We start from the raw sequence: 60,948 nt of genomic DNA on the forward strand, positions 1-60,948 counted from the left end.
AGGCATCGCGAGACAGGCGAGCGCTCTCACACTGCGCTCTTAATCTGGTTGCACAAAAGTTTCAGTTACAAGTGAAACCTATTTAAAGGCTCCACTTGTAACTGGAACTTATGTGGAACCAGATTAAGGGTGTATGTCGGCATTCAGCGATGCGGAAGTTTTCCTCTGCTTGCAACGAATTAGTACCGTACACTCGTGTTTACACTAACATGGACAGTTGAGGTGAAAAAAAAAAAAATGCCAGAAGATTATGCTACTCGGTAATACGAAACTATAGCCCAGCTCTCCAGGTATATCGGTCTCGCCCTATGCTAGGGTAAATTATTTGAGAAAGACATTTATATATATGCACTTAAACCCCAGGATTTAAACGCTATCGTTCAGCAGACTGACCAAACTTCGATGTTCCGACCGACCATGGATGGTTGCGAGAGGCCAAGTAGAATCTTTCGCTCCAGGTTGGCCACTGGCAAAAAAGGAGTCAGCTTCTCAACCAAGCGGTATAACTAGTAAATCAATGCAATCAACAGATGCAAACAATCCCTTATATTTAATTCATATTTAAACCACTTACACAGTGAGCCAGGCGGGTAACTAATCAGCAATACGGTCGGTAAGTTGATAGCTTAAAACTCTCAGTAGTTCCTGACCAGATAAACATCAGTGACCTAAATCATAAACATCAGTGACCTAAATCTAGATGCGTCAAAGCCTCTGGCGCTTGAGCAGAGACGATAAGAGCATCAAGGCAGACAACTGAGGAAGTTGGTGTATATTCATCTCAAATATAATAAAAGCGCTACGCACAAGAAACACGGAGGAGGACACAGCGCTGTGTCCCCCTCCGTGTCTCTTGGGTGTAGCGCTTTTATTACTTTTTTGAAATGGCGATAAGAGAAGAGCGAGAGATCGCCGTAGCATCTCTGACGGTCGCCCTCGGACCAGGCGTTGGATAACCCCGCATTGCACGTTTCTGCTCGCAGGAGTTCTTCCAGGGCGTGCTGTGCAGCGACAAAGTAGTGACGGCCAAGATCATCTCGTATCTGTCGGGCTTCGGCTGCCTCCTCGCGGCGCTGCCTCCTATAATCGTCGGGAGCGCCGCCAAGTGGACCAGTGCGTTCCCCCCTCGCGTAGTGCAACTCATTTCACCTTTCATTCGGACTCCTTGTGCGCGGTGAAACAATGGTTTCAGGCGGGCTGAACAAAAAAGTGCTTCCCCTGCCACGTTGGCTGGGTGCGTGAACGGAACACGCACATATTCGCCTCATGCGCAGAACCTGGCCCTCAAGAAAACGTTTCGCTGCCTAGCCTCCGAACTCCTCGTTACAGATACGAGTCTAGTGTGAGGAAACGAACGGTTGTAAATCGGGTAGCAATAGCTCAGTCAGGTCGATCGTATAGTTGAAAGGTATTTGAATACTTCCTGATTGGCATAAGGTACACACACTGATATGTACTGCTGAAGTAAAACTTGTTGCTGGTATAGTTAGTGCACATTGTATGAAACCAAGTTAGCGCCGAACAGGACGTGCACTAGAGAGGCAGAGAGGATGACGCTGCCACTCCTGTACTCACCCTGTTTTGTGCTAAATTGTTCTCATACAATATGTACTCTTAAAATAGTTGCCGTTCCGTCTTCAGTGGTGCTGAGAATGAATAAGTCATAACATGGTACTGACAAAAATTCAGAAGCTGTTTTTCATACCTGCACAAACGAGATGCGGAGTTGGCTTGCCCCAGAGTTTAGTCAACCCTGACCATCCAGGTTCGCCAGCTGGCCGCAAGATGGGGTAAGCTGCAGCTTCCTTCATCATCATCAGCCAAACGTTCCGGAAGTTTGGCGCTGCTTAAAGTTTAGGTGAACACGCCGAGAATTGACTAAACGTTCATCGCAGGCACAGGTACCGGCATGTAACTTTGAGGATACAAACAGGAGACACTGAGCAAATAATATATGTGGGCGAGTTGTTACGTGTTCATTTTGTTACCAACGAACCAAGGTGGGATAAAAGAAATGATATCAGCGCTTTTGTTGGAATGCCTTCGTCTTTCTTTCCGCTTTGATGCACTAAGCAGAATAGAAGACAACACACGAATAAAGGCGCCATTGCTATCTCACGGATTGCGCGTCTGAAAATGCCCCCCCCCTCCCCCCCTCTCTTTCCTCTTTTCGATGGAGGCGAAAAGCAAAGCGCCCGTGTGCTGTACGTTAAAAAACCCCATGTGGTCAAAATTTCCGGAGTCCTCCACTACGCCGTCTCTCATAGCCTGAGTTGATTTGGGACGTTAAACCCCACAAACCAAACCAAACCAAACCAAACCACCCTCTTTCACTTCTGCTTCCGCCTCTTCCCTTATGGCACGGTTCAGGCGTCCGTCAAGAAGTGTGACAGATATTGTGCCTTTTCTTTCCTATAAGCGAATTTACATTTTTACATCTTTACTGTGTGGCACGATAGTGCGGTGCAATTTAATGATGACAAAATGTCCAATAAACGTGCAGAGCGCTCTGCTCTGAAAGGACATCGCTCTGGATGAGCCAGTCTTCTGCGACAGTCTTCGTCACACTGTCATTGTGCTATTATATCAATCCGCCCATCTCTAGAATTACGCACCAGCTGCTGTAAATGTTTCCCTGCGAAATGCAAGTGCCGTTTTCTGAGCCGGTCTTTCTAAAAAATGCATACTTTTTCATTTTTCTGCCAACCAGACTTCACGGCCATTTCGGCGGACCAGCCAGCCCAGATGGCGGGTGTGGAGGCCTTTTACCGCCTACTGCCGTATGCCATGGAGCGTCTTACGCCGGCTATATTCGGCCCCGTCATAATGGCAGCTTTAGTGTCGTCTGCCCTGTCCTCCCTGGCTTCAGGCTGCTTGGCCATGGGCTCCGTGGCTACGCACGTCTACCACGCCTTGCTCAGGCCGGCTGTACGTAAACAGTATAGTGATCCGCGTAGTGTTCTCCCAAGTTTATCTCTAGTTAAAAAGTATAAAAGAATAAGAAAGTGAAAAGGGAAGAATGTCCTAGAGGGGCAAGCATTGGACACGGTGGCTCTTACCAACTATTCTAAGCTCTAAAATATAAATAGCCTATAAATTAATTAGACAGCTTCTATTTTCCATCACACGAACTCGGTCCCCTCTCGTACGCAGGCCCAGGAACGGGAGATGTGCTTGGTGCTTCGGCTAAGCATTGTCGCCTCAGGTGCCCTCTCGCTGTCGGTATCGCTCAGCCTTCGCGTTACGGCAGGAGTTCTGCGGCTTTGCGCTGACTTGGCCTACGTGACGCTGTTCCCACAGCTACTCGCCGCCTTCTACCTGCCTAGCAACGCGTACGGTTGCCTGGCGGGCTTCGCGACGGCTGCCCTTCTTCGAGCGCTGTGCGGCGTGCCCGAGGTCGGTCTGGAAGCCGCCGTACAGCTGCCGCTCTTTGACAAGCTGCGCGGCGAGCAGCGATTCCCCTTCCGCACGGCCTGCATGTTAGCCAGCGTCACGGTCATCCTCATCGTGTCGGCCATGTTCAGGTAAGTGTTGCACGTGGCTATAATGACGCGCCACGCTGATAGACCAGGGTGTAGTTACACCGCTCATTATGCCATGAAGGGTCCCTCTGATTAAACAAATTGTGACGGCGTGACCCGTGGCGTCACAGATCGCTAATGCGACAACAGCAACATTAACGCAATAGACATATCTCACATCCATAGCCAGATAGTTGCTAAGCTCTCCTACTGTCGTCGGTACTTCGTATCCATACAGGAGGGCATTAGGCAAGGACACACTTACTCTCCAACGCTATTCGCTGTTAGCTTAAACGAAATATGAGCAGACTGGATATGAAATAGATATAAGGGTCAATAGAGAACACCTCAGTAACTTTGCCGGCATTTCCTTGTCAAAGCAACCCGCTGAGGTGACTCAACATCAATGAATTTTTAGTCATCACTTATTTTACAGTCTCGTATAAAACTCTTTCTTGATATGCCATGCTAATGTTATTTATGTATATACAAACATTATTAAACAGCAAAGTTGAAATCTTGGTCAGTTCGTACGTGTTCGTTCAAAAAACTGTCAAAACACGGAACACAAATAACAGATGAGGCACACAACGACTTATGTTTATATACAAACATAGTCATGTGGAGATGGTGCTCCCGGAGCTACTCGAAACAAGCGAATGCTGCTGCTGTTCTGATAACTAGAGACCCCCTGTAGGGTTAATGCGGAAAGAAGGGGACGGAAGTCGCACTGCTGGCCCCGTCTGAAGGTTGCTCGTCTGAGAATTGCTGTAAATTAAATCACCCCCCCTTCTATGATGTCGCGTCGGACTCGCGTCTCCACTTGGTCACCTCCTGGTGGCATAGTGAGTGCTGTTCCGACACGAGGCACCGCACGGGAAGCGTACTGGAGAGACCGCCATCGGCTTGGGCAGCAGCAGGTGCGTGCGTTGTTTCCTCCGGATTCCCCAGCCTTGGCCGGGGGACCGTAGATTGTGAGCGCGCGCACCGTGTATGTTTGCTCGAATCCATGGACATAATGGAGTCGGGCGTTCGCCTGTGCGGCGCAGACGTTTCTGCCTGATTTGGCACGGTTCTCCGTCACCGCCGGTGGCGACGCGCGCTGAGCCATCGACGTGCAACCTGTGTCGTCGAGATATGCTCCGCGCATCCCTCATCCTCCCTCGTGATGTGTCGCGCGCTTTAATCCTTTGGTTGGTCGTGCGGCCTGCGAGCGCCCTTAGCTCTACCGAGAGCGCGTAACTTTTGTCTTGCGCTCGCGGCCCCGCTCTCGGGTGCTGCGGCTGGGCTACAGGTTGTAACGAAGTTTGGGGGTTAGTACAGTGTTTGTAGCGCGGCTTTCTGTATAATAAACTCTTGTGCCTATAACTTCTGCACTTGCCTCCCTCGGAGTCGAAGCGCTGGAGCGCAGTGCATGCTGGCTGTGCCCTTGTTTTGCTCTGGCCTCAACCCGCGGTATGTGGGTGAAGTGTCATACACGATCTAACAGCACACCGTTAAAAAGTGACCCTAAAGGCACCACGACAACGCAGGCTACGGCAATAACGTTTTATCACTCGTTGCCTGCAATTAAAGAGAACCATATTTTCTCCGCGAACTGCATTTCTTGGCAGGGCTTAGCAATACCAACAAAATTTCTTTGAAACCCAACGCAATATCACCTCAACATGAATCAACGGAGATTCAATGATAAAGCATGGGCCAACTTTCTGAAATTGAAGACGGCCTCAGTATTCCCACAATGGCGTAACGAAATTTAAGACAAATTGCCAACGTTGACCAGTAATGGTTAAATGAATTCGGAACAATATTTTTGTAAGTGCGCTCCTTATTTCCCGCATGCGAAGCAGATGCCCAACCCACTGAGCTACAGCAGTTATTTCTGAAGACGGTAGTTCCTGGTTAGGACATAACCTGATAACGGCGTCGTTCATGAAACAGTTTTCATGGAATATTGTTGTTATGTGGAGGACTGTGTCACTCGTATTCTATTTGCTATCAGCAAACTAACTGTTAAGCCACGTCTGTTGCATACGTTTCCGGCAACTGCGTATCATATACATAGCAACCTACTGCAATGCTGCTAAACCTTTACTGTACGTCCGAGTGTCCGGACCGTTGTCAAACTCTCAAGAGACAGGCTTTAACTGTGAATAGCCGGCCATTAGGTGCTCGTGATTGTCTTTAATGTTCTTACCATTATAATAATCGTAACCACTAAAACAATGCGTAAAATAATTGCTGCTAACTGCGCGAGCGCATAACTCTCGTCTATTCTAAACACAATTGGTGCGGAATGCAGCTTGCTCATCGGCTCCGGCCTGATGCGAGACGTACTGGGCGCTAAGCAGCAGAAGTTGGCGACTGAAGCCGACGCCGCAGACAAGCCGGCGACCACGCCTTCTGGTGGTCAGAGTCGCCAGCCACCGCCATCACCGCCTGCAGCGCCGGAACCAGCACCACCTGGCCGCACAACGCCACCTGAGACGGCCAGAGCCTTCGTCACTCCCACGGACGGGTACGCACACTCTAGATGCCACTTGGCTCTCGGAATGCAGCTGAGGAATGTAGTACAGTCTCAAAATAAGGTTCATTGTTGCATAGAGCGGCAGCACTGACTCGTGTACATGTTCCCATACAGATCTGCACTGAAGTTTTCACGGGTCACAGCTTTTCTCACAACATAAAGGTTTCTTTAGCGAAGATGCTTCATCTCTTGAATAACTTAAACTATCCTGGGCACGCCGTTGACTATGCGCACTGTGCGAATTCTATATCCACTGAGGATGAGGAGGGAGAGGAGGAGGAAATGACTTAAGCTATGTCACATTACACGAGTTTTAACGCCCAAAGTAACAACTATTAGAGACGCAGTTCGTTTGCCGATATCGAATGAGGCCGAGCACTCCAGGAAGGAAACAGGGGACAAGAGAAATATGGGGAGATGATGGCGTCATTACATTGCCGCATAATATGCTGTGTATCTGCTCTGATCTCCTGAACACATGATGTACTCCGTATTTTCCCTGATCTCCTGACAGTTGGGCAAGCATACTGCAAAAAGGATGTGAGAAGATTGTGCAGCTTTCTGACATGTTCCGCTATGTCCCAGCTGTTTGTTACGTATGCTGCGATGTCTTTTCTTGACACTGGTTTGGGCCAGACTATCGATGGCTTTCTAGACGCTGATTTCGCGGGCAAGTCGATGAGCCAGTTTTTCCCTCAACCCCAGCATGAACAGGTATATTACGTATTATGATTCTAATGTTTGGATTGCAGTTAAGGTATTCTATTATGATGTAGATTGGGCTCACGCTTGTCGGTGTTGTATGCTACGAGATGCTTTACTGGAGTCACGTGGATGTTGATGTTCAAGTTTTAGTGTTTAGTGAGCAGATAGACATCTCGTATGGCATATATTATCACGTGAAATTCTAGAGTGGTTACGTTGGGAGGGTTTGAAAATGGCTATGAAGCTGTCTGCCCGTGTGCATCTATGTGTAGCGTATGCCCCATGCCGAAACGACCGTTCGGTCACGCTATGGCTGTCAATCATCCTGACAGCCACGCCGGCCATGTGGGAAACATATCTTAGTTCTCCTTATCTAGCGTCATGCCAACACGGTTGCCATGGAGACCGCCACCGCTAGTTAGTGGCAGATAGTGACTGATAATGATAGTGGTAGTTAGTGATAGTGATGGTGATAATGACCAAGATGACTGTGACTGACGTCATCACCTGGTGACGTCATGATGATGTCACATCCGGTCATGTCTAATAATCGAAACTCACGTCATAATGACGTCGCATCCGCTCATGATGCCACCAAGACCCTGCCGGGCGTCCGATCCAGGCGTCCGTGCGGCGCCTTTCGTTTGGCGCTTCTTGGAACTTCTTACCATACAGCATACGGAAGCAGACGTAGTACAGTAGGCATCAGCGGCGTCTCAAATTAGTTTACAGGAAAGAAAAGGCGCAGTATTTCCGGACACCTTGACCGAGCCGTAAGGAAAAGGAGTTAGGTGGGAGTGAAGAAAGAGAAAGAGGTGCCTATAGTGGAGGTCTTCGGACCACCGCGCAGAAGAGGCTTTCGCCTCATCACAGTTTAGTGGTCCAAAGTGTCCCATACAATTTTTTTTTTTACGTTTGGAAATATGATGTGGAGCGGTAGCTCAGGTACTTGAATAGCTGGTGTCAGCTAAAACCATGGCGCTCTTCACGCGAAGCTTGCATTAAGCTGCGCGGTAGCGCTTGCGGTCTACCGTGGTAACCTGCAGAGGCCAAGCTTCATAATTTTTAATTGGGGCTATATTTGCTTCACCCTGCATTCTTTTGTCCTCCCCATTTCTTCTTGCCTAATAACAGGCTGTTTACATACGGCTGACCTCTGCTCTCTCTTTACTTTCACCGTTACAGCGCTGGCTCCTCGTCACGACAGAAAGATGCACATAAGGCAAGCACTGCCGGTCCACCTTCGCCTGGCCGGTCGAATGGAACCGGTTCGCCGGCTTCGACGCGGATATCGCTGGAGCGAATCTCTCAGGATACCCGCAGTAATAGAAAGTCCAGGAGGAAGAAGAGGCAGAAAGTCTCATCTGCGTCGTCTGTTGAGGAAACCGGTGCAACCAGCGAACCGGCACCGACTGCGGGACTCACAGTCAGGCTTTGAGTCAGAGGGCTACGATGCATTAATGTCGCGCGTAGAAATATGGGCCTATATTATACAGATACTCTTGTAGGCATTGGCGAATAAAACAATTGTAGATTTTCAATACGCTTGCAGTCCTCCTTGCAAATAGTATGGTGGCAGCAAGTCGGCTTGGTCACCACGTCTGCTGCGCTTCGAACGCGACTCAGGAGTGAGGGGTGGACTATAGTACGCTGACCCAATTATGAACCATGCGCGAGACAAAATACGGCGCGGTTCAGGTGTCGACGCAGCTGACCTTGGCTGCGGCTCAAGGTCAAGGACGGCGTCCGCCGGGGATACGCGATGGCTCGAAACCTGGAGCAGTATTGCTTACGTAATAAAAGGAATACCTGGCTTATGCCATTCGAAGTAAGCCACGAAACTCAGGGAGAGTAAGAATAAATTTTGTCCATTTTTATTTAAACTCCTGCTACGAAGCCCTTCTCTAATATCTTCCTTCACGGCACAGGCCGACTGGACTGTATACGTATCATGGGCTGTGTGCGCGTAGCGGATATCCGCTCGCTGCTCCAGGTTTCCTCCCCATTTAGCGCAAACTAAAAAAAAAAAAAAAAAAAAAAAAAAACGTTTGGCGCCGAACATGATGCAGTGTGGGTGGATGTCGTGAATGCATGGTAGTAGCCAGCTCTAACCCGTTGCTACACTTCATATATCCCCCAAGACCACCTCAGAGAAGGTCGAAAGGGTCATAACTGCGCAGCCATCACACGCTCGGAAGCCCGATACATAACCCCGAACTTTAAACTGCGACGCAAAATTTTGCACGAAACGGAGTTATCTCTGCAATTTGCGTACTGAAATCCACTATATCACAGCAACCATCCCCGCCACATAGATCTGGTACAGGTCAACTCCGGGAATCATGGAAACCAGGCCACCAGCGCTTTATCATGAGGTTGTATCAAACGGGTACACGTGGCTTCCAATGTGGTGTTCTCACAAAAGTTCATCCACTCGTTCGGTGAGATGGCATAGACCAATAAGGGCTGGCGTCGGCTCTATTCTCAAGCCAAGGAAGCCATTGCCATATGCAGGACGGACTGGAGCGTCATGAAACTCCCGAGTTAAGTCCGCTTGTGCGGTGGCCCAAGGATTGCGTGTTCATAACTGCTCTGCAATAAACGTTTTCAGCACCATCCTTCATTGTGGGTACTACTATTGTTCAGCTATACGACTGCTACTGCACACTCCATTTTAAAAACAACCCATAGAGACCCTTTTATTTCTTACGACCGAGCTTCACAGCTGTTACGTGAAGCCCTTAGTTTTTCTTCCTATGTGACGAAGCGACGAACATTTATAAGCCAGAGGACAGCAGTGGGGCAGTGATTTGGGCTTGAACAGCCAGGCAACGTCCCTCTAGATTTCGTGGTAATTTTTAAGCTACAGCTCTCGCAAACCTTCACATCAACATAGGCAGCGCTAGAGACTGCTGAACGTATTTAATAATGCTACATAATATCTCGCAAAATTGTTATGCTTCAAATCTTTTTAGGCTATCTTGATCATGTGACTGCTCAAATGATGATGATGAACGTGTTGACAACCTTTCAGAAGCACTTCCTCCAGGGCACCTTTTTTCTGGTATATACAACCACTCACACCGTGGCAATCTTGTTCCTGATGTGGTTTATTAATCTAAACGATGCCGCCAAAGAGATAACGTGCTTTTTAGAGTATTATGGGGCGCGATATTGGCTCTATTCACGCTTCTCAGAATCAGCGGTGAGTCGATGTGAATGAACTAAGCACATCCATCATCATCATCACCATCATCAAACCTGATATCGCTCACTCCAAAATGAAGGCGCTTCGTCCCCCATTCATAGCCCATTTGTATTCTGCCGAGTAATCTGCGTTCATTTTATCACTGCAAATAACCAAACGTAATCCACCAGCTTGACTACCTGCTGCCATCTGCTATATTTACTACCACTGTGGCTCTATTCAGACACTAAAACGTATTATCAATTTCCTGTTCTGCGCACTATACAAATCCTTACCATGCACATTTTCAATTTTTGTTGAGAGACCATACAATGAATTTTGTTTCCTTACTCTATTCTGCTATCTTTTGTTTTAACAATAGCTGCAACATTTTTGTTTCTATGATTAGCTGCGTTCTCCTCAAGGTAACAATAAATATTTCCATTAACCCTCAAATTTCTCCCCCGAGAGTGATATATCGATAACATAATATTATCATATACTTTCTCTTGAGAGATACAGGAAAGCTATATTTATCGACTTCATAGTACCTCCCTAAAGCACGACACCCTATCTATGTTATAACTGTTTAATTCTAATGGTCTATTAGCCCAGGTAGAAATATTCCGACCACTTGTAATATCTCACTGCTATCATAAACCGCTGTTCTTTTCTGACAAAAAGACTATTTTTCATCACACCAATTTTTATTCCATATCTCTGCTTTATGGGTTTGGGCGCTGAGCTAAGCGAAGTAATTAAGCAAGGTAAATTAAGCAGATCGATGTCATTATCAATTTTGGGGTTATTGAGTTCTCTGTTACATTTTATCCCCAACTCTTTCAATCCATTTCTCTGAGCGCCTCCTACAAACACGCAGTGAATAGCAGCGGCGAAAATATATCCCAGCTTGCCTGAAAACTTTCCTGATTGGTATTTCTTTATTTCTGAGTGCTAGGGCCGCTGCGCAGTTCGAATAGTCACATACTAACAAATTCATGCGAATTTGCCCCGCCGGGGTGGTGCAGTGGTAAGACGCCCGACTACTGTGCTGGAGTTCCCGGGTTCGAACCCGACCGCGGCGGCTGCGTTTCGATGGAGGCGAAACGAAGAGGCGTCGTGTGCTGTGCGATGTCAGCGCACGTTAAAGATCCCCAGGTGGTCGAAATTACTCCGTAGCCCTCCACTACGGCTCCTCTTTCTCTCTTTCCACTTTCATTCCCACCTTCCTTCCTTCCCTTACGGCGCGGTTCGGGTGTCCACAGAGCAAGTGTGACAGTTACTGCGCCTTTCCCTTCCTGTGAACCAATTTAACTTAACTTAACTATCCCAACTTACTGAATGAGTTTGTGGACTTTTCATTTCCATCGGGTATCTTCAATTTTTTTTCCAATTCTCAGTGCGTATAAACGCTCACCTGGCCCGGTGATCGTCTTGTATAAGACGAACTGCTTTTCAAAAGGTAACAAGAACACCATATCACGGCGCTCTTTCGCCACGCTGCACGTCATGCTCATCATTCATCCAGCACCATTTAGTGAGTTTTATCCGACTAAGACTTCCAAAGTCAAGGACGTCAAAATCTACTCGAAAAGCAAAGCTGGCCTCCCTCTGGAAACGTGTTCTCCGAGGACGACTCTTTTCCTTATTCCACCATCCTCTGCCTCCAGCTCGCCTCACCACTTCGTTCGAGTTTCCAGAGAGAAAGCAGCGCGGTCCGATGGTCGGAGACGACCTCGTAAAAAATTCACGGCCAGAATAAGAACCCACGGTCGCTTCTAGTACCAAGACTACATCTGAGCCACTGCACCGCCAAATTGGGTGGCACCGGAGGGGCCCGCGAAGCGGCAACCACGACTTCAAGACTCCGAGGAAACCATGAGAGGAAACCGTGGAGAGGAGCGCACACACCACTAAACTATACCGCTGGCTCTAGCGGAAAGAGAGGCATGCCTCCCAGAGGCGCGAAGAAAAACGGCCCTGCTGCTGCGGTGTAGCGGCCGCCGGGCATCGGGAGCAAAGGGGGGGGGGGGGGGGGGGGGGGGGGAGCTAATCTGTGCTTCGGCATCCGTGGCGCGGTGGCCTCGATTAGCTGCGCTGCCCACTTTTGCACTGGTGCCTGAATTGAACGCGGCAGCTGCCCGCGTTGGGGGGGGGGGGGGGGGGGGGCGAATCGATACCGCAAACAAGACGCCGCCTCCACCACAAGACAACCGACCGCGAGCTGCAGGCGAAGGGAAGAAGAGTTGTAAACAAAGCGCCGCGTCTCTGCCGGGGCGGTGCGCTCGATTTAAGAAACGCGTCGTGTAATCCGCTGTGGAAAAACAAATCAGGGTTCGTCGCTCTCCATCTAGCCAACTGCTGTCTTCTTCCGCGGCCGCTCGAAGGGAAAAAGAGGAAAAGCAATAACCCATTCGGTTCTCCCTAGCGTTCCCTTTCGCGTCCCATTGTGCTCCTCCGTGTGGCGTGCGTGTTCGCGACACATTTGTCCCGGCGGGAAATTTGGGACTGAACGAAAATGAACTGAGCGCTTGCATATTGTCGTTGTCGTTTCTGTTAGTGTGTCGTATTTACATTTCGTGAAGATGGCAAAATAATAGAAAGGCGGCCGCAGATGACTTTAATTTCGTTTCTGCGAGAGGGTGCGCAAGTCTGCCGACGTATTATCCGCCCCGAATTCCGAGTCACGTGTCTCTGGCGCAGTGCTTTGGTATAGCGACGAGAAATGCACGAGACCGGGCGAATTAAAGGCCGCATGGAAGTGGACATAATCGATTGTGAAAATGTGAGGCAGGCTCGGCATTGTTTACCGCCAAGATTACTTTGTGGATTGTCAGAGTACCTTTTTCTTTCTGCCATCGTACAGTGTTTTTTTTTTATTATTTTTTTTTATTTTTACAAATAGTGCTGCTTGAGCACTGACCGCTGAACGACTGTACGTTCACAATAGACGGGATATTCGTCAGCTACTAATTATTACAAATGCTAGAAGCCATATGGAACAAAAATTAGGGGTACGCAAAGTCAAAGAAGAAACAAGAGTTTCTACAAGTAGACTTTCCTTCGTCTGGGCAGCGCGGTCATTGCTGGCAGCGCTCATTTAAGGTTTTTGCTTCCGTGAAAGAAAAGCAGGGCAGGGAAGACGACGCGAAGGAACGCTTCGGTTCCGCCTTTAAAAGTATAACGTGAGAGAGTCAATGGCTCCTGTCTGCAGCTCTCCTTGCCTATCCTCGTTTGCGTACATGTCATTTGCTATTCATTTAATTAATAATTCGAGGACACTTGGCGATTAAAGTGATGAAAGGCGAACGCCTGAGTGCTGCATTCTGCTACGCGACTGTTGCTCATATAGCGATGAATACTGATACGAGTAGAGCGAGCCACTACTCCTTCATATACTGCGAGTGTATTTATTCAGTGATTTCTGCTTGGCAGCCACAGATCGCGCTCCTTGTATTTTCGCAGTTCTACGTTTATTGTTGTGTGGTTGATTTTACCGGGTACGCGGCAATAATTAGTAATTAGTTAATTAATGACGCAATTGTTACTAATTAGCAATTATTCAGTATTCGATATTGGGTAATTAGTAAATAATTAGTAATCTGTTATTAATTATTATTATATTTAATTAACTAGTCATTCATCAGTAACTGATCATTTATTGTCATATGGCCATATAAGGCACGCATTTGAGCATACTGTGGTAGTGCTCTGTGATTGGTTGAGACCTCCATGACGTCATCCCGTCTCGACTAATCAGAGCCGCCGCAAAAGCGTGACACTTTTCCTGACGACAACGATGATGCAATAAAAAGCCTTAATAATCACTTAATCAGTTATCTTACACGTACTGATTATCATGCAGTACTAAGATGCCGCATTACGTGCAGGCTCAACTTAGATGAACATAAAGCCCCGCTTAACCGCACGAACGTGCCTGCGTGTACTTTAGGCGATGGTGGTGGTGAAAACGTTTATTTCATATTGGGAGGTTTGACGCGGAACCTTAAGGGCTTCGGCCTTATAATACTGGGTGGAGGCCCTAGTCAGGGACCAGATTGGCGGTTGCCGCCGTCCGCGCACGCCGCGTTAAGGCCCTTTGGGCCTGTAGGTCGCAGCAGCCGAACAGGGTCGCCTCCCAGTCCTCCCGGGAAGGGTTACGGATGGGGGGAAGGGATGGGTTTTGTTGGCATGCCCGTACCATGTGGTAGGTGTCAGCAGCGTGTCTGGTTTGGTTTGGATTGTGGGGTTTAACGTCCCAAAGCGACTCAGGCTATGAAAGACGCCGTAGTGGAGGGCTCCGGAAATTGCGACCACCTGGTGGGGTTGTTTAACGTGCACTGACATCGCGAAGCATACAGGGCATACAAAGCATCTGACTTAGCAGCCAATGACTGCGGGTTCAATTGTAACCTCACCCATCCATCTCAAGAGAGCTGTTAAGTTGGCTGCTCCTGCCAACTCAGCTAGGTCACGTGGTCTCTTGGTGTCACACAACCCGCCAACCAATCAGAGGCCGAGCGTGTCACATGCCAACTATACCACATGCCACAGGTATGCTGGAAACTTTTCGCTCACAGCGATTGTGCCGGACTTTCTGGAGAACAGGGCTGTTAACACTTTTTTCAGCAGCGCTTAGGCACACGAACACAGCGCCTGTGTCGTCGTGTTTTGTGTTCCCTCCGTGTGTCTAAGAGCTTTTGGGCAACATGTTGCGGCAGCAACTAGCCCGACAGCTTATCTCCTTCCGGGACTTCTAGCGCTATAGCGTGAAAACTTAGTGAGCATTTCTCGTGTATGAGGGGCTGTAGTAGGTTAAAACAGCTGTTCGCAAAAGCAACGTGCGATCTGTAAGAGTTTGTATTAGAGAAGTAACAGTAAATAAAATCCACGTTTTTAATATTTCCCTCTATAAACAAGTCAAAAGCATCAAAATATTTTCGCCATAATTTAATCTCGGAAACAGCTGCTTGATTAGGTAGGATCAGCTTCAGCAGAGGGCTATCTTCTTCTTGTAGGTGAATTCTGTGTTATCCGACCACGTTAGGATGTTAGCGCACCAAGTGAACTGTCAACCGAGCATGCTGCTTTAGGAAAACAGAAGTCCGTGGCTATATGTAACTTGTCCAAAGCGAGAGAAAACTAACGCGTAGCGTCCCAGTGTTTCTCACCCAGTGCTCTGAAATGCTCACATATTGAACAAACACATCCTTCGACCTGATCTTTTGAAACCAAACTTGTTATGTTTCTTTGTTGTTGTTGTTGTTGTTTGTTTGTTTTTTCTTTTCTTTTTTTTTTTTTTTTTTTTGCGAAGACGGTAACAAGTTCGCGTTTTAGCGCGCCTGCGCCAGGACTACGCATCCTTCTTTGCAAGCCCTGTTATCTACGTGCATGCCTATACTGTGTACTTCGCCTTTCAAGTTTTAATGTGAAAATATTTCTTACCTCACGAGTGGTGTCATCGGAGCGTGTCACCAGAACGTACCACCAGAGCAGGCCTTCATGTGATACCTTAGAAAATAAAATCTTGAAGAGAAGAAATCTTGTTAACCACTTCTCCAAGCCGGTTTCCGGCGAACGTGTCACCGATGCTCCTTGTCTAACGTAACGACGCTCGAAGGCGTTGAAGGAAACAAATAAATATGTTGAAAAAAAAATTATTAAACAAAATAAGAATTACAAACGATAAAAATTACAGAAAAATATTAAAATATGAAAATAAAAAACAACCACGCTTTCGCGTATCCCCAGTTCAGAGTCTGTGGTGCTCTCAACCACCGCGTTCTCCAACTTCTCTCTCTATACTATAAGCTGCTAGTGCGAGGGGGTTTCCACCTAGCGCGTCGTTCGCGCTCGCTCGCACGCCAGCCACCGGGCACTCGTGGAAGTTGTCGCCACGCGCTCGTACCTTCCACACCGCAGCACACTGCTGCGCATAAGAAGAGACACTTGTTGGGAGTCGCCAACAGCTGCGACGCTCCACCTCACCTCACATGTCGTTGCGGTGGAGCTAAAGTTGCGCTATCGAGGTGACAAGTTTTACAAGTATGCGGCAGGCTAGCGACAGTGCAAGCTAACCGACACACTTCTGTCGTCGACGGCGTTCGCAGCGACAGTAGCCGTAGCATATATTACAGCCTCGTCACAGCACCTAGAACTGCCATAGCACATTTCATGCTGTGCACGGAAGACACCAGGGACGAAGTTTGTTTAGAAAAAAGAAGAAAAAAAAAAACTCGTAATACTCGAAGTAAAAATACGCGGAAGGCTCGAGTCGCTCGTAAGTTATGTATTACGCAAACACGCAAGTAAGCTTCCTTCTTGTACTCACGCGCGTTGCACGTACTAGCTGGAATCAACGCGTCGCTACAACAGCGTTGCTATGCCAGAAATAACAAAAAAAATAAACGAAATAAAACTAGCTCTGAGCTTGTCTTAACTCTTCCTTTTCTCGCAAATTAACGAGAACGCAACGGAACGTTCCTAGCTAAAAACGGCGCCGGTACATACAGGTCGCAACTAGAGCGTGTATTGCTCCAAGCTTCATTTTTTTTTCTTTTTTCTACCGGTTCTCGTGTAAAGTATCTGCACGCTTCTCTTCTCGCGGTGCTTGTTTTGCGCGCTTGGTTGATCGCTCGCTGCATGCGGCATCGGGCAAAGCACACAGACGGTTCCCGCATGGCACCCACCGCACACCGCCGACTGGATCGCCCTGCACCACGGGAACTACGACGGCACAGCGAGACGAGCAAACAAACAGGGTTCTGCAGAGAGCCAGAGACCCGGTTGCTTCTGTCAACACGTGGCGGGGGCCCTGCACCGGCGCGCGTAACGGGTGACACGAGCGTGTGCACACTTACGCTTGCAAGGGGTTGCTGAACTGGCACCGCCCAATTGAATTTGCGCCCAAACCACGGCTCGGCGGCGGCGTCGAGGTGGAACGCCACGCAATCCCGGCTCTCATCGGAGAGAGACGCTCCACAGGGCGTTCAACCACGCGACCTAGCTCGTCTTCCAAGGAGAGCTGAGAAATCTTCCCATGCTCGAGTCCGACCGCGGAGGCAGCTGGTTTATCGAAGGCGAGGTGCACAAACTCTAGTTGTAAGCAGAGGTTTCGACGAGCCTTAAAGAACCATCGGTTGGTCAATAGCGCTTACACGCACGGACGGTACTCAAAGCACGACTACATAAGTGCTGACGCCGAACTTCTATAGAAATGTGCTTTAATAAGACAAGTTGTCGTGGTAGCATTGCATGATGTTGGTCAACAAGCCTTAGACGAACGATGCACAAAACTCTACGACACAGGCGCTGATGTGTCAGAGCGCCTCTGTGGTCTTGTTATGTGTACCGTCCGTGAGTCTAACTGCTGACTGACCTTATGCAATAGCAACTAGCCCGACAGCTTGGCCTATCCAAGAACCCTGGGTGTCGCCAAAATTCAAGTCCCTACATTACACGACGTAATTCTTGCTCGTTAAAATTTGTTAAACAAAGCGCAAGCCTCTACGTGGAGCACCTTCAGCTGGAGCGGGAAAAATCGATTGCCGTGGCGTGAAGCTGTAGGAATTCGTGAGTATTTACTTCAAGAAAAACCGGCTCTTATTGTGTGCCATTTGGAAATGACGCTCACTGGAATTTACAAAGCAAGGCGCCCGTGTGCTGTGCGATGTCAGTGCACGTTAAAGAACCCCAGGTGGTCGAAATTTCCGGAGTTTTCCATTACGGCGTCTCTCATAGCCTGAGTTGCTTTGGGACTTTAAACGCCACAAACCAAACCAAACCAGTACTAAAACGCTCAACCAGCACAGGCTTCATATACACGAGCCATAACGGGCTCTGCGAGCAGTACCGAACTGCGATGCCTGCACTAACCCCGTTAGTTTAAAATCGCATAGAGCAAAGAGAATACATTATAGTCATGCTTTGCTTCAGTATTTTGCTGCAGTTTCTCTGATACCGTCCCGTTACATACCCCTGTGTGCTTAAAGCACTCTATTGGTGAAATATGTACGCCTGTGCACGCTCAAGAAAAGGCAACATTGTTTCCATGCTATTTGAGGACATAGGGAACAAAGAATTGGATGGCTGACTCGGACAATACGGTGAATTATTAATCGAGCCTAAGTTTGTTCCTGCACCAAAAACACTAGTGCAACACAGCCATTATACCGCAACAAAGAACCGAATTAAATGTTTGATAGAGGAAAAGCACGAACATCATAAGCGCTTCCTTCTATACTTATGCCAATATTTTGCGTAGTAACAAGCTCCAGCCCAAATTCAGTTCTTCCCATCAAGTTCTCCATCCAGTGAAACAATTCATTAACGGAGGAAAAGTGTCAAAGAAAACTTCCGTTAAACCAAAACCTGCTGCTTAGTTATACGCAGGAAGTAACTGTCATTTGCGTGCTAATAAAGTGCTGTCTCTTGAACAGCCGCATACCTTACCTCGGCTTCCTCTGTTTTCTGCTTAATTATTTAAAGCTATGGCACTTCCGCGTCGCGCTAACAAAAGCTGTTAGTGCAGTGTTGCGTCTAGTTAGCGAAAGATAACCTGCTTAACCATGAGCTGCGAACAAAGAACGGAAGACGTCACCTTTGTAAGCCTAATCAACTGGGTATCTGTCGTCTGCACGTTTGCAAGAGAAAGAGAGAGAGAGAAAAGCTGGACCGGTGAAAATCCTGAGCACAGGTAGGCGACAGCTCGAGTCACAGCGCACAAAAAAGTATCAGGGACGTCGTTATAAGGGCCTAACATCGGTCCATTATCAATGCATAAAGAAACGTAATGAATTAGTAGTTTCACAGACAACTTTGGGATCAGTATATTGTCTCAAAAGATTTTCTTTTCAGTTTAACGATGTGCTTAATCCGCGGCACCTCGCCTGGTGATTCTCTTTCAGGATTTAAAAAAAAAGAAAAAGAAAAAAAAAAGCCTTTTGGAGACCAGAACAGCAATAGGAAAAAAAATTGTGAAAAAGAAAAGGAGAGTGAAAAGTTTAATAGGTACAAAAAAGGGATTACGGCTACTTGCATATGTATGACGCTTCATAAGCCGCACAACTCTTCAATGTGTGATGTTAATTTAGCAATCAATTTCTATTTATGCGCCCTGGCAATTTCATCTGGCTAAATTATGTGTTTTCTGCTAAAGAGCTTTATGTCTATCTAATTCCTTCTTTAGCCAAAAAAGAAAAGAAAAGGGAGATCGAAGGATACTTTTTCAGGCAAGCAAATTTCACATATAACGGCGACACAGAATAAATTTGAAACACTTTTCCTTCCACATTGGGGCTCATCGTTTTGTGGATCTACATTTATTCGGTGATAATCTGCAATGTGGGATGATTTAAAACACAGTTTCAGTATTCCTTAAAGAAAGGAAATGTGCTCGTCGCATCTAAATTGGACGTACCACCACTGCATAGAGATCGCAAGCCTCTACGGCCGCAGGGTACACGCTTGTGACCAGCTAGCTGCCGCGTTCAAGGGCCGCTGAAATGCACAGATGATGAAAGACCCTGCGTGAAGGATGGATCGGGAACACGGGACATATCGAGAGATATATCGGGAGAGGCTCCTCTAAAAAATCTAGGGCAGGGGCAAAGAGCTTATGTGCTGCGGGGAACCTTCGCTTTGAAGCGCCTGAATCTAAATGATCGGACCGGTCAGTGCAGCTAAAGTCCTGGCGTATTGCGCACTCTCCATCCCTTCAACGCGGGGAGCCTTTTCTCAGCGGTGCCCTGGGATGACGTCATTTCCGCCGGGAAGTGGCCGTTTCAGAGAGCGTTCGTTTTGTGGGTTATAATTTAGCCAAGAAACTCATTCCCCGCGAACATTTCAACCCTTTCCCATCTTCTCGGCAGTGTTTTTGCGAACGGTAAGAGAACCGCGCATGTATATGGAACAGCATGTTGTACACATGGCAATGCAGGCAAAATGATATGTCGTCCCTTAATTCACGTAAGCTTGGTTTTGAAGAATATAAAAAAGAAGATAACAAAAACTATCGAACAAAGCCAAAATAGAATTGACGGTGATAATAAAGTTTAGTAGTCAGTGTCACTGTAACGGATGAATATGCGAGAGCTGTCGCGGCCAGAGAAGAGAAAAAAATATTAAGGGTAAACTTAAGCTCGGCCTTAAGAGTAGACGCGAAGCGCCTTTAACACCGCCTTTTAATTGCGTGACATTTTTTTTAAATTTTCCTCATTTAAATCACTTCAATTTTAAATTTGGAATCACTGTAAATCAGTACATATCCAAAACGCACGTTATAATTAGCCATACGCACCACAACGCGTTCAATAGGTGCCCCTCTAACACGCTTGGTACCAACGACCCTTCCCTTTGTGGCCTATGCGTTGAGTGTACGTATGACATGCCGAAAAGCTGGATTCGAGCCCGAATGTAGGCAAGATTATTTCATAAATTTACATCCAATTTCTTAAATACCTCAATTAGGAAAATCTCCTCGCCAATTTTGGCTTCATTAGGACGCTTTTCGATGGAGGCGAAAAGCAAGGCGCCCGTGTGCTGTGTGATGTCAGTGCACGTTAAAGAACCCCAGGTGGTCGAAATTTCCGGAGTCCTCCACTACGACGTCTCTCATAGCCTGAGTTGCTTTGGGACGTAAACCCCACAAACCAAACCAATTCTTCCGAATTCGTTATATGACTTTTGAAAGTGGGGTGTTTGAAATTCCTGCGATATCACAACCCTGTCGACCAATCAGAGTTTTTCGCCATGAATGTTTGCGACGCGCTGTGCCTGCTACTTCGCTATGACGGCTTTTCGGCAGGACCAGCTGTGTATAGAAATTTTAAACATCGCGAAGGACGAGGACGAGGACGAAGACACACACACACACACACACACACACACACACACACACACACACACACACACATGCCCCAAAAGAAGACTCCGGCCCCGAGCGTGGTCAGGTTGCGTAACACGAACACGTGCGCCGCACAAAACGCGCGCACCAACACGCGAGCACACCAGACTATTCCGCCCCCTCTCCCGTCATACTCTTTTTTTTTTTTTTTCACACGACTGCACTTGGCATTCCGAAATGAAGTATCAAATCCATGGCCTGCCTGTAATGTCCCCTTCGATTACTTCTTTTACAATTTTGTCATTATCTGTTCCTTCCCTCATGCAAACTCTGGTCCCATTTGCTCAATTTCTAGACATTTCCTTATCAGAATTCTAAGTAGTTCGCATGGTTCTTGTTATATTTCGACAAGAGTCGGACATGATATTCTGAGAGCTGTCCCTTCAGTCACGATGCTTTCAATATAAAATAAATCGTGTAAAAGGTGCATTCAATTGCACCGCGCATTAAAGCGTACGTCACCACCGCCGCCATCGCATTCCGGCGCCAAAACAAGTTGCCCTCAAAACTCGCAGATGGGTTATTGATGGGCTCGTTTTTGTGTTTCCGTTACGACTGCTCAATCATGTCCGGTTCGAAATTTTAATTTCACCGAGTACGGCCGCCGAAACGTTTCCCGTTCTCGCGCGCATACAATGCGCGGTGTTTAAAAACATGCAATCAGAAAATAATAATTGCTCTCTGTGAGAAGGGAAAGGGCGAAACGGCAGCTGTCACACCTCCTCAGTCTGGACGCATGGAATGAAGTTCGCCGTTGAAATATTTGCAATTTCCGCTTCAATCTCGGCGCGCGCTCCCCTCTGGTCTTCGAAGCAGACCGCGCCGCCGAGTTTCCGATCTCTGCCTGTCTCGACCGACGAGTGCTTCGCAAGGTCGTTCGATTGCACTCAGCCTCGAGATCTCGAGCACTGGTGCGCACTCCCCGTCTTGACAGCGTCTCCACACCGCGCCTATAAAGGGTGGCCGATTTTTCACTTATTTGTCCTTGTGCTGTTTGCGGTGACTCTAACCTTGTCCCGGAACTGAACCCATCAGGCACGTCGATAAACTAACGAACACTTGAAAGAAAGCAAATTTTACATGCGGAACATTTTTATTATTTTAAAATTTGTTGTTCAGAAGACGAATTATCTACGGAGAACCGTTATAGCTTCGAGGGGTTGTTCACATGCGTGTTCTCTTGATACTCCCCTCTCCACCCTGCGTTGGCTATTGATGAATCTCCCAGCGACAAAACAGATAAGAACAAACACGAATGAACTTAATCTGGAGACGGATTTTTTTCGCTCTTTTGGCGCAGAGTGCACCAAGGATGGCTCTCATCATTTCCATGAGGGCTCTCATCTGTATAGTCATAAAACAGTCAGTATTCATAAATCCGCATTAATATCGTAAGATCTGGTGGCATAACCTGTAAGATGCCAATCACACTTGGACTACTTTAACGAGCTGATTTAAACGTTTCCGTAATGCTAAGATGTTAAGACGAAGAAAGAAAGAAAGAAAGAAAGAAAGAAAGAAAGAAAGGAAGAAAGAAAGAAAGAAAGAAAGAAAGAAAGAAAGAAAGAAAGAAAGAAAGAAAGAAAGAAAGAAAGAAAGAAAGAAAGAAAGAAAGAAAGAAAGAAAGAAAGAAAGAAAGAAAGAAAGAAAGAAAGAAAGAAAGAAAGAAAGAAAGAAAGAAAGAAAGAAAGAAAGAAAGAAAGAAAGAAAGAAAGAAAGAAAGAAAGAAAGAAAGAAAGAAAGAAAGAAAGAAAGAAAGAAAGAAAGAAAGAAAGAAAGAAAGAAAGAAAGAAAGAAAGAAAGAAAGAAAGAAAGAAAGAAAATACACAGTACCATGTGAGCGGAATCGGCGAATGGGGAAGATGCCAGAGGCTGGGGTGACAGGAAGATGTTAAGAGAAAGCGCCGAGGTGAACGTGGTGGCGGCATCTAATGTTATTTTTATAAATATACATTGGATTTACTGGATGCGGCTGGGGGGTATCGTCTGCACAGTCGTCTGCTAGTGGGTTCGCTTTCGATCTCTTACCTTGGCGTCTGAGAATGCGTTTTCGCGTAGGGCTGTCTAGGCTGTCTGGCTTGAACGACACGATAAGTGGGTAAATGTAGCGTGCGCGGCAGCATGGCCGACTGCCCAAGAAGCTTGCGCGATTCGGACAAACAGTCAGCAGGTGAAAGCCTCTGCTGCGGTTTTAAAATTATATCGGCTTCAAAATGTTTTCGACACTCTGTTACACTTTGCAAAATACACACCAACTGTTAACGAAAATCATCCCTAATGCGCGAAGCAAGAAAAGATATTTCGGAAAATTTTGTCTACTTCCTTCTCCACCAGCATCGCTCCACACAAAGTACCTAACCAGGGATGGCTCCCTCACCCACAATATAGTGGCGCGTCAAAAGCACATCTAAATAAATTATGTATCATACTTCGACGTTGTGCTCTAGGAGGCACTCACCATCTCTTCACGGAGGCCGACATCATGGGCGCTACGTCAGAAAACTGCTTTCAAATATTTTGTGTGCATGCAGAGATGAACCGCAATCGTAACTGCGACCTTCCCGCTCCCCGAATCCATCCGGTGACAGCACCGCCAGCATTTCTTACTTACGTCACAGATAAGTGCTCGCATTTGGCTGATTCTTACTTGAATACTACGCAACGCCGCTTATCTGCATTGTTGATCGCTATCTGTCTCCCCGCAATCGCGGATGGAAGCCAAGACCCGTTGACTCGGCCTTGTAATCTGCGCCTCTTAAACTACTACGCGTCAAGGGCATTTTTATTCACCTAGGAACCCTTCGCAGAAGCATCTGCAAATGAATAAGGATATAACGAACCCGAAAGGCATCAGATAGTTAGATATATGTATAATTCGATAAATATTAAAATGGTAGTAAATAAGCCTATCGTTAACCTGGGAACAAGGATGCGTTGCTCCGACAGTACTGCCACGCCCCTTGCGCGGTATGCCATTTGCGCTGGGCTTAGCTACGTCTGGGCTTAGCTACGTCTATAGCCTCCTTGGCATAGAAACCGCAGCGGACGGTTCTTTTTGAACTAACCAATGCATATCACAACATGCCTGATCCTGTTACCGTCCCACCATAAATAAACAATCGCACATTAAATTAGAAAAAAAAAAAACGTTTCCGCACCACCTTCAGCAGTGAAACGTGCGAGGAACGCCAAGCGAGGGCCGCCGCGTGGAATCAGATTTGCTTCCCCGCACACCAGCGAGGCAATCAATTACAAATTGTGGAAACCCACTTAAAACCACTATTCACGTTTACCTGGTAACATTATTTACACAGCGCTAGTGCTGTCAACAGGTGCTGCACGCCGCGCAGTGGACCAATCTCTGCGCGCGAGAAGTGATCGATAGTCCCCTTTGGTGACGCTTCACTCGCAAAGGCGCGGCACGCAGTTCTATATATCAAATGGCCCGAAAACTTACATTTAGATGTACTGTGCGGCTTTCCTATACATTTACACGGTACTTTCAAGAGTGTAAACTTTGCGATCAATATGACTGACCCACGCCAGCCGAACAACATTTTCTGACAACTGCAATATTTAATCAATAATATACCTTTGCGCATAAGAGTGTTTGTACATGTATCCAGCGCTTACGTGATACCCACAAATAAGGGTATGTAAGGTAATGAGGTGATAAAGTAATAAGGAGGTGATATTCAAAAACGGCTGGGTATCACTGTAAAGCTAGCTCTCTTGCAGCATTACTTATTATGGGGCGAAGCACTCTTTACAGGACGCACATAAGAAGAAAGATTCGAGCATCTCAGTCTTTCACTGCCTGTGATTAAACAGTGTTGCAAAAAAGCGATAATAGCTCGATGGCTAAACAAACCGTCTTGAAAAAAAAAAAAAAAAAGAACGAAAGAAAACCTCAAAACTATCAGTGAAGGTTGCGATGAAAAAGAACCGGCTACCCTTCTGCTGACAAATACGCACTGCAGATTCGGCTAGTTGGTGTTGCTTCATAATGGTGGTTTAACAGCGCAAAACGGGCACAGACCAAGAAAGAAACGAAACGAAATACACGAACCAGTGCTGGTTCGTGTGTCTCGTTTCGTTTATTTCTTGGTCTGTGTCTGTTTCCTCTGTTAAACCATTATTATGAAAAATAAGCAGACGGCCTTTCTTGACCTTTTGTAGATTTTGCAGCTAATAAGTACTAAAATAAGAATGTGTTAGTACATAGCTGGTAAGTAGAGCAGTTCCGTCTACATATCGCTTGCATCGATGTCACTAAACCTCTCATGTTGGTCAACAAGAAATGTGTCGAGTCTTGGTCTCGCTTCACCACGCGCACCATCTCCGTCAACGATGCGTGTCAGGTCATCAGGCCATGTGACGTCATACTTTGCAAAGTATGGCGACTGCTGTGGTGACATACTTCTGTAGAAGCGTTTGGTAACGAGTCTACTCCCCGCGGCTGCAGAAACTGTGAATTGTTGATCCAACCTAGCGACTTCGGGTTGCTGTTCAGTTTCGATTTTCGCGCAGTGGCCACGTGATCTTATGACGTTACTGATACACGTTTCTGTCAATGCTGCTCGGCGTTCTTGTTGTCGCTTTTTACGCGAGAGAATTATAGCTTAGTTAAAGAGCCAAATATAGGGCGTACAATGTCAGAGTGATTGCCCCGCCGTGGAGCATCACGCAAGGAGAGGAAAAGTAAGAGTTCGGGAACGGTGAAAGCCTGGCTGAACGCACACGTACGCTCAGAGAGCACAGCTCGCGCTGGTTGCTGTAGCAACGGAGGTTGCCATGGCGTGACGTGGTACGTAGCACTGCGCAGCGGCGATGGAGGTGCATTATATCAGTTGCTTGCTGGTAGTAGCCAGTTTTGTCAGGATCGAAATGTCTTTTCTGTGTTCTTGTGCGCTGAAGTTGGTTGGTTTGTGGGGTTTAACGTCTCAAAGCAACTCAGGCTATGAGAGACGCCGTTGTGGAGGACTCCGGAAATTTCGACCACCTGGGGTTCTTTAACGTGCACTAACATCGCACAGCACACGGGCGCCTTGCTTTTCGCCTCCATCGAGAAGCGGCCGCCGAGGCCGGGATTCGGTCCCGCGTCCTCGGGAACAGTAGTCGAGCGCCGTAACCACTGCGCCACCTCGGCGGGGTTTGTGTGCTGAAGTCACGAATGCCTTTGCCTCGGAATGCTGCCACGATCAGAAATCGGCGACCGACGAGTGTAATCTCACGCGCTATCACTATGTTCGGGAACGCCGTCGAACGAGAGCTTGCTACTTTCTTGCCGTGCTATGGAGTGCAAGAAGACGGCATTGTACGATGCTCAAAGATTCGACATGTCAGCGGAGTGTAATGCAAAAAAAAAAAAAAAAGAAAAGCATTGCATATAATGACTACATATCACAATGATATCCCTTAAACTCCTGGGGATAATTAAGCGATCCCCAAATTTGCTTACGACGGCTGCTTAGGTGGCCAGATGCTGTACCCTAGGGCGCATTTTCAGTCTATAGGGCTCTGCGACAGCGTTTCGACTGAGGCGAATTGCAAGGCACGGACGCACATACACTGTATGATGTCAATGCATTATAAACACCACATGGTCATATCTATTCAGAACCTCCCATTGCATCATGCTTCGTGTGACCAGAAAATTTCCTTCGCGCGTCAATCACCTGGAGATTCAAAATAATGGAATAAATCACAAGTAATCATAATTAAGATTTGATTAGTCGATGTCATAGTCTTCCACAGTCATGGTTGGTCACAGTAATATTCACATATAAATCATATATGACCGTAACTATATGACCATGATTACGATTAACTATGACGAACTGTGACTAGTCTGTCATGGTTAGTCAGTCAAAACCATGACACTGATTAGTCAGTAACGGTTACAATACCTCAAGCCACAACTCAATGTAGGTAGCAGCAGTGTATGTCCAGGTATGTCTGAACATGCCAGGCGTTGCTGTAGTAACAGCGGATGCACCACTGTATGTCCAAGAGAGAAATGCTATCGAACTGCCGCATGTAAATAGTCACTGGAAAATTTTCAGAGTACCGCAAAGGTGCCCGCGGGCGCCATTTTCCTTCCAGACCGCCGGACCCAGCCGCCGTCTGAACACGGAGTGACAGCATTCGAAGCCTTCTAACATGTTATTAAAGTAGCAAAACTGAAAGATTTTGGCATGTTTATTCAGAACAGTACCACCAGTGATTCTGTGGCCCCTAATGAAATGTTTCCAGTGACTCTACATGTAAAGAGGCGCAAGCGTCCTCTGGGATTTTTAAGGCGAAAGCCTTTCTAGGTTCACGGAACAAAATCCCGTGCTCGAGATCTGTCATATTCCACGAGATCCCACGAGATTAGTTCTTCTCTAGTGTTCGTGCCATCTGCAATGCCACAATTGAACACGCGCCAGGAAACACCACGCGACACGAGTGATGGTGTGCTGTCCTGAACCACGCTGTGAGGAAACAGAGGTGGGAGTGACCTAAGAGAGAAAGAAAAAGGAGCCATAGTGAAGGACGCTGGAACAATTTTTGACCACCTGAGGGTCTTTAACGTGCATTGACCTCGTACAGCTCACAGACGCCTTTACGTTTCACTTCCATCACGGCCGCCGCGTTGGGGTGGAGTGGCTGTTCCCGGCTGCACGGTGCTGGAACTGGTAGGTCAACGCCGCTTGCGGCAGGAGGCTAGCCTGCCACCAAATGTTTATTTGCTGTAGGCCGACATTGCACCTGCCGCCTCTTAGGTGATGGACGACAGCTGCTGCGGCGCGCGTTTCTCATCCTCTTCTTTTTCTTTCCTTCTCTAATTTCTCTCTTTTGTCCGCACGAGGCAGCGGAGGTGGCTCAGCTACAGAGCCAGTAGCAGGCCCGTGCATTTTCTTTTCCTTCTTCATACAGTCACAACAATGGCCGCCGCGTTTCAATGGAGGCAAAGCGCAAAGGCGTCCCTGTGTGCTTTGAGATGCAAGTGCACGTTAAAGACCCCCAGGTGGTCAAAACTATTCCAAAGCCCTGACTATGGCACCTCTTCCTTGCTGCTATTTTAATTAAGATACACTGTACAAGAACCTTTACTAGCCTGGAAGGAACTAATCACTGATATTTCGTCACGTGCCGGGGAATACGCGTGTATGCCAGAGCTGGTGTGCGCATGCATGTGATGCACCTTTGTGGGTGCTGGCACTCACACAGCTGCACATGAAGGTGAAATTCAGTGAGAGTGACCCCTGGTTGGAGATGACACTCGGCGTGCGAGTGCGTCCGCCTTGCGAGTCTCCATGGGGTCGCCGCATAACGCCACCCATGGCGAGCTGCACGTCACAGCAAAAAGCGTACCAAAAGCGTTGGTGCACCTTAAACGTGGTTACAGGGCATGAAAAATCTGATTGCACGTTTTATATATATATCGAATTAACAATATAATACTGGTGGTAGGGCCTCAATTCCATGTGCATGCCAAATAAAAAGACAGACTGGCCCTGTTTTGGTTGAAATTACTGTTCTAGAATGTAAACAAGGCAGTGAAAAGCTAGGAATCATCTTTGAGGTGATGGGTTCCGAGTTATGGTGAAGTAAGCATAATGTCACGATATAACAGGGTTATCTCATGCCAGAAAAATGACTTGCCTGGTCCCTTACTATACAAAGAGATTAAAAAAGACTGCTGTCATAGCTAAACAAGGAAAAATCAAGGCTCACATCGGCAAAGCACTCACGCAAAAATAGCTGCAATAATTTATTGACAAGGAGTGTTCCTCACAACATCGGGCTACTCACACAGCATCACAATGCTCGCACAACGGACTGCTCACAAAACAGCAAAATGCTCACACAATTGCATCACTTGTACATAAAAAATTCGCTTTTCTTCTCCGGAGGCATCGTCAGGTTATCCTGCATTCCAAATGGAGAGAGTTTAGATGCTGAGCAAGCTGGAAAAATAAAACAAATTAAAATTTACACTGGTGCAATACACAAAGGAATCTCACCAAAATAAACTCCCATATCATATAGCAAAATGAGCATTGTAAAATGAAAATGTGGTCCCTACGTACCTCCAAAAGACCAGCATACTGTTCCTTTTCCTTCCATAGTAAAACAATACAATATTCCTTACAATATCTTAAATTAAGACATGATTAAATTAAAGAAGATACAGTTGAAACTCGTTACAATAAAACTGACAAGGCCCATGAAAAATTTTATTGAATCAAACATTTTGTTGTGGTGAAATAAGCCCAGCAACACTGACAGATTGGACTACACAGTTGAAAAACCTTATTTATCAAGGTGTAAGTCAACTGCATCTGCGTTGTTGTTGTTTTTTGTTTTTGTTTTGTTTTGTTTTTTTTTTCCATGAGCTTCGTGGTGTGCTTTTCATAGTCACTAAGCAATGACATCGAAACGGGATTGTCATGGGCACCAATAAAACTGCGGATCACACCAAATGTGACCCTCACAGATGGTGGTGCTACAAGATACGGACTGATTGCGGCTCTGGCTCGAAAAACAACAGCAGCTTATACTTTCGCCTTGTCCTAAGGCAGCCAGCCGAATATTCACCACCACCTATCAATGAGCAAGAATTTCATTGAAACAAAACCATGCCCCAAAACTGGTTCATTGTGGAGAGAAATTTGTTCCATTTGTTTCTGTGGCACCCTACCTTTGGCATGCACCTCACCCATGCAGCACTGCCAGCCCAACCCAGTCCCAGAATCCAATACAATTGCAACTCTCAGAAACATCATAAGGAAAGTGCTAAGTGTGCGGCAGTGATGTCAAAATCGATAAATGTGGCAACGAGTATGGCCTTTCTGTGAAACTGAAGATGTCATGCGTGAATTGCAGTGACATTTCTTCTGGATGGAGTTCGCCACGTGTGATCGACAGACAAAAAAAGAATCTATTCATTGTGAACATTCTCGCCACTTGTGCAATGCAAGCAACTGGAAATCAGCGTGCTGCACTAAATTATATATTCCCAGTAATGAATATATTGTATTGAGGTTAACACAATAAACCTTGGCAATAATATGTTAAGAAAATGTTGACACCAACAGTGGACCATAGAGCCCAGAAGATGACAGCTGACTGCGCGCGATCCGTTCAGAAAGTGTGTACGCGGAGCTGAATCTCTGACAACTCGGAAACGTCGCGGTCTCATCTGACTGCTCGTGGTTTACATGCGGGCATTTCTTGCACATTTCTCGCACAAGAAAGGTTCTGGGTGAGAACCCCATGATGGGAAAAGAAAGCCTGTGGGCGATCTCATTTCCAAGTTTAGCTCCTACCATGCATGGGCTTTGAATTTACACGCTGGTGACATGAAGGCCACACAGAGGGCTGTGATGGCCACCTACCATCATTTAAAATCTAACGTCTACAACCACAGTTTCCATCCAACAGGCCCCACCTAGTCTTGGTGCAAGCCGAACGCTACAGAAGCCAGAGGCAAAACCATACCGCATCACCAATACGATCTGCCTCCTCATGTTTGTGACGCTTTGTTGCCTGTCTATAAAGGCTTTGTAATAAGAAGCTTGTTGAGCATGTCAAAGAGGCAGAACCCAGAATAACAACGAATGTTCGCATTCAATGATATGGTCACTTGCGCTAAGGAATGCCATGCCTCACTTTTCACTGTCCAGGCCCCTGTGGCTGAGGCTGTGATGAAGTTTAATGCAGGAAGTGAAAGAATTGCTACATGCATTCCGAAAAGTTGAACCTGACGTCCAGGCCCCAGACAACCAAATGCATACAAAAGAAGGACAAGCAAAGGAAAGGTGCATATGTGCAAAGAAGCACAAATCCACAAAAAATGTGCAACGCTTGGTAAAATAACCACCACTTAAATGCTAGTAAGCAATCTTACTGCATTTCAGGAGGCTATTAGCAACTTCCTAATGTCACTGGATGGATAATTTAAAAGTTTTCTTTAATAAACACCACTCTGCTTGTTTTTCTCATTTTTCTCAAAATGCAAAATTTTGGACTCTGAGCAAGTTTCAAAGTGGCACATCTCAGCAACTATAGCTGAGAGAACCGTAATTCTTTTTTTTAGCATGTAGCTAGGTGATCCAAGAATGCAACGATGGGAGCAAATTTTTTTAATTAAGGCTCAGAAATTTTTAAATGATCTACCTGAGTGCACGTTAGTCACAGTTGCTTGCACAAATTTTATTGTGCTGAAAAACCAGTAATGACGGTAAAATTTAAAAAAAAAAGACTTATCCAACATGGTGTTCCATATTCTTTCTAGAGTATAACCATGTACCATTTATGAGCTTTTATTTTTTACTTTCCTCTCTACTGTTCTCATGAAATATAAAGCTAATTAATTGTAACCTGAGAACTAATTGGCCTATAAGCAAAGTAATCACATTTTTTAACTCAGCACGAGAAATTAGTTAACGGTATGCCATTCCATTGAGATTGCTGGAGTGATAAACAATCTTTCTCCAAAAGCAGTCTCCCCCCTTAACTACAGTAGAAATACAATAAGATTCTGTACAATGTTTGCATGTCAGTCATATGTCTTCCTTGAATGATCAATCATGCATCCAATATCTGCTTAAATTGTCTAGTTTAAGATAATATCAATACTTGTAAATGCATATATGTAGATAGATGCAGATATCACTGCACTTTCAACAAGTATAATTGCAAGCAACAAGCGTTATGGGAAAAAAACGATATTATTGGTATAGAACAATCGACACAGAGGCAGGATCCCGTTTCCATGCTAGCTAATCTGCAAGTTTGAATACACATGAAATTGAGTTTTAATAATGCCAATTAGTTTTCTGCTTCCCAAAGGTAAAGTATTTAGAGCAAAAAATTTGAGGTGTTTCCACTTTGGTTAGTCTCCAGAGCAATATTTTTGCAATTACTCAGTCAAACTGATGCTACATAATGTAACTAGTTTATATGAGAAAGGCGTTTGTCACCAATAATAATATACTTTGGGATATGATTTATAAGTCACATAGATGTGTTGCATGGCCAGCGCTTAATGACAGCAAGGCGTTCAATACAATGAGCGAATAAAAATCAGCTTCATTATGTGAACCTGTACAGTACCAAAACATGACGTCAGACATGAAAAACAAGCAATAGCAAGATTACGAAGAATGCTCATTTTAGTGACCTTCAGCAGTTGCAATGTGAAGCAGCAATAGCACATTAGTATACAAAGTGTTTCCAGTTAGGAGATAAACACCAAAGTTTCACGCAACTCAACAGTGAATGTGAGCTATTAAGCTGCCTATATGTCATTTTCCAAAGCATTAGTTACCCGTTCCCCATGCTACATGCACTATGCCATGTAGTACATTTCCTTTTCTTGATTTCCAGGTAGAAAATCATTAACTCTCATTGCTTCCCTTTCTCACTGATAACTTAATTGGTTACTAAAAAATTGCATAGGGATCTGATCTATTTAGTACATGTCACAGTGAACACCCCAATGTCATGGTGCAATGGTTAGGGCACTCGACTGCTGTACCCGAGGATGCAGGTTCGAATCCTGGCCACGGCAGTTGCTTTTCAAAGGAGGCAAAAAGCCAGGCACCCATGTGCTGTGCGATGTCAGGGCACATTAATGAACCCCGGGTGTCGAAGTTTTCGGAGCTCTCCATTACGTCGTCTCTCATAGCCTGAGTCGCTTTGGAATAGTAAACCCCCAAAATCATAAAACCAAGCAGTGAGCACCTGGAAGATCTAAAAAGCAATTTGTTTTTCTTTTTTTTTTTGTTTTTTTTTGTGGCACTTGCAATCCATCTTACGAAGCAATTCCGAGATGCCACCAAGTGCGATGTATCCCCTACGGCCTTGGTACATGGGCACCAGCTCCAGCACACTCCAGTAGTACACTGTTGCCATCTTGAGGGGTTGTTGTGAATTTGGCCTGCAAGTACAGATGCAGAAGACGAAACTTGCCTGTGCTCAGTAAATTATTAATAAATGATTTGATTCCACTAGACCGCTTTTTGTTTCAGGTTGCCAAATAATGGTCTCGGTGTCAGAAGTGTTAGTATAACATAGCATAAACTAAAAACATAACATAAACTAAAAAGCAGCAATTATATTGTAGCTTTTATACGTGTCACATGAAGTTATAATTCATTTGTAGCATCAGAACCTTCATTCGGCAACCTGAAGCCGAAACCGCAAAATGAACAAAATTCAATTATAAATTATTTATTGGCTGCTGGCAAAACACATGCAATAGCTGGTGTTTACCAACGTCGTACACATAACTCCAAAGCAAAATTACACTGACGAAAATTTTGACTCAACCCTTCAAATTTAAAGCAAGCAGTCGAGAAATGCAAATGAAATGGCATGGTCAGAGCCTTGGCGCTACAGAAAAACTGAACGCAACAGCACAGAAAGGTCATTGGTCAAGACGAATCAGATACATTAAAAGCTGTAGGACTTAAAGCAGATCATTTTTGCCTGCATCGAATATGCACTTTTATATATAAAAGTACATGTCCCAAAATATGGTATGGTTCGGTGGTACATGTCACTTAAATACACTTGGGCATTTTCCAGGAAGCAATCACACTTGCTTCTCTTTCTATCTTGTAAACACTGCTCAAGAAATACTTATTGAAATCAGCAAATGCATTTAACAATGGCTAAGGATTAATAGTTAACACCCCCAGGTTCCATGTGGGCCCTACTGACCTTACAGCTGCAAACACAACTAAAGTATGCATGCAAAAAGCATCCGTCATTTTTGGTACCTGCATCAAATGTAATAGGCTCAATTTAACTCTATCAATCAACTTTTCCAGCAAGATGTGCGACCTATCTTTCTGGTTCTGCAACCCTAGCCAGTGTTATTGCAAAGGATGTCTCGACAGTTGTTTTAAACTGCACGTATCATTTACCAACTAATATTATGCTGCAATAAAATATTTGTCTTCTGAAGCAAATAAGTTATCACTGTATGGCACCTGTTCTCACTGCTGACCAAGGGTACATACCCACTAAAATTTACAAATAATGTAGGTTTGTCATCCTTTGTTCATTCAGTTCAAAATGATATGCAAATGTTATCTGATTCTAATTCTGAACGGAAAAAAGAATATTGGGAGTGGGTTTCTCCCAACGCTGAGTTTCGTCACTGCTTACACCAAAAGCCACGGTGCAGCATAAGGTTAAACTACCTAAATTTCATTTTCGCTTTTCAGTATACGTCATTAAAGGTCAACACTACTCAAAAATCATTTTCTGGTAACCTTATCAACTAATAGCATAACCACAAACTCTTTCCTTACCATGTCACTACCCATTAATTACCACTAACTGATGAATAGGAAGTGCAATGGTACAGTAGCCAACCGATTTTTCAGACTCCAACAATTTAGAACTGCACAACATTTCAGACTTCATTCAGGAACTGGCACACGCTCCACAGGAACGTGCACATATTCACAACTGGTATTTTGGACTGTGTGAAGTCCCAAAGTTCGATCTTCGATTGGTGTTAGCAATAGTGCGGAGACAATTTTTCAGGCATGGCCTCTTTTTTCAACATGAGATAGACATGAGCTGGCATCATTGTTCCAACCAACTGATTCTTCACAGCCTTCAAAGGCACCATCTTGAATTTAAACGAAGTCATTCAGATGGACTAACTTGGCTATGTTTTGTTGCCATTTGTAATAGTGGCTATAGTAACGATTTTCATTGTCATCGCGGGAGGCTCATTCTGCTAGCTTTTTTCCCGTAATTCCATCTTTATCCAGCTTCGCAAATGTCATTGAATGCTACTGCTTCGTGCAGCATATGTATTCTTTCACAGCATGAGCATGATCAGCAGCTGCGTCAGTCATGAAGTGGAGCAATGCGGGCAAAACAAAAGCACGACTCTGGCCGAGCTAGTCTAACTGGAGAGTTCTAGTGGTTATAGCTAGGTGCGATCCGCTTCCGAGGGGTGCCCCTGCACGTGCGTCAGATTATCTTGAAGGAGTCGCATGCTTATCGGTGGTGCGCATGCCTGCTGCACTGTGAGCAATTGGCGCATGGACACTGGTGGCCGCACCTGCACCAATCGGATCACGTTGCATGGAAGCAAATCGCAGTAACAGATAATGCTGTATAAATAAAGCATTGGGAACGGCAAAATTCGTTTCCACAGAAAGAGATTTATTTGTGACATTCACAGATTTTTCGGACTGTTTGGTTATTTTGGACCATTACCCTGGTCCTGCAGAGTCTGAAAAATCAATTGGCGACTGCACTGCTACTGGCATTGCTACTGGCTTGGTGCCCAACGCAGTGGGTTCATTAACCATTAAATTTTTGTATCATGCAAACTTTTCATTTTCCTGCAAGGCCTTTGAAATGCCTGTGAAGTTGCCGTCATGGTGTAGTATGCTCGCAGCATGACACCAGTCGTGGGAATGGAGCGCACTAAAAAATCTTACTTCACACGATTCTGCTGCATCTGCAGCAGATGTTTTCGATGCAATAAGCACCACTGACTTTGACAATGGTTTTGCCAGATTTTAATTCTGACAACAAAACTGCGCAAGCTCATGCCAGAATGTCTGCACTTGTCCAGCCACAAGTTCAGTTTTCCACTTTGTTTATTCACGGAGCCAATTCCTGCATCAAACTGATGTCATGAATCATACTTGTAATCCGCAGCCTCCAAACATCTGGGCAAGATATACTTTTAGAAGTCCAAAAATGAACCGAGTTATGGCTCAACAGACATTTGGGCATCAACCTAGGATTGACGCTCCATAAATGCAAGAAGTAGATAGCACTACTTTTTCAAGAAGCTCTCGAAGAAAGATTTCAAGTTTTACATGCATAGGCTCTTGTAATACCAGATATTTTCACAACTTTTACAAATATTTTATTACCGTATTTACTCGCATGATGCTCGCACTTTTTTCGCGGAAAATTGATGCTAAGTTGGAGGGTGCAATAATTATGTGGGAAAAATTTTTGAGCAAATGTTTTGGAGCGCTGAAAGCAAATTTATATATAGGTGCGAATCGGGATTCTTAAGCCAGCTATTGGAAATATAACCAGAACATTACTTTCAAGCAGTACTTACCCTTAAGTACAGGGTCGCCAAAAGCACTTTATTTGCCGTACGCAGCCTCATCACTCGAAGCAATTCGTGGTATAATGCTCACAGCAGTCCATACAGTTCTACTCTTGATCAGAGACTTGAACCGAGTCAGTGCCGACACTGCAATCGCCGTCTCCAGAGCGTACTACGCAGAACTCGTTGACGCCGAAGCGCCTGCTGGCAGAGCAGTTGCTATGCTGTAGCCTGTACTCGAAAGCTTTCAGCTTAAAAGCAGCTGTATAACTTGCGTACCGCTCCATTGCGATGCAGCACCAAGAACAAGGTAGACGGTGGAACAAAGCAAGGAACACGAACAGAACAAAGGAGCAATGACGAGACGTGGAGACACCTCGCAAGATGGCGCGACTGCGAGCATCATGGAGGTAAATCAAAAAAAAAAAGAAAAGAAAAGAAAAGAAAAAGACGAGCATAACTTATGAAGATGATGATGTACCCAAGCACGCTATCGCTGCCTGGTAGCGCGTGCACACAGTGAGGCCAGTTAGGTTCAGTAGCGCTCCAAAGAAGGCGCTTGTTACTACTAGCAGACTACTCTCACAGTGGTAATATTGGTGGTGCGATGATTATGCAAGGAAAAAAAAGTCCAATTTTCGACGCCCAATGTTGGGGGTGCAAGCATTATGCGAGTGCGAGCATTATGCGAGTAAATATGGTACATTCAGATATTCTCATGTGAGCAGACATTTAGAAATGCTATGGCAGACATACTTTTGTGTGCCTCCAATCTCTTTCTTAGCTTCTTCAAAAGTGTTCTCAGTTTAGACTTATAATGTTGGCAAGTATCACAATGCACTCCCAGTGTTCGAAATCTAATAAAGATTAGGAGATTATCTGCCCTACCCTCACCAACAGGAAGGACTTCTATGAATGATAAAGGAGCCCAACTGCAAGACTTAAAAACCCCCTGGACTCTAAACTTTTATCAAAGACTGTACTTCATCCTACCTTATTTAGGTATATCGCACATTGAAAATTTTGTTTTCTATATTGTACTCTGAAAATGCAGTGAAAAATCCATATCAAGGAAACATTTAAATAGCTTCTTTTCAGTGGTTAAAAAGTTTTTTTGAGCCTAGACTTTCCCACTTCAAGCTTGTTCAAACTTTCAAACTTTGATAAACTTCAAAAAACTTTCAGAAGTGTCAAACATGTAGTGGAAAGTTTCCAAATTTGAAGCACTCTATATGTTGTAAAATTTTAAAGCAATTTTACTCCAAAAGATATGAGCTAAACAAACCCTTTTTTCTTGTGTCCAACTGTTTCATGTTAGGACAATTTCCTTTTTTTTTTACAATAATCATAACAGAATTTGTGATTATATAAATGTCTTAAAGAATTACATTCTATTGCCATTGCAATTCAGCATTTATTAGATTTTTATGCGCCATGCATTTTTTGTGGGAAAATTCGTTCTGAAACATTTCAAAAACAGTCCCTTTTCCCAAAGTAACAAAAGAGTTAAACAATCAATAATGCGGCGTCATTTTTTTCGTATTGCACCCACTTACGATGCTATGACATACCAGGTGAATGTCAGCTTACCAGTGTTAGCTGATGGGCAACATATATCGCAGTCTCGGTGTGCAATGTGAGTGGCCCACACAGGACTTTAGACGCTCCATTTGCAAGTGCCATGAGTACAACCAACTGCAATGACGAACAAAACCACGTCAGAGAAAGGATGCAATGTAATTAACCCCACATGCACATCAAAGGAACATCTGTGTTCTTAAATGAAAACAAAAGTTGACAGCCATCAAAGGAGTGCATTACTAAAACAATATCAAAATATTACCAACAGTACCAAAATGATTGGAACACACTGTAGCAATGTGTATATCACAGTAAAGTTCCATTGCTCCCAATTGGCTCCCCTATCTGTCATCCTTAATATGAACATAGATTGCATGCTCTCCATTCGTAACAAGCTGCGTACCTGATCCTGGAGGTGCTTGTCAACGCAAGTGTTGTGCTCCAGTTCTTGCAGAAGGTCTCGGGCTGCCGCTTCTCCAACATCCTCTGCCTGCACATCTGCACAGCAAATGCAGGGACGTCAGAACACACCGCCAGCAGATGTGCATCTGTTAGCCATATATGGGCTTCATATTCACATTTCTCACTGAACTAACAACCAATAAGCACCAACAACCAAGATATATTAAGGATGGATGAACCATGAAGAACACAAGTTTCTAGACCACTTTGACTCTACAGAAGCTATGCTTCTGGTTTGGTTTGGTTTATGGGGTTTAACAACCAAAAGCGATTCAGATAGAGACGGCGCAGTGGAGGGCTTCGGAAATTTCAAACACCTGGGGTTCTTTAACGTGCACTGAGATCGCACAACACAGGATGCCTTGCTTTTCCCCTCCATCGAAAAGCGGCCGCCGAAGCCGGGATTCAATCCCACATCCTTGAGCACAGCAGTATGCGGAGTACAAGTTACCTTTTGAGAGTACATCGTCAACGAAAAAGCCCCTGTCAGCAAAAACAGCAACATGTCACTTTGGTTACCTTTAATATTTGATTGCTTTGGGACACTGAAGACAGAATGAAACTAGCCCCTGTCTGCAGATTACCACAACCCAATGAAAAAGCGGCTATTTCACTCAGAACTGAGCTTTTAAAGGCTCTTGGAAATAGGAATAGAAATAGTGAAACAGCTTTAAAGGGCAGAAAAGATAAAAAAATTGACAGCTGTCATCACTGCCCGCTTGTCTCCACAAGCAAACTATGGCGCTAGGAATGCCTTTTCCTGTCCGCGTAGATCAAGAACTAGGCCACGCTGCCACTCGCTTCGAAACTGTAATCCCAGTGTTTTTTTTTTTTTGTTTCTTTTACGTTATGGATTGTAACTGAATGGTGCAAAAAACGAAAATAAGCCATTTCTAAACCCAGTTTTCTTGAGAATAAATGTGTCGTTTGCTGCAGGACAACAGAAAAGAACCATTTAGTCGACTATTGCCAGAAACGAAAACTGAATGGAGCTGTAGTTCTAAAGAGTTGGGTAATGGGGCTTAAACCTCTGCAACATATTTAAAACACGATTAACAATATGGAAACTACCTCGAGGCAGCTGTAACTTAAAAGAATACTGCACCTACAAAACCTTCCTTCCGCTGCCAAGAATGCAGGCAGCCTAGTTTTATGTATTATGAGGTGTAATTTTCAATTGATTTGAAATGGGGACAGAATTGAGCCCAGTAATGATTGAAAGGCTGCTTGCTTCTGATTGATTTATCAAATTTAGCCGTGTCACCTCATCAGCACTTGATGCTTACACTACTTCTGCTGTTAAGAAAGCTCCTTTTTCTTATGAAACATACACAGTTTTAAATCCCCCAGAAATCAACAACTAAACTTGCCACAGTGGGGTTTTAAGCCCCATTAAATTAGGTGAAACATGATATATATATAGGCATTTTATTTTTGTTTTTACACTTTCTATACAGCACATACAATACTAATTTTGTATAGGATGTGGTGTTTAACATCATCAACACCTGGTCTGTGTAGGTTACCGCAGTGAAGGGCTCCAGAATAAGTTTTTACCACGTGGTGTTCTTTAAAGCATAGTACTATTTAACGCAGAAAGTTAAGAGAGTTGGTGTTTAGATTCAACAGACATGGTTCTAGCACTTTAGGCAGGGACAAAGGGAGAGCACAGACACCACAAACGCTAGACATCATGATGTCTAGCGTTTGTGGTGTCTGTGTTCTGCCTTCGTCCCTGTCTAAAGCGCTAGAACTATGTTTGTTAAAGTTAACCTATAGTGACACTGCATAGCACACACTTTTTTTACATCTTGCCTCCATCAAAATGCGGCCGACGCATCAGCAACCTAATGCCATATAGACACTAAGCCACCATTGGCAGGTCACTAATATTTGATTAACTGACTGCTTACTGAATGAATTCAGCCACTTGTCCAAGCCACAAATAAAATGTATTCCAAGACTTTCTTGCTAATAATGATACTAGTGCTAAGGACCAGTAGAACTAACAACAACAAAGAGCTAGCCATAGACGCTCATTATAATGAATGCTCAAGAATAAAAATATTACTCAGCTTCACGCTCATTTTCTGGTGCTTACTTCTTCAGCCTATTGTGAGAATGCTTATCTTGGAAGCTTGTCTTTGTATCTTCCCTTGGGAAATTCTTATAGATTTTGAAATAAAGCTTAGTTGAACGTGCACACATTTAGACACTTATCTGCTTAGTGTACAATGTTTTCCTGCTTGAGAAAGTGACACCTCCAACCTCATCGGTGACATTATGCAACACTATATGCATGTGTATTTTCAGAACACTGAAGGCCGTTAAATTCGCTTTCCTAAGTTTTTTCTTAAAATTTGCATCATACTTAATGAGTGCATTCGTAGCTGACAATGAGTACTACTTACTTCGCTTCCCCAGTGCACTTGAAGCCCGTATCAGGCCAGTTGAAGACTTGGCAAACAAACTGTGGGTGAAAAATAAAGCGCACGTGTCACTCCACTTTACGAAAGCAATCAGCATTTGCATATTTCAGCCAACAATGCATGCATGCCTACACGCGCAAAGTAGTAGTACATAACAACCTACGTCTCCCTGAAATGAAGACTCTCAGTTTTAATTTTAACTGTTTGATGCCTTTTCTGACCTTTTTCTCATTCTAGAACCTTACAATTTCAGAGCTACAGCAGCTTGTGGCATTATTGGAAGATGAAGACAATTTTTTGCAGTATTCAAAACTAACTGTCACTAAAGCTCTACAAATGTGGTTCTCCTTTTCATACTGCACTTGGGCAGTGTCTTTCTAACCCATAAAACAAATAAATTCCAATCTTGATCATTTCATCAGCGCTTCTCAAGATACCTGTGGGGTGGTATTTTCAGACGGAATCGAACCAGACTGAGCAAAAGGTATATTTTGCAAGCTTATAGCATTATTTAGAGAAAAGCCAACTGGTTGAAGAACCAAGGCTAATAACAATGAAATCTGGCACCTATGTAAGCATTTAAGACTACAAAATCAGAAAACTGATGCCTCCGCAAAGAACTAGATAAGAGCTTTTGACACTGCACCCCAACATCTCAGAATATTTAAACTTTGAGTAAAATTTAAGGCAACAAGTTTTGCTAATTACTTTCAAACATCCTGGAGCAGAAGAGGATGCTAAATGCCTACTCGCATTACTAATACGCCCATGTTTGCTACGATTCGGAACAACAAGAAAACTGTTCAAATGGAAGACAAACAGGGCATGGAGAACATAGAATGGCATCTGTACCATATTTTTGTGTCGATTTCTACATTTTCTTGTAGGAGAGCAGTAGAGAAAGCAGCTGGGCTGTTACAATCATCAGTATGTACATTTGAAAAAAAATAATAATAATAATACCCCACAACATCCATATTCGAATGCAGACACAGAAAGGAGATGAAACGAGAAAAAAAGGCTTTCAGGCGCACAGGCCTCACATTAATTTGGGAAAGCCTCCCACTGAAATGCGCCCGTATGACCATCCAAAAATTTCATTTCCCTTATGTAGAATTCTTAAGGAGCATATGGAATCTCAAAGGCTATACAGACAACACACAGAGAATGCTGGCAGTGACTACAAAGGCCGTATATTTAAGGACCCTGAATTTCCACAATAACAAAAAGATTTGTATAGTTTAGCATTTTTCTCAGAGTTGATATGCTGGCAGTCACACCTTTCTTTAATAAAACTGCATTTGTGGGCATCATCAGGCTAGCATACCAGAAAGAAGAAAATGTGATTACTTAATTGTATGAATTATTTTAAAATACAGAACCTGCCAACGAATAAAGATATGCTCATGCCCTGACAGACTTGCACCTCCATTCACTTGAGCAAGCTGATACAGGAAGCGTTGCAGTTCTATACCCCATGACAGCATTCCCTAGCAACGAAGTGAACGGTGCAAGAGTGCGATACCTAACTGTGTCACTCTGCCAATTAGTTTAGCTGCAAGACAGCCACCCACCTGGCATGCTGGTCACTACACGACTGCATTGCTCTATCGAGGGTAGGTGGAGCTACTTTTGGAAGTTTCATGCAACTGTATTAAATCACAAAAATTGCCGTAATAGAAGAGTGTTTTTGCTATGACTTTCATGACAATGTGCAGTTATGTTGGGAATACGGTATGCCTTAACTCTTTCATTACCACACCTATTCAAATTGACCACCAGTAATCGATGCTTTAAATCACCAATTTCAACGTGTGGAAATCATTTCTTGTGCACCTAGCGCCACCCAGTGGTTAGTCTAGGTGCACTGCACTTGTAAGTGGTAGACTGCACTTGTAGAGCCAGTTTAAATTTTCACACTCTGGCAATGTTCTATTTTTGATGGACCTTTTTGAGGACCAATGTGCATGTAATAGAGTCGAACAATGAGCTAGTTGACCACACATCTCTTGGAAGAAGGCAGCAGAGCAGGTAGCACCAACACAAAGCACAAGAGGCACACACACGTACACAAGGACTACGCAGCGTAGTCCTTGTGTGCGTGTGTGTGCCTCTTGTGCTTTGTGTTGGTGTTACCTGCTTTGCTGCCTTCTTCCAAGCAATGTGCATGTGTTGCTGCAAAAGGGGACGTGGTGGCCGCACTTGAAAAATGAAAAAAAAAAAGCAGCCACTCACGGTAATGCAGCATTAACATCACATTTTTGTGATCGAAGGACTTCCAGCAAGTCGCTTACTGTCACAATATTGTCAGCTTTGATATCTGACGGTGTTGAGTGGTGATAATTTCCTGAAAATGGCGCCAGCTATTCACTAGTGCACTTTGACACGTGCTGGTTTTATTCCACGAAAATGCATTCCTGAAGGTCAGCCACATGTGCAACACGTATACTCAGTCTTTATAGCCAGTTCGCAGCAGTTTTGGCTTGGTGCCTCATGAAAACCAGGAACTGCTTTACCGCATGAGATGTGGAATGAGGCTGTTTACACCTGCAGCTTTTTTTATGCAGCTGAAGAACGGCGCTGTACAGATAGCGTATTTTTTTTACACAGTGTTCCTGGGTCATTGATCTTCAATATTTATATTCTAAATTTTTCTTGTTGATAAGGCGTCTGTAGATATCGAGCCTTTTCTATCTTATATTTATCAACTCTCCACAAAAATGGCAGTTTTCCCGTTTTTTTGTGTGTTCCCTAATAAATTTTCTCCTTTGTAACTTATGTTTTTGAAAATAGCATTTCATTATGTGCAATTTTGTATGCTACAACGTGTGTTGCAGTGTTATTTGTACTGGCAAAAAAATAGGTATCTCATAAGTCCTCTCCTCAATGCTAGTGTCACCATCCCCAAAATTGTCAGCGATAGAAAATCACTCTCCTCCTCTCTCTCCCCTCAACTCAACGCATGCTGGCATGGAATAAAAAATAAAGAAAACAAGCCGCAACGGTGCCCCACCGCGCTCCATTCCGGCAGCGTCACATGGGAGAGCCCAATGAGTGGACGCACCCAGCAAGCCCTGATGACGTCACATGGGAGGTTTGGGGGAACGTGTTGCTTAATTGGTTGCGAGATGTCGCTGGGAACATTTAAAAAAAATTATTTGTAAACTATTGGCTGCATGCAAAGCTTCTATATTTGGCTGCAAAAAGCACAAAGACTACGTTAGTGGATTTCTAGCACTAAAATATTGGATAAAGTACCATTTTAGGGGCCCTGTATATGGAAGGAGTAAGTTACCAATCAACTGCTTTTAAGAAGCAACTGCAACTGGAGACTATATCATGCTGTGTAAAATGAATAAGTGCTTTGGCTCTGTAGCTTCAACTCCATTGCCAGAAAACTCCATGGCACTCTGTAGCCAGCGCAAGCTGTCACTTTGGGATAGATCACAATGCATACTGGCAGCCATTGGAAGCTGTATATTACCCCAGTTAGCAAACAAATACAATGTGAATTGTTTCCACTTGAATCATCAATGATATTGGGCCGTCGAGACAAAGCACACGGCCGTTTCTATGCGAAGAGTCCCCCGCATTTACACGCAGGTCCACAGAAAAGTGCCGGTTCTCTGAAAATCAGGAGCCTTAGCCATGTGACACCAGGTATATTATTAAAGGGAAACCATACTAACATGATACAGATAGGAGCGAGGGAAGGGAAAAATACTCTCTAACCACATGCGCTGCACCAGTCTGCTGTTGCTAGTAGTCTCAAGTAAGCCGTACATTTGCACATTCACTTCAAAGGGGCCTTATTTGCCAACCATTTGCTGTTTAAAGACCTTATAAGTCCTTTTAGCAATCCCATTCTCAGTGACGAGGTCATCAAAACAGCACTGCGCGATTGTGGGCTTAACATGGTGGGAACAATAGTGGAGGGCTCTGGATTCTTTCTGACTATCTGAGGTTCTTAAAGTGTGTTGACATCGTGCTGCACACAGATGCCTTTTGCATTTCGTCCTCATCGGAATGTGGCTGCCACAGCAAGGATTGGCTCAGTGGTCGAATAGCCTAAACACTGAGCAGCTGAGAGGGTCTGCATGATGTAATAAGTGCTTGTTTCACATTTTTTCACATTATATCAAATAGGTTCTTAAAGTGTGTTGACATCGTGCTGCACACAGATGCCTTTTGCATTTCGTCCTCATCGGAATGTGGCTGCCACAGCCAGGATTGGCTCAGTGGTCGAATAGCCTAAACACTGAGCAGCTGAGAGGGTCTGCATGATGTGATAAGTGCTTGTTTCACATTTTTTCACGTTATATCAAGGTAACAAACTACCAAACATTAGTAGGCACTGTCGAAAGAAAAGATCCTACATGAAGCTGGCTGGACTCGGTAGCAATTAATGCAGCAATGTACGAAAAGCAACTCTTTGTAATATATCTGCCTTTCACGATTAGCAGCTGCGCGTGCGGTTCCTTCATCACGTATACATGAGAAGAACAAGAAGCACACCTATTTCTGCATATTTTCCGCATCATACGGACCTCAAATTCAAATAATCCCGCATGTGCAGGTCATGTGAAACTGCTTCAGTACAGAGGGGTAATGAAAAATGCTCCTAAATAGCAATCAAATTTCAACACTCTAATAAAATACTTTTCTGTCCTTTCTGATGTGGCATATAAAGCGAGAGAGAAGAGAAAGAGGAGACTGACACAATGCCGCTTCCAGTGCCGAATGCCTTCGCCTCGGGCTCCTTGACGCGCTCCACGGACACAGTGACTGTGGAAGGCAGGTGTGCCTTGAGGATAGCAGTTGCATTGCTAGCCATCACGTCGGCCCCCTAAGCAAGAGAAGTGAAAGCAATGATTAGCCCAGAAGGCATGGGCAGTTCCTGTTCTTTTGTTTAAGTCCCATCTGAACAAGGATAAAAATGCAGTGCCAACATCAAATTGAGCATAGTTGAAGCCAAGCTCACCTTGAGGATCCAATAGAAAACCTTCATAACGCATACTTCAGTTGAACGCCCTCTCTACTGTCCCATACATACGAATAAATAATGCAGGTCTGAAATTCAAACCCATGACAAAAGCAGTAGCCACTCAACCAAGCCAAGAAGGTTAGCATGAGGCAAGGTGAGGCCCAAATGATTAACTTCAATATTAATAATGGTGTTAACAATGTTGGTAACGATGTTTTGAAGTAATTCCTAAAGTTGTAATAAATTTGAGTGATAGCAACAATTCTTAGCATCCGTCTTGGCCCAGCAATGCGGCTACATAAGGAAAGGTCCGCAAAATTTGAGCAATTGGAGGAAATGTCATTTTTTCACTCTGACGCATCCCACACGCAATGTACTTTTCCTTCCACAAAAGTGATAATACAATCAATCATAGAGGCCACCTTTAACCACCGAAGGGTCATTTATTTTCACGTTCTACCTAAAGCCAGGCAATGAGACTCATACTCTTTTATGCTTTCTACAGGTCCCTCAATTTTTTTAGAGTCACGTTGACTTAGCTCCACATTTATGTTGCACCCCCGGGGATAAGCTGCAAGTCATAAAAACTGCCTATATTGCTGCTTCAAAATCAATTAACCTTCTTTCAAAGATACTGATGACTCGAGCTCAGACCCAGCACGGATTAAAAAAATCTGACTGGGATAAGAGACATACCCTGAATGGCAGGACACCAGCTACGAAGGACCTGCCACTGACTTCGACCACATGTCCAGGATCCGTGAGGCTCACTGGCTTCAGGCTGCCTGACGGCTCTGTGTGAACTTCAACCAGGCCGCCCCCCTTGGGGTAATAGCCCCTGCATGTATGGACACATGTATAAAGCATGAGTGAACCATGATGATGATGATGATGACGATTATGCAAGAAAAGCAGGAGTGAAAAGCCCTATGAATGTGACTGCTATGTCCAAAGGGGAAGGACTAGAACACTGTTTTACAGCACATATCACTTGTGTGGGGATTCTCTCTTTAGGCAAAATTCCGTCGGCTTCCTGGTTCATCTGCATCACTAAGTGGCACAGTGAAGTTACCGCTGCCACTTCCCTCATGCAGAAGGAGGGGGAACTAAAGGAAGGAAGAGATTTTCGGCATGAAATACTAATCAGGAGAAAATCAAGTAAAATAATGGAAGGGGAAGGAATGTACACACACTAACCAAATCATTAAAATTTGCAGCAAACAGCACTGCACTCAGTGTGCAAAATTTTAATCCCTATCAATTATGTACAGCCCTCTCCTGTGATTTGTCTTCATTGCTACCTAGTACTACTAAGACATGGTGGCCCCTTTCCGCTATTGTGAAATGCAGGTCTCTAAATAAAAACACTGTCCCCAAGTAAAGGAATTGCAAATGGAATGCACAACAAAGCCTTTGAATGAACACTAAAAACAATTTCACAGTATGATTCGTGGCAAATATTCAAATGTCTGAGTCTCGGAAATCCTGCTAATGTCCACCCGGCAGAAAATGACACATTGATTGCTTGGAAAACTGGATTTAAAAATGAAGCACATTTTTGTTCCCCACAGTGATCAGCACCTGGAAGAGAACGGCAGTGCAGTCTGCGTGCGAAGACCGTCAACAGCGGCAATGCAAGTATTTCCTTTCTTTTCATCTCCCTGTCAAAAAAAACGTCTGTTCTCAGTGAAAGTAGCCTTCTAACCATTACGAAGCTGGAATCTATGTGATACATGATCAATTTGAGTTAGTCTTCAATGACCTATGTCATCTACTACAAGCATAGATAGTATGTCTGAGTGGTGAAACATTGTGTACACATACACACACATGCAAGAAAGAAAAACAAGCTAAAAAGGTAACGTTTGTCTTGTCCACCTTTCTTGGGCATGCTACATGTTCCAACAGAGGAAATGCAACCGTGCACCTAGATTGAAAGCAGTGAATAATCGTTACACATTACATCTACTTACGAGACATACGAATACTCAACTTACCTCTTGAGAACTTTGATGTCGCAGGATGCTCCAAACTTCCTTGCTATGGGCAGGAACACCTGCATGGTCGGTCTGTATGAGCATAGTATGCCTAATAATTTATATTTACATTCAAATCTATATTTAGCCCTGCAGAATTACTGTAAAGGGCGGGGGGCAAGGCATTTTACAGAGAAAAATTATAGCGAGCGAACAAGACAATGACAAAGAATGCTCAGAAAAAGTTGCAACAAGCAATCAGTTAGATAAACAGATGTAGCAAGATAAACTTGTCAACAGCATAGTAGGTTTGTAGAAACAAAAATGGTGACAAGAGGATAGCTGTTGCATTGTAACTTTCAGGTGCTGCTTGAGAAAAACAGTTGTCAGGTCAGTGGCTAAGACAGTATATTAGGTCTAGTTTATAATTTTAAAAAGAAAGGACAGGTGTGCAGCAAAACAATGATCCAAAACAGCCACTATGATCCATTCAGGTGGTGATAAGAACAGGTTGCTTAGGTAATGATCCTGATTAATATATACCTCTTCACATTCTTCAACAATGTACCGAGAGATACACAGCGGCGTGCCTCAAGAGGTTGTCATAAAAGTGCTAATTTTAGCACTTTACAGTACAGTCAAACTGGTACTGTAATGCAACAATCATTAATGATGTCTTGCAATATCAAAAAGTATCATTTTTCCCAGCACATCAGCTGCTAAAGCCATATTGTGCCACATTGGGATATGGATTTAAAATTCATATCATGCTTTCATTACACTGTGCTCTATTCATGCCGTAAAAGTAAGGGTAAGTGCCCTGTGGAATCTACAAATTAATACAAGGTCATGGTTAATGAATTAATATTCATGACAGCAAAGGATTAAATGCAGGAGAATGTTTAATTTTTAGAATGTTAAACTATTTTTTCTCCCATATGTGTACATTGTATTCAATTGAGATAAACATCAGTGCCACACCTCTATATTTTTGCATGTTAATTATTATTGGTTTTTGCTGCTTATAAAAAATTGGCATGCAATAAGCAGCTAAAAATTTGCAACTAGCACTTTTCTGACAATAAAATCCTTAAGAGAATGTAGTCATTCAATTTTAAGAATCTTATTTGTAGCTATAGTGCATGTCACAAGGTGTCACATGCACTATAGCTAATTTTGCTTTGAAAAGGCATACAATACAGAAAAGAAGTTCCAGTAATTATCAATGAAGCATTATCTGTGCTCAAAGGTCCCATGTAAAGCCATCTATTTTTGCAGGGCGACAAGAATTGGATGAGATGCAATCAAAATGTCCTATATACTGAATAGAAATCTCTGCAAATGGAAAGGGAAGGGTGGGGGGGAGGCAGTGAGGAAGCGAGGAAGCGGGTATTTATTAGACTTCGGAAAGCATCCGCAATTAAATAGCTCCGATTCCATTTTAGAAATAAAGATAGACTACAGACTACAAAAAAATCTACAAAACAAAGAATGTTGCACCATAAATGGACGAAAAAGGTGACTTCAGCATGCGATGTACGTGGTTTTATTGAAAAGAGGAAAATTCTGTTGCTGCCATCCTTATAACTCATGTATCACACGAGTATTTCAATGTCACTTCAGGTGAATGCAGTACCTCAATGGCAAGCCTTGATCTGATGAACAAAAAGTGTTATATCATACTGATAATGCCATCTCAAAGATGCTCGACTGTATTTTCCAGTGTATAAGACGCGGTTTTTTCTGCAAAATTTTCGGTAGTGTGTCCTATACAGGTGCGTCATATACGCATTTTTTTTTTTTTTTCGCTTTGCACAATGTTCATAGGCGAACTTTATCGGGAAACGGTAACAGTAGCAACTCCTACGATTAACAATATTTACAGTTGTTATGGTGTTCTGGAATTGTACAGCCGCCTGACTGGCAGAATGCCAAAAGCTGGTGACGTCCGTGCTCCCTGCCCTTTCCACGCTGCCAAGACAAGCCAGATCGAACTGACTCTCTTTTCCAGTTACTATTTACAACATTGTTCCTGTATGTGCTTTGCCACGTGTGTCAGAGCATCCGCACACATCGACGATCAGCGCCGTGATTATGAACGCGAAGAGGACGCCTGAGCACTGTCGCAAGAAATCAGCTACCTTTCCTAAAGCCTATTACAGTCGAGTTTACTTATAACGATATCAGTTTTAACAATATATCGGTTAAAACAATGAAAAGCTGCTGCACCATCCACTTTTGTATGTTTTCCATGGTAAAATAACCCGCTTACTACAATGCCCTCATGCTGCATTATCAGTTACAACAAAAAAGTCTGGCTCCTGAGTGCTCGGGCCGAACAGTAGTGGAATGCGAAATCCTTGAAAAGAAAAAAAAAAAAAAAAGGGAAAGAAATTCCAGCTGCTGCACCCTCCCCGCCGCACGCTCATACAATAGAACCTGTTTTCTGGCCTTCTCTGCATCACCAGCCTCACGCGCCTTTCTCCCGCTGTCCTTCCACCCCTCCGAACACAAATGGGCTGCGCTCATAGCGCTACGCCCCGCCAACCTTCGAAACACGAATGGACTTTGCCAACGCGCCGACAGCGCTGATCTGCTCGCTTGCCCCTCATTCTGTGCAGTTCTACTATGACCGATGTGGTTGGTCGTGCAAATTGATTGCGTTGAAGTCGTTCCTGGCCATGTGGTTTCTCTGTCTCGTTTGAATCGCTGCCGAAACGGAAGATGACTGATACGACCGCTGATTATCGGAAGGCGTTGTCGGTGAAAAGAAAGTGCATGGCTATCGATTTGGAGACGAAGTGTAGTATCGTGAAGGACTACAAAGAGGGTAAGAAAGTGTGCGACTTCGTTAAGAAGTACACACTATAGCAACTGACGGTGTCGACGATCATCCGCTCCACTGAGAAGTTTGACAAAGAAAAGTCCTCGCTTGACAGTGGGAGCAAATGCGTTCGACAAGGTGCCTATAGGGAACCAAAGCTGGAGTTTGCTCCGCGACGCCAGCGCTCGGTTTCCAGCGGAGCGGAGAGGAACTACAAAACCTATGCGCATCCGCACCTGCACTGCGCGCGGCTGTCTGCAGAGTCTGCGCAGGTGCTACAGGCAGCTGCACGTGCACGCGGAGCGGGAGAAGGAGAGTGAGGACGAGGGGGGATGGTCGTGCGTCTGTGCGCGCAAAGCCGGCGCTCTTTGCCAGTGGTGTTTCTTATTTTTGCCTTTTTTTGTGCCCCGGCTGACATAGAGGCTGGCTGGAGGCACACTTTTTATCGGTGCTTTCGAAAGTGAGAAATTATGATTAATTGATCGCCGCGGACATTGTTTTCAAAGTGCGCTTGTTGGCAGGCTCAGACAAAAAAAAAACATGAACGTGAATTCGGTACTCGAAGGCAGAGGCAAGCGACAGGTATTTTGAAAGACTTGAGGCGGCACCTCTTGATATCTCTTCCATGTTGTTCAGAGAATGAAGGGTCCAGCCTTCTCATTGAGAATTGATACGCGTGTACACAGCGACGAGTGCTCCGGGCGCTGGTTGGGGAGCTTCCTTTCCATTTGTGACTGCTCACTTGAAAGGGGCCTATTCAACTCTTTGGGGACAGACGTTTTAGGCGATGCTGCCAGCGCCGTGGTGCCTGCTTTCGGCGCGTTTAGGACACGTTCCCTACAAAGGCACAAAGCATGCCGCCTTACCCTTTGGTTCCTGCTGACAGCGGTCAGGGGGAGTTCGCTGCTGTGGCGCTGCCATCCGAAATCAATGACTTATCTACCTTTAACGATGAGAGGTTTCTTAACGACCTGGATCACTGACGAGAAGCCGAGGCATGCCATTTTTTCGGCAGTTTCCTCTCTCCGCGAGACAAAAAGCGAGGAAATGCCTGACGACTTTTCATGCAGGCGGGGACATCTCTCCAAGTAAACTTTTGTCTTCTTAATTCCACAGCTATGCTGTGCAATCCCTAGTTCAGTTATCTCCTCTAGCAAATGCGCAGTTTTGAGCTTCCGAAGCAGGATCGCGTATGAGGATAGAACGATTAACGTTTGTGTTTTCCCTTTATAAGCGCCGAGTGATGGCATTAATGACATATATCTGTTTCTTGAGGCCCACTTGGTTCCGCGATGGCTGCTGCGGCACCGCCAGTTACAGAGGCGCGAGATACGAGCGGTACGAGATACCTAAAAAAAGAACCGACAACCATCGTTTCAACACGAAAGAGAGAAAAACACTTTCACGAGTTTTGCGAAAAAGCGCGCCGTCACTTTTTCATTCCAGGTATTTTATTTTTTTTTCTTGCCCCCTTTGTTGGAGCGCGACGGCGGCCAGAATGCGGCCGGAGGAAGAGAGAAACAACCAAGCGCGCGCGCGCAAACACGTGCTGGAAAGCAGCGCGGAGCAGACGACAGCATGCTTTTCTATGTGGCGGGGAGCAGACGACGCGGCCGCACTGCACGGAGGTTTTGACGGGGTCTCCATGGAGGGCGCTGACGCACAGAGCGGCGCAGCGCCCCCTGGCCCAGGTTTTCTCCTCTATAAGAAGGTGGAGAGGCCCTCTTCGAGTGGTTTCTTGGCGCCTGTGCCCAGAACTTGCCTATGACGGGGCCGATTCTGGCCACAAAGGCGGAGCAGTTTGCCCTGCTAATTAACAATGTGGACTTCCAGCCAGGTGGCGGCTTTTAAATAAAAGTTTTGTCTCTCTCTCTCTCTCTTCACCCCAGCGTTACTTCAGGATTTCTCAAACTGAGGGGCGGCCGTGGCAACCTTCTCATATTTTTTTACAATTGCAAGGCCCCTTTCGGGGCCACCAAAATAATGCCTCGGCGGAGCTCGCATGTCACATGCAGTCTGGAACCCCTCTCTGCAGTTGATATGCTTTTTTCGTGCAAACCGTTTATAACAATTATCGGTTATAACAATGAAATTCTCATGGCACTTGAATACTGTTATAAGTGGACTCGACTGTACTACAAGGCTTTAGTAATAATACTAAAGCAACCTCACCTCCAAAGGTTGCTGCCTTTAGTTTCCCCTATGGAGGCTAGAGGACCGTCCTTGCAAGTAACCGCGAACCGGCGATGCATATCGGGCACTGTATGGCGATGGGGAGCGTGACAGACGTCTTGGCGACGCGTGCTCTCCGCTGCGCAGGAAGTCGTCGATTTCCTGTTGTCGCTCGCCAGGACAGAGTCGTGGGGCGTCGATAGCGAAACCACGGAGGCCAATCCGCCTGCGGGCAGTGATGGAGGATGTGTCCTGCCTCACCACAATGGAAGCAGAGCGGTTGGTTGTTAGACATCCTCTAGGCGTCGCATTTCATGGGGCTTGGAGATCGTTGGTAGACTTGGCGGGCGGGGGCCAAGGGGCGGCTTTCGGGAGCAGAATGGTAGCGACGAGGGCTTGGGAGGTCGCGTCGAGGTGCAGGACGACATGATGCAGCAGCATAGTTCATCGCTGCTGCTTCTTGCACTAAAGCCGTCGGAGCCGTTGGAGCCGTCGCTTCAGGAACGCCCAGTGCCTGCTTGACCTCCTGACCTCCACGAGCGTCGCCACCTGAGATTCTTGCGATAATGGCAGCAATCGGCGGAGCTCCTCTCGCACAATCTCCCGGACGAGGTCCTGAAGGTTCTCTCTGCTCGCAGATGCGCTGGGGTAGTGGCTTGAGTAGTCCGGTTGGAGTGGTCATTCGTAGTGGCGCATCCAGGTGTCCAACGTCTTCTCGATGGTAGACGTTTCGATTTCAAATTCCGCCACGGTTTTTGGATGATTTCGGATAAGACCTGCAAAAAGCGACTCTTTAACGCCTCACATTAAGAATTTCACTCTCTCACCTTAGGTCATGTAAGGGTCAGCGCGGAGAAAGAGGTGCTTTATCTCCTCAACATAAACCAGGATAGGCTTATTTGGGAGTTGAAGTTTTGACTGAAGGAGTACCTGGGTTCTTTCCTTTCGGATGACACTTGCAAATGCAGTCAAAAACTCTTTCTTGAAAATCTCCCAATCCTTCAAAGCTGCCTCGTGATTTTCGCACCATACATGGGCAGATCCTTCAAGAGCAAAATAGACTTGCCCCTTGGCTTCATCATTCCAGCCGTTTAATTCTGCCACGCGATCTAAAAGGGCCATCCAGTCTTCCGCACCTTCAGTGGGCAGTCCTTGAAAGATGGGGGGCTCCTGGGGCTGCACAAGCACAGCCAGTGCTGTTGACTGGACCATTTCCAAAATTGATGCCTGCCAGGGTCAAACGGGTTTAGGCAGTAGACCGTGTTCGGTTTGAAGCCCTTAAAGTCGACGGCTGGCTCGGTGTCCTGTAGGCTGGTCCTCCAGGGCGACAGGAACAAGGCTGGGTCTTCGCTTGAGGGATCAAGGGCAGCACCTCCACCAGATGTCACGTGGTGATGACAAGGTCGATGACATAAATCAAGAGTCTTGGAGTGCAGCGAAGAAACTCTTTATAGGGCTGACTTGCGCCCGCAAAAGTAAGCAACTCATTGGTGGCGGCGATGGCAATAAACGTGCTCGGCAGTCGTCAAAGAATGCCTGTCGCACACGTCAACACTCAATTTAAAGGCGGCTCAGAACCATCTAGATAATGTCGCAAACTGTTACTAGCACAACCAGGAACATTGTAGAAACATATGCGAGCGGCCGTAATCTTCGAGACAGATCTCGGCACATCTTGCGTGACAAAGAAACTGATAAAGGTGCGTCTCGCGACATGGAGCATTTTAAAGAATACAGAATTGATATGCATGTCAGAATCACAGTGATAAGGCCGCAGCAACAATATATAGTCATGTCCTATTGCTCTAACATAAATAATATACTGAGGTGCATCTTATAAACTGGAAAATATGGTAAATGGCATCAATTAAAGCAATCATCAGTTTTTACTTTGGTTATTCAAAAACCACTAAAAAAAAACACGTCTCACGGAGCACATACATTAGGTTAATGGTTTGGTTTGTGGGATTTAACGTCCCAAAGCGTATATTAGGTTAATGTATGCATAATACAGGCTTCAGCAAGGTAACTAGAACCAGTCGAGATCAAATGAATGGGAACCCACTTCAACTTTCGCAAGCCTCATAGCAGGACTGTATGCCACTTTGCTGGATTTCCTGCCAAACAAATTTCTCGCCTGCCATGGCATCTCATGCCAAGAGAACACGTTGCCCAAATAGTGACACGCAGTAACAACCAGTTTTAGCTTGTGTCTGCTACTAGCTACTTACCGACAGTGTGTAGTCAATCTGAGGAGCCATCTCCGCATTTGTGCCGCCTTTGAGACGCAGAACCGAAGGTGTGTCGGCAAACAGTAAGCATGGCAGGGCAGCCTGAAGAAGCAGAACAACACTCCTGAAAGACAAGAGAAAAAAAGCATAAATACATGCATGTACTTAAATTTAGACAAAGGGACATAGAATGCTTTATGAAATGTATCAGACAGCTTTGGCATACAGCCAAACAAGCTGCACTACACCAGAAATCTGCAACTAAAACTAAATATATAGAATGTTTTTCTTACAAGCAGAAAACTTTACAAGTACTACTGCTTGACAGTCTAAGCATGCAGCTAGGAGCTCTAAGGAATCCCCTATGAATCTTTGCACAATCTGTACATAGCAACAATTTGATGAAGGTGAAATGCAAAGGTGTCCATGTGCTCTGTGACGTTAGTGCAGATTAACGACACCCAGGTTGCCAAATCAAAATTACTCCGTAGCCTTCCGCTACGGCACCTCTTTTTCTCCTCCTCCTTTCACTCCCAACTTCCTTCCTTCCCCTACCACACTCGCCTCCGCACAGCAAGCAACAAATTCAGCTTTTTGTATGGCTTCTGTATTGGCAATAATTTTGTTTTCACGTTTATAACGGCTGTTATAAGTTGGCACATTTTGCCAAAGCATGGTGCTAGTAACAGTGGCATCCAAAAAATATAGAGCAGCATACATTTTCCCTTAAAACAAGGCATTTGCCGAGCTTCTCAATGCAAGTTTTCAAGAAAATCAGGCTAAAATTCATTCTTTCCTAAAACCTACTTTTCACTGTAAAGTTGCATTACAAAAGAATGAACTCCGAGAGGACCACATTCTTTCACACCAACAAAAGCAATATCATTGATTTTTAATTTTGTAACTGAAAATAGAAAAAAAAAAAAACGCTCAATATGGCCACCTCTGTAGGTTCCATTTAGCAGGTGTGTTTAATGCGCTATATCCAGTTGAGTCAAATGCAATATTCGGCACTGAGAAAGCTCATGTCCAGATACAACACAGGTCCTTTAATTTACTATGAAGATGGGTAAGCTCTGACTGCAAATCTCAGCATGAAGGGAATATGTCAGGTAAAAAAAAAAAAAAAAAGAAAAAAAAAAAAAAAAAAAAACCAGAACTTGCTAACATTTCTGCAATATTACTAGCTGTTTAACTGAAACCATCACATGTAAGAAAAAAAAAACACACTACAGCCTAGAATATTGTTCATTAATAGCTTATTCTTGCTGATGCTGCCACATTAAAATTAACACAAAATAAAAAATGCAGAGGAAGCAAATAAGCAACCACAGCTTGATAATAAAGCCACATCTTATTTTCAGTCACAAAAACATGGCACGGTGCAAACATAGGCCAGTCTGTACATTGCACTGTAAATTTGTTGCAAAGAAGAAATGATCGGATCGGAATTTAGAGATTAATTACTTTGCCAGCAACAGGGGGCGAAATACAGAGTTGCATTGAAGTAGGAATGCCTTTTTTTTTTTTTTTTGCTTATTATTTTTACTGGAATTTCAAGACTTGTATATATACGCAGCCATGCGTATATACCATGATAAAAACTCCTTCACAAAAGGTTGAAAACTCTATGCAGGAGCTCAGTATTTCCTTGCTAACAAGTCTAAGCAGTTTTTCTTGTTTGTATTCAGAGTAATTCTGGTGTCATTAATGAAGGGTGAGACGACGGCTAATAAGATGTGCATCAGTTTATAAAGCGGAAAGCCCTGAAAACATCACCTATTGCTCACTTCGATGGCAAAAGAGTATGTCAAATTGCAACTGACTGCTTTTCTTAACAGCTAAAGCTATTGTTTATTCAGCTAATCGGTCTTACACCACTCTTACCCGGCTGTCCCAGTGTCAGCAGAATACTCTCCACCCCTGATGGGCCCCGGATACAATGTGATTTCTGTGGAACCAATGCGGGCGTTCTCCAAGCGACCGCCGCAGATGTCTCTCACCAAGGTGATGCCTGTCAAATGTTGGGGCCTGAGGAAATGAAAAATCAGCGTTCAGACTTCTGATGAACATATGTCAAGTACCCGCGTCAGTACCTCAGGCCCGGATTGCTTCTTCCAGCCCGGATATTCGTCACCCGTATCGGTTTCCGAAATAAGGCGCTGAATGCTATGGCCATCCGCAGTATCTGCCCTCCCTACAAAAATGAAGATGGGCTGAGTTCAAGAAATGAAACTTAGTGTTACGTCTTTTCCTCTCGTCCGTGCACCGGTTCTCTGCGATTTGAAACAAGGATAATCTTGCTCGCGTATTCATGAAAGGCTTTTAACATCGTCTGCACTTCCCTGAGCCGATCGAAGAGCCGTTTACAAAGCATGTCTAAGAAAGGAAGCAGTGCAACTACTGCTAATGAAACACGAACCCAACGCTAAGAACAGCTCAAAGGTGCATACATTCGGGAATAAAAGCAATTGAGAAGCAAGCGAAATACCGGTAGATTGATGACCGAAGCGGTCTTCCAATGAAATACTACATTCTTGCGTATTCGCGGTACGCCAAAAAAGCACCGTACTCACGCCTTCCATAACGCTCCCGTCAATAGTGAAAACACCATCTCTGGCATCACCCGACATGCTTACAATCAAAAGGCTTGAATTCTGTCAAAAAATACAGATACAGGTCGCCAAAATATTTCTCTACGGTTGCTATATTCACTGCGCTCGATGTTAGTACATCACGCCGATCGTACTGCTTTGCCTCTAGAGCACTACAGCTTTGCTTTCTTTTGCCGGCGCCGGGTGGCTACGGTTGGACATAGGTGGATTGAATTGGATTTGTAAGTATTGAGGTGCGATTTTCAGTTTCGCATTTCTTAGCTCGAATATCCAGAAGCTAATAACAATGTCTCATGTAGCACCATGTGTAGCACATAACCTCCATTAACCTCCTTGTGTAGCACGTACAGCCGTACATTTCATCAGAGTAGCAGGCAAAGACGAAATAAACATCGCTAAAAGATTAGTCTTCGGCGTGCATACATCACCACACCGGTCCTTATAATTCCTCGAAACAACACGCAAGTTTCAACTTTAGACCCGATTATTCAGTTCATTTCGTTTTCTTCTTTTTTTCCCCTTTATTAGTTCTGCATCTGCTGCAGTCGACTAATCAATGCGCTTGATAGAAAAGTGTATACTCAACGGTTTCTAGAGATTGATATATGCACGGGGCATTTCGTGAAATGGCCAGCTGGATTTACTAGGCTTGATCGGCTTTCAGGCGTCAAATTCAAATCACTCAGTTTGCTGAGAAGCTACATTTTTCAGTACTTGAGGTTTGTATGTGTTTTTATGTATTTTTGAACTTTTTTGTAGCGAGTCAAATAAACTTATCTTTACCACGCAATGTATTCTTTTATGTCCCGGTGTAATACTTAGTTCTTTGCTTCGTGGTCGTGAAACTTGCAACACGCCAGGATAAGTACCGCTTTCTACGTCTGAAAATATATGCAATGACGGTGGTATGCACGTTTTGCTTTGAGTGAGAAGCGTATCCGCTGCAAATCCGCCTGAGCAATCACTGTTAAGACGAGCCCTTGGTGCTGATAGCCCGCCCTAATCTCCAGCCAGCTTGTTGGGGTCGGAAGCAGCAGCGCTATCTCTCGGGGTTATCCGATCTGCCACGGCCTGCGTGCCTCTGTATACATACTCGTCCGCAAACGCAGCGCGTTCGCGCCGCGTTTCCTGCGTTCTTGCGCTAGTTGTGCGTTCTTAGTTCCAGACTACAGCCGCCCAGATGAGTTTACACGGTGTCTGAAGGATCATTGAAATCTGCTAGCAATAGCGTCCTGCGCGGTCTGCGAAGGTGAGGTCAATTAACATGACGTGCCACGTGCCCAAACCGCGCGTGTGTTTGCTGCAGTGAGCGCCGGGTGTTTCTGCGTCTATCAGTGCTGTCTAGGGCTGTTCCTGCAGCCTAGTCACAGCGTTCAAGTCTGAAAGAACCCAAACACATGCTAAAGCCGTAACTTTTTGCTGTGTTTCGTTGCGATATACTACGCCCCGAGTTCGCGCATTTTTGGTAAGACCCATCTGCTTCAGCATTCATATAGTTAATGCAAAAGCAAGAAGACAACATAAAGATGACGAACAGCACAGTTTGTCGTCATTGTGTCATCCCTGTGCTCGAGCAGCAAACTATACAAATTTCCCTGATTTTCTATTAGATAAGTTAACGATTGCTAGATTGCGATTTCTTTACTCCCTCTAATATGAACCACTAATCAGAGGATTTTGCATGCATGTGCACTATTACCGTTTTTGTGCGTGATATTCAAGGCCGTAAAGTCGACGACGAGTGAAGAACCCAAGTAGTGTCTGAAAATGACAGTCTGACCCCTAGAAATGTAAACAATATGCTCTTGCACCGTGTAGATGTTGTTTACGCTGTCAACGTTGCGCAGCCGCCATGGAGTGCAGCAGCAGCGGGATGTCTGCCGCGGACGTTCGCTGCCCGGAGTGCCTGGTTCCAATGCCCAACAACGCTGCGGTGGCGTCGCACTGCCAGCGGATGCACCGGGACGTTCATACCATAGCGCGATGCTGCGGCGAGCTTTTTTTCACCCGGGGCTCGTACCAGAAACACTGCGGCGCCCGGCATCCGCAAGCCTTCGTGTGCTCCCAATGCAAGACACGCTTCGTCAGCGGCGCCCAGCTCAAGAGTCACCAGCTGGCCTTTGTCAAGACGTACACGTGTCCCATGTGTGGTCGCCGGGAGGCCAAGCTGGCCAAGCTGACTACGCACGTGGAGCGGGTGCACGCTGTCATCCTGGACCAGCGCTACGTCCTCGTCGACCTCAAGCCCCGGTCGATATCCAACGACGGCGAACTCGGGGCCGAGAAGCGGCGTAGCATGGTCCGCAAGCTGCTCAACATGACTGTCCCCTGCTGCCGCGGCAGTCAGCGGTCCACTGGCTCGCTCTTGGAATCTATGGTGGGTGGTGCAGGCTTTGAGCAGTCCTATACTTGTGGCTTCGGCAGCGATGACGCGTACCGCGAGCCTTTCGTCGACGGCACGGCCTTCCAGGCAGTGTGTGACGACCAGCCGGAAGCCTGCGACTCGGCTAGCTTCCTGGAGGAGACGGGTGAGAGCGCGATCTGCTTTTTCGATACCCAGCAGCAGCAACTGCAGCAGCGTCAAGACCTGGCCGAGGAACCGGGGATAGCGCTCAAGAAGATACTAAACTCCCTCCTGACCACTATGGCGTCGGCTGGTTCTGCCCGCAGCGGCGATCCTCATGAACGGCCATAGCTACCCTGTGATTGGACATTTACTGCCGCTCTTCGGCCCGTGACGACCGGTGACCGACTCATTCCGTTCCTGTCGGTACGATGGGCCGTATACTGTGACCTCGGAAGATTAATCAACCTATAAGTGTGTGATTCATAGGACGAAGCTTCGCATGCATTTAATATCGTGACTTTATGCCTGCGTACTCCTAAGCAGCATGATTTTAACAGTGAATTTTATAGCTGTACAGATCTCACATAAAAGGACATGTTAAAATATTTTAACAATGTTTTACCGTTTTCGTAACTTTTCTTTTAGCTACTGCGTGTAGAATGTGTGGCGTACGCGATAATTGTGAATAAAGAAAGAACAAAACAAACAGCTGCGATTGTTTGGTTTGGTTTATATTTTTTAACGTCCAAAAGCAATTCGGGCTATGCGAGAACGCCCTAGTGAGGGGCTCCTGAAATTTCGACCAACTGGGGTTCTTTAACGGGCACTGACACCGCACAGTACACGATGCTTTTCGCCTCTATCGAAAAGCAGCCACGTCCTCAGGTTGAGCAGTCGAGCGCCCTATACCGCTGATCGATCGCAGCGGATAAAAGGGCACAATGGAATTGCACAGACATATCCGTAGAACTGCATCGGTAAGCTTCCGCCAAGTTTGATCTTCGCATATATGCCCGACGCTTATTACGTTGTTAGTTACCTATTAACCATTTATTACCCAATTATCCCCTCGTGGGGCTGCGACGCAACACGGTAGTGTTCAATATAAAGCACCTATCATAGGAGCCGCGGGAGGAACCCCTGCCCAGCCCAAACCTGCAGAAGACCAACAATGCCTTGTGGATCGGGCGAGTTTGCTACAGTCACCGTAGGGGCCCTGTACTGTATTAGGGGCTGCACCCAATCGCCAGTGAAGCTGGTCTTCGCTAAATTAATTTTCCACTCATTTCCTGCTTTCAATGCTCGCCTCCACTGCCTTGGACAGCTTCACGTAAGTACCTCTATACAAGCCTGCTCATATTCTCATTAAAAAACAAAATTGAGGAGA

At 45.1% G+C, this 60,948-nt stretch overlaps 3 protein-coding genes across 6 annotated transcripts in view; 2 read left to right on the forward strand and 1 right to left on the reverse strand.

Annotated features, from left to right (window-relative positions):
* The window catches only part of LOC146182110 (high-affinity choline transporter 1-like), a 12,053-nt gene extending 3,862 nt beyond the window's left edge, over positions 1-8,191 (forward strand). The window contains exons 4-9 of the mRNA XM_084575896.1: positions 1-16; positions 984-1,113; positions 2,711-2,928; positions 3,154-3,524; positions 5,824-6,039; positions 7,939-8,191. The exon at positions 1-16 is cut by the window's left edge and continues 134 nt beyond it. Coding sequence (XP_084432022.1) covers positions 1-16; positions 984-1,113; positions 2,711-2,928; positions 3,154-3,524; positions 5,824-6,039; positions 7,939-8,191 — 1,204 coding nt within the window. The remainder of the gene's footprint in view (positions 17-983; positions 1,114-2,710; positions 2,929-3,153; positions 3,525-5,823; positions 6,040-7,938) is intronic.
* A 20,382-nt stretch (positions 8,192-28,573) lies between these two features.
* On the reverse strand, positions 28,574-57,350 carry Rtca (RNA 3'-terminal phosphate cyclase). Of its 3 annotated transcripts, none has more exons than XM_084577122.1 (12): positions 57,176-57,350; positions 56,696-56,796; positions 56,487-56,630; positions 54,600-54,723; positions 47,394-47,452; positions 46,093-46,234; positions 45,131-45,258; positions 40,395-40,453; positions 37,925-38,019; positions 37,531-37,635; positions 32,654-32,775; positions 28,574-28,760 (listed from the first exon to the last, which is right to left on the reverse strand). In XM_084577122.1, the coding sequence occupies exons 1-11, from the start codon at positions 57,230-57,232 to the stop codon at positions 32,692-32,694; spliced, it is 1,098 nt and encodes a 365-aa protein (XP_084433248.1). In that variant the 5' UTR covers positions 57,233-57,350; the 3' UTR covers positions 28,574-28,760; positions 32,654-32,691. The 3 variants fall into 3 exon arrangements, with proteins under 3 accessions (XP_084433248.1, XP_084433247.1, XP_084433249.1); XM_084577121.1 differs by having other exon boundaries at positions 28,574-28,798; XM_084577123.1 differs by lacking the exon at positions 56,696-56,796 and having other exon boundaries at positions 28,574-28,798.
* A 760-nt stretch (positions 57,351-58,110) lies between these two features.
* On the forward strand, positions 58,111-60,285 carry LOC146182112 (uncharacterized). 2 transcript variants are annotated; one of them, XM_084577124.1, is made up of 2 exons: positions 58,111-58,463; positions 59,062-60,285. In XM_084577124.1, exon 2 carries the CDS (start codon positions 59,067-59,069, stop codon positions 59,907-59,909), a length of 843 nt encoding a protein of 280 aa, XP_084433250.1. In that variant the 5' UTR covers positions 58,111-58,463; positions 59,062-59,066; the 3' UTR covers positions 59,910-60,285. The 2 variants fall into 2 exon arrangements, with proteins under 2 accessions (XP_084433250.1, XP_084433251.1); XM_084577125.1 differs by lacking the exon at positions 58,111-58,463 and adding an exon at positions 58,475-58,679.
* Positions 60,286-60,948: the final 663 nt, after the last annotated feature.

This window comes from Amblyomma maculatum, chromosome 8 (genome assembly GCF_055883805.1).
Source record: "Amblyomma maculatum isolate TAMU_Amacu chromosome 8, ASM5588380v1, whole genome shotgun sequence".
In the NCBI taxonomy this organism is placed as follows: Eukaryota; Metazoa; Arthropoda; class Arachnida; order Ixodida; family Ixodidae; genus Amblyomma; species Amblyomma maculatum.

Coding starts and splice junctions, on each gene's coding strand:
- Rtca (XM_084577122.1), bottom strand. CDS start 57,232: ATGTCGGGTGATGCCAGAGATGGTGTTTTCACTATTGACGGGAGCGTT. Junction 47,453..54,599: donor AGATTGACTACACACTGTCG/GTAAGTAGCTAG, acceptor CCGACCATGCAG/GTGTTCCTGCCCATAGCAAG. Junction 40,454..45,130: donor GGCACTGGAAGCGGCATTGT/GTCAGTCTCCTC, acceptor TTTCACCCACAG/TTTGTTTGCCAAGTCTTCAA.
- LOC146182112 (XM_084577124.1), top strand. CDS start 59,067: ATGGAGTGCAGCAGCAGCGGGATGTCTGCCGCGGACGTTCGCTGCCCG.